This window comes from Humulus lupulus, chromosome 1 (assembly GCF_963169125.1).
Source record: "Humulus lupulus chromosome 1, drHumLupu1.1, whole genome shotgun sequence".
Classification (NCBI taxonomy): domain Eukaryota; kingdom Viridiplantae; phylum Streptophyta; class Magnoliopsida; order Rosales; family Cannabaceae; genus Humulus; species Humulus lupulus.
This window is the reverse complement of record NC_084793.1, coordinates 297526928-297599016: the sequence shown is the minus strand read 5'-3', so window position 1 is coordinate 297599016 and position 72089 is coordinate 297526928. Positions and strand designations below refer to the sequence as shown.

Sequence of the window (72089 nt, the reverse complement as noted above, 5' to 3'; positions counted from 1 at the left end):
TGACAATAATAATAAACCATCGTATTTATTTATTCACAGAAAAAACAAATGTCTTTACATGCTTTTAGGACACACTCCTAACAGACCCTCGTTTTGGTCAACTGACACGGAGTCAAATGCTTAATGTGATGGGAAGTGTTGAAATAGATCTAATGGAAAGAACAGTAAACGACACAACAAATTATAGTGGTTCGACCCCACGAAGCGGTAATGACCTACGTCCACTTAAGCTATTATTGATATTAATCCTCAAAGGAGTGATCAAAGAACTAGGGTTCTCCGAGTTTCACAAGCCTTAGAGGAATGAACGATACACTCTAAAGATAATAGCTATAATCCTCTTGTAAAGCAAAAACACAAATCAACCAAAAGTCTCTTCCTTTAGCTATTTCTCTATATTTATAGGCTCAAGGAGGATTACATGAATTAGTTACAGATATTCTTTCCTAAATAATCAGATCATGGGAGATAATCTCGGATATGATTACAATTGCACAAGATCATCTCGAAATACATGGAGTATACGACCAAGCTGGTCGTATGTAAAACCCAAATGTTACGCCAGAAGCATCGCACTGGTCGATGGTTGAATAGAACCTCTGCCAAGTGTCAGCCACGTGTTAAAAATGTCTGCCACGTCATCCACGCCTACTTTTTGGATAACACCTTTCTTTATATTCGGATATCCTTGGGCCCAATATCTCAACTATCTCCATCCTTCATTTTTTCTGGTTTCTTTTTCCTTGACAGTTTTCTCTCATTCTCGTGCAATCATGGTGAAAACTAGAGGAAGTGGCTCTCGGTCTGTCAAGGAAGTGGCTGTCTTGTTGACTGCATCTCCATCTCTCACCAAGAAAAAGGCTCGAAAGAGTACCTTGTCTCAACCCAGCCTCATTGATGGTTCCATCACCACAAGCAAAGCCGTGGTCATTCCTGACCTAGAAGCCCCCAAAGTACTGTCTGGACCTCCTTCATCGGCGGCTCTGCTCGCCTCTATCCCTGGGTCCTCCAAAAGGGGTCGAGCTTCCCCCTCAGATGATGTCTTTGATCATGACGATGATTCGGCCGAAACCCATTCTGACTCCTCAGAATCCCCTGCTGTGCTTGCACCCAAGAAGAAAAGCAAAGGATGGTTCCAGGTCTCATCGTCTCAAAAATCTCCTTGGTCCAAAGGGTCTAATCCTTCGGATTCCACTCCAAAGGCCTCGTCTCTTGTGGGTTCCACTCCACGTTCCAAGTTTCGATCGAAGGTAAAGAAAATTCCTCCTCCCTATTCCTCTTCTGAATCTGATCCATCTACAGATTGTGTTCCCTCTGATGATGATCCCCTTGAAGAAGATCCCTCTCTTGATGATAATGTTGCATCTGAAGTTGATTCTGACCCATCAGAAGACCCTTCTGTTTCTCCAAAGGGCAAGAAATCTGTGAAAATTCCTGAGATTCACACTAAGTTACCAGTGGGTCCAAAAGTCTCTCCAGGTTCATCTTTTAAAGCTCACTCTTTGAATTTCTATTTCTATGACAATGAGAAAAATATGAAGCATTATGTGCATCGTGATTTTATCTGTGAGAAATTTTTTTCTTTTTCTGCCCATAGAATGTTTGGGGTCATTAAGAATATTGAGGATCGGGGGTGATTAGGTTCTTTAACTGGGTTGGATGGTTTTGTTCCTCGAGTTGTTCAAGAATTCTATGCCAATCTTAATGATGATCTATTTGATAGCAAGTCTTTTATGTTTGGTCAAGTTTATGTTCGGGGGCATTGGTATTTGTTTAGTGCTACTGAAATTGCCAAGGTTCTCAATTTGCCCCTTACTGTTGACAATGTTGCTGTGGAATTCAACAAAGATACAGTTTTATCTGAATTGGTGGGAAATAATATAGTTTGGGAACCACACTCGGTACTCAAAGTGACCGATCTTACTCATTACTATGCCATACTTCACAAATTAGCCACCAACAACTGGATTCCCACAACTCATACCTCCACCATTACTTTTGACACGACCTTCTTTCTGTACAAAGTCAGGACTGGTCTCCAAGTTGATCTTGCCACTCTCATTTTCTATCATATCACTGCCTTAGGAAAAGCCAAAAAGAAAGGCCAATATTTGGTGTTTCCTCATTTGATCTACAAGTTACTTGATTCTCAAAAGTCTCTTCGATTGGAATATGAAATCGTGACACCTCCCATTGCCAGTGCAGACTACAAACTCAAGAAGGAACCCTCATCAGTCAAGGCAACTAAAGGGATTTCTCTCAAGGCTGGCGATGCTGATTCTGTCATTACTGAACTCACTAGTGTCAAGGCCACTCTGGAATCTGTTCAGACAGAAGTGTTCAGTCTCAAGAATTGTCTCTCGACCATGATGTCTCAATTTTCTGCGGGACCTTCCAAATGAGGCCATCGGTTTCTATTTTATTTTGCTTCTTTTTGGTTTAAATAAATTGTAAAAGAACGATGTTTAGTGTCTTTTCTTTTGTTTTCTTTCTGTTACTCCTTTGGCTTATTGCTAGACAACAAGGGGGATTAAGAAGGTTCATTTTGATCAGTTTATCTTGTTTTATGTTTGTGATCCTCGTTACAATTAAGATGCTTTTCGCAAGGGGAGTAATTCCATTACTATTTGCTCTAACCTGGAGTCGTATGGAATTGACCTATGAGTCAAGAATGGCATAAGCGTATTGAACGCATAGCCAAAATGATTAGATCTAATCAACATAAGCATTAAATGCTTGACCGACCTTAAGTTCGATGAAAACTAAAAGCGCTTGTCTAGTCTAAAGGCTAGTTACTCAGAGTCAAGGCCAAAAGGATCAGGTGACTGTAACGTCACATGGCTTAGGGTGCGGAGCCCAAGTGCATGACTCATTTGTCACTTATCTGATTAGGGTGCAGAGTCCAAGTGCGTGATTTATTTGTCACTTATCTAATTAGGGTGCGGAGCCCAAGTGCGTGACTCATTAGTCACTTATCTGATTATGGTGCGGAGCCCAAGTGTGTGACTCATTAGTCACATATTCAATGATGGACACATTAGCCATCTATTCCCAGATTGACTTGATAGTCATCTATACAGAGCGTAGGCCCATAATCATTTATTTGGACTTGTCTGCATGCATGAATAGGGCTATTATTACTAGGCAAGCCTATAATGATTCACTAACATGTTATTAATTGTTTCGTGAGCATATTGAGTTTTCTTGCTGAGCTTCAGCTCACGGGTGCTATGTGGTGCAGGTAAAGGCAAAAGAAAGCTGGACCATCCTTAAGTTGGAGAGCTTAGGTGACGATGTGTACATATGCGGCTGCTCGACCACCACGGCCGAGGGTTTACAGAGGAACTAGGGTTAAACCATATTTTGCCGCTTAGGTCGGCTGGTTGTAAATATTTTATTGTAATTAACATTTAAAATATATTTTGGGATCCCAATGTATACAGTAAACGTTTTAGTGAAACGTTGTATCTTTAACCAAAATTTTTAACCCTGAACTATTTATCACACTTAGTTACACGATTATGGCCAAATGACTCGGCTAGCGAGTTTAGCACAATTTAAAATGCACAACGTAATGATCCTTGGGTAGTAGGGCATTACAGAAGATGTCTGGTTTTTTTTTATTTTGATTTAGAGAAAAATTCTATTGATTTGTTGGTGTTATCCCCAAAAATTGGAGATCGATGACGTAGTAATAGAGGTCACAAGTGGCAGTACATGGTCCGTAAAAGACACATTAAATAGTCAATAAATACATTGACTCCTCAGAGTTGTGATAAGGTGACCTGGCTTAGGGGTAGCCTAATGCATCAATGAAGAGTTTTGACTGCTTGAGAGGTGTCATGACCGACCGGGTAAGTTGCATCCGACCAAGAATGACTTAGCTGCCCAGTAGTGACTTTGCTGCCCAGGAATGGCCTATCCGACCAGCACTGGCATGTCCTACCAGCATGCATATGTCCGACCAGCACTTGCATGTCCTACCAGCAAGTGCATGTCCTACCAGCAAGTGCATGACTGTCCAAGTAGAGATATGGCATGCTAGACCAGAGTGCCAGGTTAGACGAGAGACATGGCATGCTAGACCAAAGTGCCATGTTAGACCAGAGGAATGCGTGTCCTACCAGCCAAGTGCGTAACTGGTCAGTAGAGGTATGGTCGACCAGAAGGTGATATTCATCAACCAGGTAGAACAGACTACATCAAGATTCCCAGAAACGGCTTCAACGAGAATCACTCTTGGCATTCGCGGGAATCCCTCATTCTTCCCACGAATTGGGGGTTCTGTTAAATTTTGAATATTTTTGTAATTTAAATATAATAAATATAATGAAATATCCCGATTCTAGGGGATATCAGATGTATGATCCTAAGCCTATAAATATATGGCTTATGGGATTAGAAAAGGGGCTTCTTTTTAGACTTTTGGAAATTTTGGGTCTGAGTTTTCTAGAGAGAGAAAGTGCTTCTTGTATTCTTGTAATCTGTACTAAAGAAACTCAGTTGGCTCAGTTCATCTGATCTTAAGTACAGATCTATAATCACAACTCTAAGTGGATTAGGCTATTACCAACATATTGGGGCTGAACCACTATAAAAATCGCTTGTGTTATTTACTTTCTGTTCAAAACTGTCTGTGTCGTTTAATTTATCTTGAAGGCTTTATCGTTTTTGACGTTCTCACGTCGTTGGCCAAAAATGCGGTCAACAGTTGGTGAACATAATTTATCAATTTTATAATATAATTTATTTGGTTGGTTGGTTGACTTAAATAGAACAATAAAGGGAATTGATTTTTGTTATTTTTATAAAAATATTTTTTTCTATACAAACTTACATGAACATTCAATACCTTCAAGAAATATGTTGATGAGTGTATTTTGAGATAAACTACTTTTTAGCTAGTTTGTGATTCACATCACAAAAAAAAAAATGGTAGGCATGTAATCAAAACTATAAGAGCATATATTCATGTTTGGCTGTAATTATATATATAATAACTTTTTAGGATCAATAAAATGAATGCAAATATCATGCGTGTTCTAAAAGCAGACAAAACTACCTATTTGTGGTCTAAGTAGAAAAAGGAAAAGAGAGCGAATGAATAAGAAAGAGTAAACTAGAGAAGTAAATAAAAATACAGTATTTTCATAAGAAAAAATATATATATATATATATAAATGAACTAAAATAATAATTGCCATAAAAATGTAAAGAAAAAGTAAAAAAAAAATTGTATATAGGATAATTTCCCTATATTTTTTTAGGTATATTTTGTATTAGAAGATTTCTCAATGGTTACTACCCATAAATAGGTACTAACAATTATGATGATGTGGCAACATAGTGACTTGGTATAGCAAGTCACTAACAGGTAAATATTTTTTTTCTACATTAATTTCGAATTTAGTTTTTTTTTGCCATAATTAATGTTGTTTCCAACCAATGAGAGACACTAACTATATTTAGAAATTGACATACATTTGAAAAATAAAAAAATTATAATATTATATTTTCATAATAAATACATGTTTTTCATTAGGTAACCCTTCCAAAAATTTGAAAATTCAAAATTTATTTTTAAAAATATTAATTAACAACTATAAATATGGACCACTGATATTAATCCAATGATTAATATTAAAGTAACCATTCATGGGTAGTAACCTGAAAAACCTAAGTTTTTACCTATATTTCCAATTTTACGATATTCATATTGATTTTATCTTGATTTATGCTTGAACATTAAAAACTAAATCATAGGAATCAACACATGAAATTACAAGCTTCATCTACACTGAAAACACATTCCAGCCGACTAGTGCTTGGGTTCCCTGAACAAGGGTAATAACTCTCACTATATCAAGATGTAATTTTACAATAACCGGTTCAAGATTAAACATGTAAACTATACAATCTTTCTCAATATATAGTGAAGTTTTTTACCCCAAATAACCAAATCCCTTGGTTATAGATGCAAGATCCCCTTGCTTCAATGTTGAACTCCCTTCAACAATATTTCATATCTGAACACCTTCAGATCTATAGCGCCAAGACTCAGCTGAAATCCCTTCAGCAATCACAACTTGACTTCAGAGCTTGCACAGAAACCTTAAATCATCATCAATGGAGTTTCTTGCAAGAACCTGCAAAAAATCAACAGAACAAAGAGAAGAGTAATACAAAGCACAATATCCAACAATCTGATCTAAGAAGTTAGTTGTAACTAATTAACCAGGCCAGTACATATACTTAGCTACAATTAGGTATAAACCAGAAACAACCAACAGATGTTAATCACTAACAACCTTGCTGTACACATAGGCTGACATGGACACTTACTAAAAACTAACAAACTCCAGACACAACATAAGACCATTCCAAACACGACTGGACCTAATTTGTCATACTGAAAATATTGGTCCTTACAATCTCCCCCTTGACAAATTATGGTCAATGACAAAAAAATCAGTGCAAATCAAAATATTAACCATGAAACCAACAAGAGTCTGGACAAACAGTAAACAGAGTCCTAAACAGCCAAAATAATGAACAAAATATAAAAGAGTCTGGACAAACAGTAAACAAATTCTTAAACAACCAAAATAACAAAACAAAAAATGTGATCAAAATGATAAGAGAAGTATTAATATCTCCCCCTTCATTGAGCATAATCTTTGACCACAATCAGTTGACAGCCGCATCAGATGGCTCCCCCTGGAGATGTGCAGTTGAATCAGGAATCTGAGCAATGGCATCAGGAAGCTGTGATGGAGATGCTGTGGCCAACTCTGTGTCAGCTGGAGGCACTATAGATGAAATTGGGGGCACCTGAGACGAGACCGGAGCAGGAGAAGTAGACTCCCCCTGGACAGGAACCGAAGAATCAGGAGCAACAAAAGACTCACCAAATGAGTCCCGATGGAATGCAGATGGAGAGACATCGATCGAAGGGGTAAACTGAGAGCCATACTCAGTCTGGACAACCGTAGCTTTGACAGTCTGAATAAGCTTGTACATAGATGCCTCAAAAGTCAATTGCCTCTTCTGATCCTTCTTGTAGCGCTTAATGAAATCCTTGAACTCTGTATACAACTGTACTTGCCAACTGGAGTCAGACAAACCCTTAAAAAAAGGAGCTTTGAGCTTAGATGGCTTCGAAGAAGAAGGAGCAGTGGAAGGAACCTTCTTGTTTACAACTGCTAGAAAACTTTTAGACAAAACAGGATTCGTAACTTGGAAGTCATGTGTGGTCAATGGTGGCTTTGCAGGCTGAATAATCTGCTGAATCAAACTTGGATAAGGCAATTTGTTGTGAGTACCAGTGGAGAAAGCCACATCAAAAGTTCGATCATAGATGAGACTGGACAAATCAATGGACACCCCAGTTCCCACAGCATACAGAAATTTCCCAATCTCAAGTGTAACAGAGGATAGGTGAGAGTTGGGAAACCAATTATATAAGGCCACTCGATGAAGAACTCTATAGAATGGAGTCAAATTTGTGACAGGAATATCATGATTCCCTCAAACATAATCAGACTGGCCAATTAGAACTTGACCCATAGTAGTTTGAACTGGACTGTATGTTTTATTATATGCAGATTTAAGGACTTTTGGAACTTTGAGTACACGAGTTATAGTGGATGGTGCAAATTTTATACGACTACCCCTCACAAAAGCAGTAAGACAATCTTCATTCTCCCCATCTAAAACAGACTTATCAAGATTAGCATAGAACTCCCTAATTAAAATGGGATGAGGAGACACCAAATTGGACAATGTATAAACCCAACACCTAGACTTTAAAGTGCAACCAAGTCAGGAAAATCCTCCAAAATGATCGAATATTCAAGCCACAATTCTCTCACAGCAAACCATCTTTGATAATGCGAAGCCTTAGTAGCATCTACAAAGTACTAAATAGAGGTAGGATCAACAATAGACACAGACTCCTTAGGACTAGAAACACGCTTTGCTTTTTTAGGAGAAGGTTCAAACACAGGGTCCTTGGACTTACGTTTTGGAGCAGAAAATTTTTTGGGAGGTGATGAAACAGACACTTTTTCTTTTCCTTTGGACTGAGCAGGGACGTGGGGTTTGGTTTTTTACTTGATTCCAGACCGTGGCTTGGGTTGTTTGGGTGATGACTGGTTAGGCACACACGGTGACTTAGGAGGGGATGGAGCAAGGGGGTTAGTGTTTGGTAATGGAGAGGACTCACCAAGTGGAGAAGATGACACTACAAATGAATGAGTAACACGTTTAGGTGAAGACATAGATATGGATTGAGAAGACTTACCAATGAAACAGTGCGGCTGTGAATCGACCACCCCGGCCCTAGGACTACCACGAGGAGCAGACTCAGTCACCACCTCAGGAAGGGAAGTCAATGGAGGAGATGGAGACATCTCAGTGACGGTAAGCGGAACTGGAACTATGGCCAGAGCCAAACTAGGGTCAGCATCAGGGGACACAACCTGATCAGGCGATGTGGTGACTGCAGATGCCCTAGATGCATTCACAGAAGGAGGGATAGCCACCCCCGAAGGAGGAGAGGAAGTCACATCAGCGATGGGAGAAGATGGGACAAGCAAACGACGGTGGTTGGCTCTCTGTTTCATAATGCCGGACACTTTTAGGGTTTCTGAGTTTAGAGCACTGTAAAAAGAACTCACACAAGCTCAAGAGATGTTATACATATAGAAAGACCATTTGAATTCCCCTATTAGTGATTGACCGTGCATGAAAAAAAATGTTATTTTTAAAAACAATGCACACAAAAAAAAAAACACCAAAGCCCATAAAAAAATAACCCAAAGTAATATATGAAAGACCAAACAGGACATTTGTAAAAAATGAAACAACAATAAAGTCTAAAGAGCCAATATAAAAGAAATATTCACACTTTAATGGCAGTAGAGATTTATTAACAACAACTCTGAGAAGCTCAACAAGTATGCAAAAAAAATAAATATTCTTATCTAGTCAAAATATATACACCATGCTTGCCACAAAAAAATGAGAAAAAAATTTGTGATTTATACACCTTGAAAACCACTACTGAAGTAAGCACACAATTTTTTTTTTTAACAAGAGATTTGAGCAACTATTTTCATTTGTGTGTGCAAAAAGACCTCATGTGGACCAAGAAGTATCAGGAATCATTAATTGGTCCACTCACTTAAACAATTTTTTTTGTTTTATTCTCTTTTGACAACAGACACTCTGAGTTTTTCAAATACCCAGCACTGGCTTTCACTCATTATCAGAGATGTAGCCGTCTCCTTTTTTTTCAATAAATACCAAGTGGAGGAGCAAACTACTCAGGGCATATGATGGTACAAAGGAAGCTCTTCTCATTGCATCCAATAATGGTAGCCTTTTGAGCTGGAGAAAATAAAGGCTCAATTTTAAATCTTGAAAAAAAAATTGATGTGATTAAGTAAGCACTGACCAATAAAGAAGTAGTTCACACAAACAAAACAACAACAAAAATTGGCAAAGCATGAGAAAAAAAAAATATGACCAGACATGACACCAAACCTCTCAGATGGTGCAGAGACCAATGCTGGTTCGTAAATGTGCATATGTTTAAGCATCAAGAGCTTTCGTAAATAGATTTGCTAACTAAGCATTAGTGGAAACATGAGAAATTGTTAGCAGTTTAGACTCAACCATGTTCTTAATGAAATGATAACGTATGTCAATGTGTTTGGTCCTTGAATGTTGAACTGAGTTTTTTGAAATGTTAATGGCGCTTGGGCTTCACAGAAGAGGGTCAATGACTTTTGGGGATAGCCATAATCAGTGAGCATCTTATTGAGCCAGATGAGCTGAGTACAGCAGCTGCCAGCTGCAATGTACTCTGCCTCAGCAATGGAGAGTGAAATAGAATGTTGTTTCTTGCTAAACCAAGAGACCAAATTGTTCCCTATATAGAAACAACCCCCAGAAGTACTTTTCCTATCATCTAGAGATCCTGTCCAATCAGAATCACTATACCCCACCAAGGACATATTTGTATCACATGAATACCATAAGCCAAATTCCATAGTCCTTGCAAGATATTTAAAAATACGTTTGACAGCAGTAAGATGAGACTATTTAGGATTGGCTTGATAATGGCACATAGACCAACACTAAAGGAAATTTCGAGACGACTAGCTGTGAGATACAGCAAACTTCCTTTCATGCTACTGTACAAGGTTGGATCTACGGGGTCACCAGATTCATCTTTATTCAGTTTAGAGGTTGTGCCTATAGGAGTGTGTGCATGTTTGAGTTGAGTGAAACAAATTTTTTCTAACATGGACTTAGTGTACTTGGACTGAGAAATAAACATTCCCTGTTCTGATTGCTTAATCTGAAGTCCTAGAAAATAAGATAGATCTCCTATTAGACTCATCTCAAACTCACTTTGCATAAGTTCCACAAATCAAGTAACCTCACTCTCACAAGTTGACCCAAAAATTATGTCATCCACATATATCTGTGCAACAAAAATTCCATCAGTTAGATACCTGATAAAGGGAGTATTGTCAGCACTACCACGAGTGAATCCATTTGACAAAAGATAGGAAGTAAGTCTATCATACCATGCGCGGGGAGCTTGTTTTAACCCATATAAAGCCTTCTTCAATTGGAAAACATGGTCAGGGAACTGAGGGTCCTCAAAACCTTGAGGTTGTTTCACATAAACTTCCTCTTAGAGAATCCCATTCAAAAACGTTTATATTCATTTGATGCAATTTTATTCTCAGATGGCATGCTACTGTAAAAAGTAACCGAATAGATTCCAACCTTGCAACTAGGGCAAAGGTTTCTTCAAAGTCAACTCCTTCCACCTGATTGTAGCCCTATGCTACTAACCTTGCCTTATTCCTTATTACCGTTCCAAACTCATCTGATTTATTCTTGAAAATCCATTTAGTTCCAACAACATTAGCTCCGTCAGGTAAGGGTACTAAGATCCACACATCATTTCTTTTGGATTGGAACATCTCTTCTTGCATAGCAGCAAACCAGAACTCATCTAAAAGAGCATCATTTGCACTTTCTAGCTCAATCTAAGATAAATAACAGGCAAAAGCAATAAGATTTTGTATCTTTCTTCTTATGACCATGGTGGCGTTTGGATTTCCAATAGCATTATCAGGTGGATGAGCCTTTTGAATCCAGGAAGGTGGTCCATTCTTGTAAAGCTTTGCGTGTTGAGTCTCCTTTGGCTAAGCACTGGTGACTTCTTCATCACCATTGGAGCTGCTAGGACCTGCTTCTTGTTCCTCGGAAGCAGCTGGTTCAGTATTGAGTGATTCAGACGGAGTGTTAGGAAACACTTGGTTTTGTCTAGCTGTAACTAGACCAGGTGTAGTTAATACTGGAGCTTCATCATCTGCCACTGGTTCTTCAGAGTTTTCCAAGTCATCAAATCAAACATTGATGGACTCAACCACTGAACAAGTTCTTTTGTTGAACACATGATAGGCACGACTATTAAGTGAATATCCAAGAAACACTTCTTCATCACTCCTTGGATCAAATTTTCCTAAGTGTTCTCGATCATTTAGGACATAGCAAACACATCCAAAAATGTGCATATGACTGATGTTAGGGGGCCTTCCTTTCCAAACTTCATAGGCGGTTTGTGTTGTGCCAGTTCTAAGATGAACCCGATTGCAGATACAGTAGACTGTATTAATTGCTTCAGCCCAAAAACATTTAGAGATATCCTTAGCATGCATCATTACTCGAGCCATTTCCTATAGGGTCCTGTTCTTCCTTTCAACCACCCCATTCTTTTGAGGTGTTTTTGGAGCTGAAAACTCATGCTTTATCTCCAACTGATCGCAGAAATCTGAGAACACAGTGTTCTCAAACTCCTTTCCATGATCGCTTCATAACCGATAGACTTTCCCAATCTTAGATTCCTTTTCATTTTGGAGCCTGAGAACCAAGGCTGAGAAGAGTCCAAAGGTGTCTAACTTTTCTTTGAGGAAATCTACCCAAGTGTACCTAGAGTAATCATCAACAAGGACCATGACAAATCGTTTACTACTTAGACTTCCATTCTGCATGGGTCCCATTTGTGACAATCAGAATCCCGTGATCCGTAAGGGGAAAGATCGGGTAAGCTGTGCAATCCCACACCGCCTGGGGAAGGTCAAGTGTGATGATTCTAAGACTGTGTAGGTATGGGACTACACAGTTGAAGAGGGCTTAAATGGATTGATGGGTACTACCTATATCAACAAGATGCATCTTATTTTCGGTAGCCCATTTCTTGAGAACTCCAAAGTTAAGCGTGCTTGGCCTGGAGTAATCTAGGGATAGGTGACCTCCTGGGAATTTTTCCCAGGAAGTGTGCGAGTGAGGACAAAGCACGCTGGAAAGACTTGTGTTGGTTTGTAGGGTCAGTCGTCATTCCAGAAAGCAGCCATAGTGATGTGGGGCGTTACACCATTAAATCCACATGTATCAACTCTAGCACACGGGAGGTAAGTAGCATATTTACAGGAGGATGTGAGGCTTTTGTCTGTTTTCCCAATTGGCAAGGACCACATAACCTATCTCTAGTGACTTTCATCTCAGGTATCCCTCGAACTGCTTGGAGTTTCAGAATTTCCTTCAGGTCTCTAAAGTTCAAGTGCTCCAGTCTATAGTGCCACAGGTCTGGCTTATTAAGAAAGGATCTATTGCACAAAATTTGATTTCTTAGAGCATAGCAGTTGTCGCTGGTTCTATTACTTGTCAAGACAGAGCACCCATTAGTTGCAACAAGACAGTGAGTTTTAGTAAAACTTATAGTGTATTCATTGTCGCAGAGTTGGCTGATGCTAATCAGGTTTTCCTTGAGACCTTTAACGTACAACACCTCAGTCAATGGAGCTACTCCATTTAGCACCAGGTCACCTTTTCCAAAGATCTGACCCTTGTTCCCATCACCAAAGGTCACAGCTCCCTATTTTCCTTCTTTATAGTTCACCAACATATTTCTATTGCTGGTCATATGTTGTGAACATCCACTATCGAAGTACCATTGATCTTCATGAAAAGCTGAAAGAGGGGTGTGAGCAAATAATCCAACATTTGTGCCAAGATTAGTTTTTGGTTTCCACTCACTATACGACAACTTCCCATTAAATCGATTTGGTTGTTGAAAGCTATTTGGACTATCGATCATAGCTTTCAAATATGTATGCAACTTGTAGCATCTGGGTCTAATATGTCCTCTTTTGTTGCAGAAGTGACAAATGGGAACAAACCTCTCCTTCTGAACCTGACCATCCAGGACAGTCTTCCTTCCATCAAATCTCAATTTGGCAAGTACAGATGAGACACTGATCTGTTTAGAGGGATCTGGGAAACCAGGGCTGAGAGTATTGTGCAATGAGTCATTAGGAGTCTTGTCTTCATTGCTCTTGGATGAAGAAGGATCATTAATTCCCAAATTTCCCCCTTTCTTGTACATCATTTTGTAATCCATGAATGTTCTATCTCCATATGGTTTTTGAAGTTGCAAAGTTTGGTTAATTGTTGTAGTTCCTGGAGGGATAAACTTAAGAGCATGTTTAGCTCTTATTAAATCTGCAGTCAGTTTGTAAATCTCATTGTCCTTCTCATCAAGCTGTTTTGTGAGCTTTTTAACAGTGTCCTCCAATCCAGCCTTCTCAGATTCAAGTTGTTGTTTGGCACAAGTGAGACCTTTGATCTGTTTAGCCATATACTCCCATTGAGTGAACATCTCCTCATATGCATGTTGTCTCCCTTCACTGTCCACATCAGTCGAGCTCGAGTTTCCATTTTCCTCTGAGCACATTGATTGATGACTCTTTGCCATAAATGCCACAACTTGTTTCTCTTCATCAGACCCATCACTTGAGCTGGAGCTCTTTTCTTCATCACTATCACTCCAGGTTGCTGCTAAGGCTTTCTTCTTCTTAAGAGTGTTGGCACACTCAGCTTGAATATGTCTGAAACCATCACACTCTCGGCACTGTATTCCCCTATTTTTCTTGTCACCAGACTGTTGGGTTTGCTTATTGTTTCCACCAAAGTTTCTCCTGGGAACATTTTCTTTTCCTCCTGAAAAGTTTTTCTTGTAATTCCTTTTCTAGAATTTTGCATAATTCTTGGTCAGTTAAGCAAGAGTCTCATCAGTGAAGCCATTAGATGCATCTGAGATCGACTTCTTTTCCTCCTTATGCACAAATGCAAGAATGTTATTAGTTTTTTCTTTTTCAGAATCTTTCTGCTTCTTGCCTTTCTTCCACCGTGTAAGAGTCATTTCATAGTTCTGCAATTACCCAATTAACTCATCAAGATCAAGTTCCTCTACATTTCTCATTTCTTCTATAGAGGTAACTTTTGACATGAACTTGCAAGGCAGAACTCCAAGCACCTTGCGAACCAGTTTTGCATTTGAGTAAGTCTTCCCTAGTGCATAAGATTCATTCGAGATATCGCACAATTTGGCATGGAACCCCGCCACAGTCTCTTCTTCCTCCATAGATAGATTTTCAAAGGCTTTTGCCAACGCTCTCAGTCTGGACTTCTTTACAGCATCAGATCCTTCATTTTTTATTCTTAGTTTCTCCCATGCTTCTTTGGAAATTTCACAGTTGGCTATAACTTTTAGTTGATTTGTAGAAACTACATTAAAGAGAGCGTGCATAGCCTTCCATCTCCTGTGGAGTCCATAGACTCATTTGTTTGGGCTTAACAACCTCATCTTCAACAAAGGTTGGACACTTCCATCCATCTTCGACTGCCATCCACACTCGTTTGTCAGCGGCTCTCAAGAATGCACACATTTTTGTCTTCCAGTAAGGATAATTTGCCCCTTCAAGCATTGGGGGTCGGGATGTGGAACCTCATTCACTAAACATCTCCATTCTGTACGAACAACACAAAAAGAGAAAAACAATATACTCCTAGAGTCGGGACTCAGAGAGGGTTAGTGTCAACTAGAGAACCCAAAAATCAAGAGCCATAAATTACAAGAAGACAAATCAAATATCAATTCCAGTATACGAAAGATATGAGGATGGAAAGAAAAAAAAATTCTCAACAAACAACCTGGCTCTGATACCAATTGAAAAACCTAAGTTTTTACCTATCTTTCCAATTTTACGATATTCATATTGATTTTATCTTGATTTATGCTTGAACATTAAAAACTAAATCATAGGAATCAACACATGAAATTACAAGCTTCATCTGCACTGAAAACACATTCCAACCGACTAGTGCTTGGGTTCCCTGAACCAGGGTAATAACTCTCACTATATCAAGATGTAATTTTACAATGACCAGTTCAAGATTAAACCTGTAAACTATACAATCTTTCTCAATATATAGTGAAGTTTTTTACCCCAAATAACCAAATCCCTTGGTTATAGATGCAAGATTCCCTTGCTTCAATGTTGAACTCCCTTCAACAATATTTCAGATCTGAACACCTTCAGATCTATAGCGCCAAGACTCAGCTGAAATCCCTTCAGCAGTCACAGCTTGACTTCAGAGCTTGCACAGAAACCTTGAATCATCATCAATGGAGTTTCTTTCAAGAACCTGCAAAAAATCAACAGAACAAAGAGGAGAGTAATACAAAGTGTTATCCCCAAAATTTCAGATCGATGACGTGGCAATCAGAAGTGACAAGTGACAAGTGACAATACATGGTTAGTAAATGGCACATTAATAGTAAATAAATGTGTTGGCTCTTCGAAGTTGTGATAAAGTGATCTGACCGACCTGATAGAATTTCTGTCCGACCGGTGAAGATTTTTGACTGACCAGTCAAATGTTTTGCTAGACCAGAGAAGTGTCATGCTAGACCAAAGATGTGTCATGTTAGACCAAAGAAGTGTTTTGCTAGACCAGTCACCTGTCTTGGCCGACCAGTGGAGTGTTTGGCCGACCAGTGAAGTATTTGGCCGATCGGCGGAGTGCATGGCCGACCAGTCAGCTGTTTTGGCCGACCAGTCATTTGTTTTGCCCAACCAATAAAGTGTTTTGCTAGACCAGAGGTGTGCTTTACCGACGAGAGGTGCTTGCCAATGTCCTCAGTAACAGCTTCAACCCGAATCATTCTCAACTGCCGCAAGAATCTCTCAGATATCCCGGAATAATAGCTATATTATTGTAATTTAAGTTCATTTATATTTTATTAAAGTCTGTTGGAAAAACTAAGGACCCGATCAAAGGGAGATATTTAATGTACGATCCATGAGCCTATAAATAAATGGCTCATAGCATCATTTGGGAGGATCTGATCTTTTGAGACTGAGAAAAACTCTCTAGTTTGGAGACTTTGGGACAGTTACTTGGGGTATTCTTGGGGCATTTTCTAAGAGAGTTTAGAGAGAGAAACTATGTATTTTTCTACTTACACTTAAGAAACTCAGTTGGCTCAAGTTCATCTGATCTTAAGTATTGGATATATATCACAACTCCAAGTGGATTAGGCTATTACCAATAAATTGGGGCTGAACCACTATAAGATTATCTGTGTCGTATTTTTTTCTTGAAGGTTCATTGTAGTTTTTGACGTCTACTCGTCGTTGGCCAAAATCGTGGTCAACACAAAGCACAATATCCAACAATCCGATCTAAGAAGTTAGTTGTAACTAATTAACCAAGCCAGTATATATATTTAGCTACAATTAGGTATAAACCAGAAACAACCAACAGCTGTTAATCACTAACAACCTTGATGTACACACAGGCTGACGTGGACACTTACTAAAAACGAACAAACTCTAGACACAACATAAGATCATTCCAGACACGACTGGACCTAATTTGTCATACTGAAAATATTGGTCCTTACATAACCATTAAGAGTGCACCCATTTTGTATTATTAGTATAATATGAATCTAGGTTATTAAATTAGTATATTTTAGTATAATATAGTACCCTAATAAAAAGAGCCCTTATAACTTTATATCCGTATTAAGCATTATTTTTATGCTTGACCTTGAAAAAAATTAGTTTTCCACTTTTAAGGTGGGCACTCATGAAGAAAATATCATGATCAAGTAATATTAATGTTGTAACACGAAAGACTCCAGTAAGACTGTGACCAAAAGAAAAATATTGAAGACTCAGTATAACGGTAAAATATTGAGAATTATAGTGGTTGATCAGTAAATGGTTCCTGCTTCTACTTCAGAGTCTAAATTTTCTCAATTTTGAGTTCCCTGACTTATAAGTTTGTAGGTGAACATTACAAAGGAGTTCGAACATCACAAGACTGTTACAATAATTAATGGCAAAGATAAATATAATAAATACAACTGTTACAATGCTTAGAAAATGTCTAACTTAACTACACTTAAGTATTTATTTGAGTGTTTCCAATCATTATTAGTCTAAACTGAAAGGTGGTTTAAGCTTCATTGCAGATTAGTCTAAACTGAAAGGTGGCTAATAGGAGTAGGAGGAGTATTAAGGAGATTCTATTCTTTACTCTTTTTTGCACTTTCTTTTTAATTTTGTGACAAGTGTCACTATTTTAACAATATTTATTTGTACTTAATAATTAATGATGATATTATAATATATTATAGTTATGACACTCTAACTAAATTATTCTACTAAATTTTTTAATTACAAGAAAATGAACATAGGAGTAGATTGCATAGTTCTTATAAGACAATGATGACTCAAATTTTTTAGATAAGCTCGCATGTTACAAATATTATGGCGAGCAAACTCACATAAATATTTCCTCCAAAATAATTCTTGCATTTTGCAATACCCTTGTAAGGTGATTCTCCCAGTTTGAGGTAAAATTATCCATAACAATTAATTAATCTTTAACTTATTATTATGTATTAGAAAATATGCGTCATAAATGCCTAATATTTATGGTTTCTTGTAATTTAGAACTCAATCTTGTTTTATAGGAAAAATATTCAATGTCAAGTATATATCTCGTGTTTCTGTTAGTACCCACTCTAATAGAATCATAACTAAATGTATACGTGCCGTAATATAATTGATCCACTCTATCATTTAAAAAAAAAATAATGGGACATTTTCAGTAATACATTTATAAAAAAATTTATTTTATTTATACGGAAACGAAAATTTTATTTCATAAATATATAACTTAAATTTTTTTTCCAAAATTATGCTTTGCAATACTCCATTCTTTTTTGAAAAAAGAGACAGAGGTCAAAAGGCTCACCTCCTCCCAATAAAATTAAGAGCCCTCACTTATGGCGGAGGAATACCGTGGTTACAACTCGAAAAAACACAACAGACCCCAACCCCAACCCCAACAATTAAAACCAGAAATTGCCCCAATCTCTAATAAGGTCCAAAAAGGCAACCCCCGCAAAACAATTGTTTCGATATACCCAAGTAGCCACCCAAAATTTTATCTTATCCCAAATAGACTCAGGAGTACTGGAAATATCTTCGAAGAGTCTATTATTACGCTCTAACCATAAGGCCCAAAACGTTGCCAATACGGTAGTTTGCCACAGACGAGAAACCCGCTTGCCGCCCCCTAACCTTGTCAGGAACAAATGAGAACAATTAGAGGGCATACACCAAAGAATACCAAACTCCGCTAACACTTTTCCCCATACTTCTCTAGCAAGACTACAATCCATGAATAAATGGGTAGAGGATTCCCCTGCCTGCTTGCAACAAACGCACCACCCTGGGGACAAGCAATGGTAAGGTCTTCTTCTCTGCAAGTTGTCGATAGTATTTAATTTATCGTTTAAAACCAACCAACCAAACACTTTTACTTTCGAGGGACAGACACTTTTCCACAAAGACTTTGCCCACTCTCGAACTGAACCCAACTGAGCATAACTCAACCTCCAAAAGGCCGACTTGCAAGAGAAGACTTCACTCACGTCCGGTGTCCAAGCCCTCCGATCTTCTAAAATTGCTGGCAAAGCCACCCTCTCTAACAACCGTAACAACTCGGTGAGGCTGGTGATCTCCCTAACGAACAAATTCCTTCTAAAACGCAAGTCCCACCCCTCTGTTTGCAAGCCCGACTCTCCTCCGAGAACCACCAAATCCTTAATCAAACAGTTACTGGAAGTAGATACCAAAAATAAATCAGGGAATTGATACTTTAAAGGTGCACCGTTAATCCAAGTATCTTCCCAAAAACGAATACGATCCCCCTTCCCCACCTTGAGACTAACTAGCGAAAGATAATCCTCATAAAGAGAAGAAATATTTTTCCACGGACAGACAACCTCCCTCCTCTACCAGTGTTCCACAGACCTCCATCCCCCCCATATCTACTCAGCACCACTCTATGCCACAAAGTATCTTTTTCCAACGGAAAACGCCACAGCCACTTCATGAGCAAAGCCCTATTTCTTGCTTCCAGATTACCAATTCCAAGGCCACCATGGTCCCGAGATTTACAAACTTCTTTCCAAGAGACCAGATGATCCGATTTGTTGTGATCCGCACCATCCCAAAGAAAGTCTCACATCAACTTTTCCAAAACATCTATCACCCCTTTAGGAATACGGAATAACAACAAGTAATACACCGGAATAGAAGAAAGAATCGATTGAATAAGTGTCAATCTACCTCCCCTAGAAAGGAAAGCACACTTCCACCCATCCAATACTCCATTCTTAGTCTCTCTTCTCTTGCAAGATCACCACCACCATTGACAACATCATTTTTGGTGCAATTTATTAGAGAAAACTACAATCTCAAGCTACAAAATTTTTTATCCGTATGCTACAATTCATTAAATAATAGACAAATATATACATATATATGTAAATGCTCTCTTTGTCCCTCTCCATTAAAAAAACTTCATGATATATGGATGATGCTATAGCTCCTAATAATCATAAAGAGATGTATTTTGATTTTGGGTTTGGATTTCGACAGATGTATTTTGATTTTGGATTAAGAACATGTTTTTATTTTGTTTTAATTTGATTTAAGTGTTAAGTTTTTCTTTAAATTTGGGTTTAGTGTTATAATATATTTTTTTGTATAAAACATTTTTTTATTTTAAGTTTTGGTTGTTTTTTATTAAAAATGCTCCTTTCATTGTTTTTTGTTATTTAAAACACTTTTAAATTAAATTTTCTATTTTAATTTAACTTTTAATAAATAATGACATGGACAAATAACAAATGACCACGAAGGAAGATTATTGATGAGATGGATCTCAAATTGTGACTTGTACTTGTTAAACAAATGCCCACATAGGACAGTTCTAGAGAAAACGACATGGAGCTAACAGAAATATGAATTTGCCAATAAAATTGTATTTTGGAAGGTTTCGTAGCTAAAAATAAAAATTTGAGGTTAAGGGCCTTACCGCCAAGTATTCTTTCAAAAATGAATTATATTTATTTAAGAAATGAACAATTATTTTAAAAAGTAGTGTCAAGTAAGTTCAGATGAGTTGGTTCATTGCTTTTAGCTATGAATATTCAATATTAATTATTAAATTAAATTAAATTATATTGGATTGTACTGTATTGCACCGACCAACCAATAAGAATATGAATGATTTTGATGGGGTGGTGATGGGCACTAATGGTCACCCAATGGCATTTCTCTATCATTAGTCAATACTTTCTTCATTTGCAAGAAAATATTTTTACACCCCTCTTTCTAAGAAAATTCTTAGAAACATCTCATTATCTCCAGTCAAGTCTCAACGAAAAAAACCAATATTTGATCGTGAAATGAAATTTTTGTCACAACTCACAAGTGAATATTAATTAGTTAATTCGACATTTTGTCTCTCTTTCGATATGGGTATCGTCTTCTTTCTCAGATTAATTTGATCTGGGTCTCTCGATAACATGGCATTGTTAGTCGGAGGAGCAGCTTTAGGACCGCCATTCCTTTTGTTGTTTAATTTTCTGGTCAAACTCCCAATAGAGAAGATTGCATCATTTCATGGTGTGCTCAAAAGCATCAAGTCAACGGTAGAAAACTTGGAACCCTTCATCAATCAGCTAACGGAAACAAACAAGGCTTTGGATCGGCCACACGCAGAGATAAAAGGCTTTGCAGGTACCATAAATAAGGGAAAGAAGCTAATTGAAAAGTGCTCCAAGTATAGTAAGTGGAAACACTTCTACAAAAGGCCTCGTTACAACAACAAGCTTCGGAAATTGGATGAAGAACTCAAACGCTTGCTGCAGATGCTAAATCCTCAGATTTTAATAACTGGGCATGAAACTCTGCTTTTGTCTAAGGAAATTCATGGCATTCTAACCAGAGGAACCCAATTTACAAATGATAAGGTTTCTAGTCAAAATGAGCTAGAGGGTTGCTGCTATGCTCCTCAACCACCAGCCTTTACAGTCGGACTGAATGAGCCTCTTCAGGAGTTGAAGATGAAGCTTTTAAGTGCCAATGAGTCAACAATGCCAATTTTAGTTACTGCTCTTCCAGGAAGTGGGAAGACCACATTGGCCATAAAGATTTGCAAGGATGATGAAATCAAAGGTACACTTTTCATTTCTACAAATTAAAAATAAGCCATTTGTCTCTATTGATAGTATGTTAAATGATGTGCAAGGAGGGCAAAATTAAGAAACCCTTTTCACATCTACAAATATCCCTAGAAATAAACCATTTTGTTTCTATTGATAATATGTTAAATGATATGTGTTTTTCTTTGCCTCTTTAGTTTATTTTCGAGTGCTAAATTGGGTAGTTTATATTTTGCTGTATTTATCTGCTTATGATACTAATTAGAGCTTTAGAGCATCTTTCACTGAGATTTTTTCTTTGGTATTTTGTATAGAGAAATTCAAGAGCAACATCCTGTTTGTAACTGTTTCTAAGAGTCCCAACTTGAATCTTATTGTTCAAGAACTTTATCAGCACAAAGGTTATTCTGTGCCTACTATCAAAGACAGCCATGATGCAAAAATCAAATTGGAACAATTTTTTAACATAATTGGTAAAACGCCTGTATTATTGGTACTTGATGATGTTTGGTCCGGATCAGAGTCTCTCATTCAGCAGAATTTTGTTTTCCCGATACCGGAGTACAAGATTTTGGTGACATCCCGTTTTCAGCTTCCAACATTTGGACTTCCATATGAATTGAAACCATTGAGTGATGAACATGCAATGACTATTTTCAAGCATTATGCTTTGATGGAAGATGGAAACTTAGACATTCCAGATGATCTTGTGAAGAAGGTACATATCCCACAAGCATGTTTGATTTGTTGTCTTCTAAAACATAAAACTTCTCATTCTTATGTTCCTGAAAAATTATGCTGCCTTCTATAGTTGGTTAGGTGCAAATAAGATAAAAAGATTTCACTTCAGGACCCATCTAAGTGGTTCATAATTGATTTTTCTTTGTTTCTTGAATTGCAGGTAGTGGATCACTGTAAGAAAGTTCCCCTTGCCCTCAAACTGATTGGTTCATCACTAAGGGGACAACACCAAAGAATCTGGGAAAGAGAACTGAAAGATTGGTCCACAGATTCATCTATTCTTCTCAGTAATGAGAGAGAACTTCTTTCTTGTTTACAAACCAGCTTAGATGTCTTGGATGAAAAGAAAATTATTCTCAAGTAAATGTTTCATGAATCTTGGTTTGTTTCCAGAACACTAAAGAATTCCTGCAACTTTCCTCATTGATATAATGAAGGAATTGCATGGAGTAAAAGAAGGTGCCATTGCTAACCTTTACGATCTTAGCAGCCGGAATCTGGCAAATCTTGTGGTCACTTGGTATGCTGGCTCTTATCATGAGTTTCTTTGTTTTAGATTTTACTTTAAAGTTGATGCTAAAAATTTCTTTAAAGGTGTCAGAACAAAACAGAAACTCGTTGACCAAACCCTTAATCTGTTCGACAAGATTGGATATCATTGTTTCATTTATTAAGAATTAATTCTAAGCAATTTATTTATTGTAAAAATAGAAGATAAGGATGAAGTGGATGACTACTACAGTGAACACTTCTTTACTCGGCATAATGTGCTTAGAGATATTTCCCTCTGTTCTTCTTTTACTCGGAAGAACAGAGGGAGAGATTGATTGTAGAACTAACTGTAAAAAATCTTCCCATGTGGTGGATGTACAAAAGCAGCAGCCTTTCAATGCCTCCTTAGTAGCTATCTCAACTGGTGGTTCTCTTACCCCCACATTCTCTCAAAGTCATACCAAATATAGAATCAGTAGGGCCTAATAAATTTGTTACTTTCATTTTTGTAGATGGATCATTCTCATCAGAATTATATGACATCCTACTACCCAAAGCTAAGATTCTAATTCTAAACTTTCGAAAGAAGAATTACACCTTACCCAAGTTTGTGAAGAACATGAGCAACTTAAAGGTTCTACTACTCACAAACTACGCTTTCTTCCCTGCTGAATTGACTTTCAGCTGCTTAATTCTTTGACCAATCTGTCAAGAATAAGACTAGAGCGCATTTCAATTCCTTCCCTGAAAGAAACTCACATTGTACTGAAGAAACTACAAAAGTTATCTTTGTTTGTGTAAAATAGATGAGGCTTTCGTTTCAGTCAAGATTTCAGAAGTATTTTCAAATCTAGAAGAAATAAACATCAACTATTGCAATGATTTGGTAGAACTGCCTGTTGGAATATGTGATCTGATCAAGCTAAAGAAGCTGAACACAATACATTGTCGTAATCTATTTGCCTGAGGAAATTGGGAACTTGATTAATCTACTAGTGTTGAGGTTTCGATCATGTATCAATTTGGAAAACTTACCAGATACCAAATGCAAGCTCTCTCAGCTTACCCTTCTTGACATATCCAACTGTTATTGCCTTCAGAACTTGCCTGAAAACATAGGTCAGTTGTGCCATTTATCAAAGCTCAATATGAACAACTGCTTCGGATTAGTGGCGTTGCCTTCATCAGTTCTGGACTTTGAACGATTGAAGAATGTCCTGTGTGATGAGAAGCTAAAAGAAGTATGGGAATTTCATCTGCATCCTGAATCAAACACAGAGATAAATGTTGACAAGGATGGTGTCAACTTAAATTAGCTTGATAATCATCAATTTGAGACCTAGTTTTAGCATTTGTGATGAAGATTGGTTTGTATTGTAGCAATGTCGCCACTCTCAGTTCATGCCTGCTTTTATATTATTTTACAATATTGATTGGTTTGTAAGAGACATTGATAGTCATAAAAAGACCTAATGTCAAATAAAAATAAATTGACATACTTGTATTGTCATCTGGAAATCCCATGGTTCATCAGGATCGTCAAAAGGATAAGCTCTTATAATGACCCTGCTCAGAGACTGTAAGCTACAGTTAGGATTAGCTAAGTTTGTTATACTGTGTTAGTCGGTTATGTATTTGTAACTAATTCCTGTTACAAGAGTTATATATATATTTATACATGTTAAGAGGCTGAGCTCAGAAGTTAAGCTGAGTTCATTTTTACTCATTCATTCAATTCTTGCATTTTCTCCATATTCTCTCTCAGCTCTTTTTCTCTTTGAATATTCAACTTTCTTGGAATCCAAACATGGCATCAGGAGCCAGTGCGTCGCATGCTTCCGCTTCCTAATCCTCTGAGAATCCTCACATCAATCCACCAACTAATGTGCCTAGAACCACATCTGGTCCTCCGCAACATCCTCCGATTCCAGCTCCGATTGCAGTTCCGGCAAACAATTTGCCTTAGTTAAGCTGAGCTCATTTTTACTCATTCATTCAATTCTTGCATTCTCTCCATATTCTCTCTCAGCTCGGTTACCCCACAATACCACACATCTGCAATTTGTTATTGAAACACTCTCCCAGAGCTAAAGCTTACAAAACGCTCAGTAACTAATTAAAGATAAAATGACCAATCTGCTCCACTCATTAGACGCCCAAGCAGCTTCCTAATCTTTGTTCCTCATCGCATACATAAAACGTATGGGAGTTTAGGCCTATTATTATCATAATAAGTCGACTTTAGGTCTAAAGTGCACTTCATTGTCGCCTGAGTCCTGACCATGTGAACTAGGCATCAAATACCATTATCACACACAACATTTTATAATTAATTTTGTTGCAATAATTTATACGAAGATAGTGCAAGTAAAACTCCAGAAACAAAGACATCTTTCTTTCAACAAAGCCGCAATAAGCACAATAAACGCAGAGAGAAAGATTTATCTATAAATTAATGCTAGCAGACTAGTATGAAACCCAATCTTTTCACCAAATGCTCAATGAGTTGTAAAACACATATTCACAATCTATTTGCTCAAAATGATAGAAGGGAAGGGGCTAGTTGAAAATTGCTTCATGTACAGTAAGTGGCAGTACATGCACAAAAGGCCTGGCTACACTGCCAAGCTTCAGGATTTGGATGAGTCCCTTGACCGTTTGCTCAGCCAGAACTCGAATGAGACTCAGATTTTGGTGAGCTAAGGAATGAGACTCAGATTTTGGTGAGGGAAATCCATGCACTATTGGAAGAACAGACCAAGGGAATCATGGCCTTGTTTCTCGACAGATTGAGGTAAAGGGTTGCTGCCATGCTCCTGAACAACCAGATTTTACTGTTGGATTGAGTGACTCTCTTAAGGAGTTAACGACGAAACTTTTAAGGGTTGATACGGTAACAGAACCAATCTTATCCTAGTTACTCCCCCAGGATGTGGAAAGACCACTTTGATTAAAACTATGCAATGATGATCAGATCACAGGTACCCTTTTCATATCTATAGTTGTTATGTTATAATATGTTTATCCATTTTGTACTGATAGGTTTTTTCTGCTTTGTCGTGTGTATGGAAATTCAAGAGCAACACCTTGATTGTAACAGTAGCAAAGAATCCCAACTTGGGTCTTATTGTTCAAGAACTTTATCAACACAAAGGTTATTCTGTATCTACTTTCAAAGACAACAAAAAATCAGAACTCATATTGGAAAAGCATTTGTGAGAAATTGGAAAAGAGCCTGTACTATGATAGCCAAACTCGCTAGGACGAGTAAGGAGTTTGTATCAAATAATGCTAAAAGACTTCTTACAAAATTTCTTTTAACTGGGAAGGTCTTGGGCTTGATCTATGACAAATTTTGCTTTACTTTCCTTTATATGGCTATCTCTGAATTATGGGAAAATTTATAGGCAATTGTTCAAATTTGGGTAGTTATGTCTTTCATTGGGTAATCAAGAGCATTATAGGATTATTTGACTGCACTGAGAATTGTTCAAGGCTTGATTACAAGTGTAGGTTGGCAAAGGGAATGGAACTTGTCGACTTGGTTAGAAGAGCGGGTTGGCAAAAGGAATGGAACTTGGGACAACCTACTTTGTAGTCTATTGTGGTGTTACACTTATGTTATGGTACAATGGTTACCTTGCTAGGTATCACTATATTAATGGAGGACTCACCGTAGCTTTCATGTTTGTGTCATGAGTCGACTGCAAGTGTTCGCTTACATATAGAGTTTATATATTTTGGGTTTTTGTGTTTTATGTTAATCCTATGATGGACCCTCTGATTTTAAATTATACAGTTTTGGATCCTAAATTATATAAAATAGATAAAAATTGTCTCCTGAATCTGAATTCAGTCGAAATATTTTCAAATATAATCTCATAAAAATTGATGTATGTTACCGATGCATAATTTTTCCAAGTCAATAACTTTGTAAATAAAACCCAAGTGCAAAAATATTTGGATAGAACTCAGATTCAAGAGACTATTTTTAATCATTTGACAAAATATTGTGTCCAAAAATATATTTTTTAAAACAGAAGGTCCATTATGAAATTAAACAACAATACATGGACCCAAAATAATATTGAATCTTACATAGACATTAGTTGCTTCGTTATATATATACTTGTTTGAGTTTCAACTAATGCTTATCTTTCACATTTATTTATATATTTATACTGCAAGTAAAGAAACTATTATAAAAAATTTGGATCTTCATGGTAGATTAGGAAATTATCTTGGATCTTCATGGTAGATTGAAATTTATCTCTAATTTATCTTTTTAAAAGTAAGAAAAAAATATTTTTATAAGATCATACAATACATTTTAATAATACATAAGCCAAGCTTTTTAATCCACATAAGCAACTATAGAGTCGCACCGGTGGACATTGCCCTATTCCCATCTAACCAGCCTTAGAGCTAGCTCAACGCATCTTGCGCTTTATTTTTCAGTCGACCATAGGGTCGTTCAAGCATATATTATGTTTCCATGTTGGCTTAACCACCTCGGCCTGCGTTCAGCAGGCAGTTGCTGCCCTCGACTTATAAGCCGAGCTTTTCAATCAAATATATCACATAAACAACATTGGCATGCGTTCAACACGCTATTGCCGCTCTCGACTTATAATCCGAGCTTTTCAATCAGGTATAGCAGGTAAGCATTTTTCATGCAATACATATGCACCTAGTGTACTCAATCATGCTTATTCAAACATATCAGACATGGTTACAACTATGTTCAATAATCGGGGCTCGAGCCCTAATCTCAGACCAAGTGCAGTTTTCTTACCTCAAGTCCTGAGCGAAATAGAGTATAGCGACCCTGAGTGCGATCCTCTCCTCCCGAGCCTAGCGATATACCCTAGTCACAACCATAACTATGGCGGTCGAGCAGGACGTATATGTACACCCCGCCCCTGAAGCTCTCCAACTCATGGCCGGTTCAACTTTTCATTTCCTTTACCTGCACAACGTAGCACCCGTGAGCCAAGGCTCAGCAAGAAAACATAACATGCTCATAAGCAGTAAATCAAATGATTATAGAATCATAATTAACATGACTAGTAGTAATAATTGATAACTCTACAAAATAGAGTTATTTTACCATCTTTTATGTGCTAATTGTTGTTTAATTCTTGAGTTTTTAATTGATTTATTAAGTTTTTAAGTAATTTTGAATTTATTAGGTTTATTTTGATTTTATGTATTTTTGTGTGTTTTTATAGTTATTTTGTTGTAATATATTGTAGTTTAATTATTTAAATTATTGCGGTTTAGTTTGAGGTAAAAATGTTGTATTCTTGAAATTAAATGTTAAATATAAATTAAGTTATAATTAATATTTTCAAAAAATTAAATTGATTTATTTTATAGTTGAAAATATTTTATTATGATATATTTTATGCTTATTTTGTAGGGAATTTATGGTATTTTTGAGCTTTGAAAGGAGAAGAAAAGAAAAGATATAAAGCTGAAAAAGATCATAGCAATCCGCCTGGCCCAGCCATTCCCAGCCCCTTGCTCACAACATCACAGCAAGCCACCCTTCGCCACCTGTCCCAGCCACCAGCCGTGTGCTCCCTGCCTCAACACCCACTCAGCGCCTGCCTTGCCTTCCTTCACACCTCCAAACAATGCCAGCCGAACATCACATGCTGCCTCCAGTAGCTGCCCCTTGCCAGCCCAAGTCACTCACTCCATCAGCTGCCTGTTACACTTAAGACCAAGCCAAATGGGCCAATTGCTCCAGGCCCATTTTTCTTCCAGCAACTCGCACAAACGAAGCCACCTAAAGCAGCTGGTGGCAGGCTGCTTTATTCCCTTATGGAGCCCAACATCAAATGTTTTTGTATCATTTGTCCCCAATGACAAAAATGCCAACATTTTTACCCTATTTTCTACACATTTTACCCCAAAACATCATAATTACACCCTACAATTTACCCCTATTTGTCATATTATACTTAATTAAATTAGTTTCATCAATTTAATTAATTTAAATTGATTATTTTAATACCTCATTTTTTGCTATAAATAAGGGATTTAGGGTGTCCATTTTGGGAGAGGTTACTATACCATAATTTTTACACAAAAAAAACCTCTCAATTTTCTTCTTCTTCTTCTTTTTGGTTATTTTCTATGTATTTTTAGAGGAAATTTTGAGGGTTTCTCCTCCAAATTTTCCTATTTTATGTTTGTAATTTTTAGTTTGTATTTGCTATTCTACTTATGTGTTTCTAATCTTTTTAAGATTATTAAGGTGATGATGAAACAATTTGTAACTAGATAGTATTTATTTTGTATATTGATTTCCCATTTTATGCAACAAAATTTATGGAATTTTCTTCTTCAAATATATTCTTTCATCTTAAATATCATGTATTTTGGATTGTTAGCATATATTTACACTTTGTTCTTCATTAGTGCATAAACATAATATTCTTTGTGTAAGATGTGTCATTAAATTGTACACATCCATGCTTAGAACAAAAATATTATGTTTTGCCTTATAAATAATGTTCATTGATTTATTTGTTATTTCATTAGATTGATTTACACTAAATGCTTTGAAATTATAATTTTGAAAAGTGAAGAAAAATCTTATCTTTTTAGAAATAATTTGTGTTTAAAATTATAAATCTATTTAGAAAATGATAGTTTGATTTATTTTAACTATTACTAAAACTTGGGAATCAATGTACTTATAAATATTATTGAACTTGTATTTTGTGGATTCTAATCTTTAATAATCTTATTTTACCATCTTCATTTTTATTATTAATATATGTTATATATATATATACATTGTCTTTAATTTCTTTATTATTATCTTTTATTTTATTTTATTGTTACAAATTCTCATCAATATTTGGAACTAGGTTAGAATTTATTAATTTTGGTTTAAAATAGTTTCCTTTTCGATTTTAGACAACTCATTTGGGTTCGATCTCGTGCTTACACGAAAACTATTCTATAAATACGATTCGTGCGCTTGCGAGTATAAATATTTAAAACATACCCGTTTTGGGTCCATCAATAATCCTACTCGTGCATGCATTCAACCTAGATAAGTGACTATAGAGCCACATCGGGGCCCATTGCCCTATCCCCTGTATAACCAGTCTTAGGGCTAGACAAGTGTACCTGGCACTTTATATTTTAGGCGGCCATGGGGCCATTCAAGCGTATATCATGCTTCCGGGTAGGTCTAACCTCTTTAGCCTGCATTTAGCACGCTATTGTCACCCTCGACTTATAAGTCAAGCATTTCAATCATATATATAGCAGATAGACCCTCGACTGATAAGTCGAGCCTTTTTAATCATATATGACGAATAAACTCTCAACTTATAAGTCGAGCTTTTCAATCGAATATAACAGATAACCCTCTACTTATAGGCCGAGCTTTTCAATCCGAGATAACAGATAACCCTCGACTTATAAGCCAAGCTTTTCAATCAGAGATAATAGATAACCCTCGGCATATGAGCTGAGCTTTTCAATCAGATATAAAAGATAACCCTTGACTTATAAGCTGAGCTTTTCAATCAGATATAACAAATAACCCTCGACTTATAAGTCAAGCTTTTCAATCAGATAAACAGTTATTACTTAACACAGGTATGCACAGCGTAGTCAACATGTTTAATAAAACATCCTAAGCATGGTTATAGGTGCGTTCCATAACTGGGGTTCGAGCCTTAACCACAGTCCAGGTGCAATTTTCTTACCTCGGGTTCTGAGTAAATAACGTATGACAACCCCGAGTACGATCCTTTTCTCCTGAGCCTAACGGTTCACCCTAGTCACAACCATAACAAGGAATAAATATCAAGAAACGAACCAATAAAGGCTTCCTGACGAAGTCCTAGCCTCCGGGACCCTGAAATCTACTAAATTGGGTAGTAGAACCATCCCCGAGCCTTTAGGTTTTGGTTCCCACAACCCAAAACACAAATTCTGACTTTTTCCCATTTTGAGTCGCGGCGTCCCCCACTAAGGGACGCGACACTCAACTAGGCAGAGAGCCCCGAACTCAAAACCACTAGACATGCGCCGCGGGGCAACCTGCCTAGCACTGCAGCGCCAAGGTGGTTCAAGGCACCTCCCTACCTCACTGGGTTCATGTGGGTCGCGACGCCTCAAGAACAGCACCTCGGTGCAACCTCGCGGACCCAGAATTCCAGCGATTTTAAGAATTGCAAATCTATCCAAAACTATCCCAAAACACGGTTTTACCCAAAATTTACCATGGAAATGGTCTCAACAACTCAGATATACAATAACCCGCTTTACAAACTCAACAAAAACCCAGATAACACTCAGAATTCACGAAAGCTTTAAAAACTTAAAAAGATAAAACAAAACTCGGAACTTAAACTTGAATTTACCTTTGCTAAGAACAATTCTCAATTGTTTCTCCTAAGCTTACAAGCTTCTAATCCCAACCACAGCTTCAATTCCCACCAAGGACTACTCTACACTCAAGATTTCTCTTCAACATCAATTGAACTTCACCAAAGAGAGATAAAAAATGAGAGAGAGAGAGGGGGGGAGTGTGTGTTTTTAAATTATGAGTTAATAAACTCAGCTGAGTTAACTTAAGCCAATGGTCCAAATGACCAAAATACCCCCACTCACATAAATACCTCTCAAAGCCCCTCAAGGGCAAAAATGTCATTTTCGACTCTCTAATCCTGCATTACTCGTACTTCCCAGATAATTCTGCCAAGCTCGGAATACCACTATTTTTCTCAAAATACAAATCATACTCCAATGAGTCTCTGTAACTCACCGAATTACCAAAGTACCCCTTGGCTCGCCCCGAGCCGAGTATAAATCCATGTTGTGACTAAATCGCTATCTTGCTCAAAAAGACCGACTCCTACCGAATATCTCAAATATATCCACATAATGATGTGGTCTCAATCATATAATATCATATAATCACAATTGTAACGCCCTCCTAATCAAGGACCGTTACACTGTGTATTTTAAATAGTGATGGACCTGCTAAACGAATCATTTGACCATAACTGTGTAACTAAACATGATTAACGATTTAGGGTTAAAATTTTTGGTCAAAATGTTTAACTGTTTCACTAAAACGTTTACTTCCATACATGGGATCCTAAACTCACATTTAAAAATGCTAATTACAATTGAAAAGTTACAACCACCCGACCTAAGCGGCAAAATAGGGTTTGACCCTAGTTCCTCTGAGAAACCCCGACTGTGGTGGTCAAGCAGCCGCATATGTACACATCGTCACTAAAGCTCTCCAACTCATGGATGGCCCGACTTTCTTTTCCCCTTACTGCACCATAAAGCACCTATGAGCCAAGGCTCAACAAGAAAACTTAAACATGCTCATAAGCAGTTAATAATATGTTACAAAATCATAATAAGCATGTCTAGTAGTAATAACCCTACTTATGCATGTATATCATTCATATAAATGACTACAATGTCAAGTGGGGTCAGTTTCCCTAGATAAATGATTAACGAATCATATAGGGGACTGTTGCCCAAAATATATGATTACTGAATCATACTGGGGCCCGACGCCCTAGGATATGAGACTAATGAGTCACCCTGGGGCCATTTGCCCTATCCTTTGTATAACTAGCCTTGGAGCTAGCCCAACGTACCTAACGCTGTAACTTTCCACGACCAATAGGTCAAAAAGGCGTATGATGCACTCCTGATTAGGCATAATCATATCAACAAGCGCTCAACGCACGATTACCGCCCTTGACTTATAAGGCAATGCTTTCGACCAGCACTCAGCGTGCTTTTGCCGCCCTTGACTTATAAGTCAATGCTATCAACCAGCACTCAGCGTGCTAATGTCGTTCTTGACTTATAAGTCAGGTCCGGGGCCCATCCCTAGGATATTGCACTAATAAGTCACCTCGGGGCCCATTGCCTTATCCTCTATATAACCAGCCTTGGAGTTGGCCCAGTGTACCTGGCGCTTTAGTTTTCCACAACCAATAGGTCAGTCAAGCATATGATGCGCTCCTAGTTAGGCTAACCATATCGACCAATGCTCAGCGCACTATTGCCACCCTTGACTTATAAGTCAATTATTTTTTACCAGCGCTCAACGCTATTGCCGTCCTTGACTCATAAGTCAAGCCTTTCTCAATCAGATAATGCAGACTAGCATATATCATACATCAAATATCCAGATACAAAGCATTCAACATGCTTAATCAATGATCACAAACATAATCATAATCATGCACATTCTCAGAGGCCCAAGCTCTGATCAAATCTATATTCAACATTCAAGCCAAGCCCTAATCACGTACATCACATATTGGGTGTAGTTTTCTTACCTCTGGTCCAAGCACAAGTTAAGAATGAACGACCCTCGAGCACAATCACGGTTTTGAGCTCCTAACGATAACCTAGTCACAACCAAGTATAGAATCCCATCAATAATGAGAAAATAAAGGCTTATGGACCGAGTCCTATCCTCCGGGATGTCGAATTCTACTATACTGGGTAGTAGGATCGATCCCGAGCCCTTAGGTTTTAGTTCTCGCACCCCAAAACCCTCATAGGCCAAAATCCTTAATTTGTGCCGTGGTGCCCCTAATTAGGGTCGTGACGTTCCCACACTTAGAGTTGCGACTCTCCTTAAATAGAGAGCCCAGCCCAAACTACTCTAGACACGGGCCGCAACGTAGCTCCACAAGCCCCGCGGTGCGATAACGATTCAGAGAACCGCCCAGGCTATTGGGTTCATGAGGGCCGCGACGCCCAAGAACAGGGTCGCGACGCAACCCCGCGAACCCAACTTTTCTCCAATTCAAATCCTCCAAAATTCAACCCAAAACCAAACCAAACCCACAATTCAATCCAAAAACATCTATGGTACATCACAGGCAACAAAACTTGACTTTCCTTCGGATTAAAACTCATCAAAATCATAATATTCAATCAAAGCTTAAGAAACTTAAGGAAAACGAAACTCAGAAACTTAAATCTTAAATTACATTATGTTGTTTTCCAGCTAAATCCTCCAGCTATCAAGCTTCTAATCTTCTCTAGAATCGTTATGACTCTAACCTTGCTTGAATCCGAGTCCTAAAACTCGAGTTTCCTTCGAAAATGCTAACGAGCTGAAATGAGAGAACAGGAGAAAGAACGAGAGATTTTTCTGAGTTTTATAGTTATGAGAGGGTACTTCGAGTTCAAGTAACCTTAAGCAAATCGCAAGGCTCGGGGTACCCAAAAACGTCCTCGAGGGAAAAATAGTCAAAATCCCTCGAATTTTGTCATGATCTCACTAATTTCAATATATCCTCAAATATTCATTCTCATTACCCAATATCCCGGTAATGTACTAAATACCCAAAATACCTTTTAACTCACCCCGATTCAAGTACTGGTCCTGTTGTGACTTTCCCGCTAGCTTGCTCTCTAGGATCGCCTCGTGCCAAGTAACCCAAATATATCCACATAATGATGTGGTACCGCACATATATCACATGCCAAATATACCCATAATGGGCCAAATTATAAAAATTGCACTTTTGACCAGAAACGGGCCCACATGCATATATAATACACCTAAACATGCATATCAAGTCATATTATAATATAACTCACATAATCATATAATAATACACATATATATATCACATAAACACATAATTTTCATAATTTGCCATCATGGTACCCTAATCAAGGCCCTAAGCATTATTAGGTAATTTGGGACTTTACAACAATAATACCCTTAGCGGGTCAAAATTACAAATATGCCCCTTTAAATAAAAGCGGGCATGTTTCGCACATTTAATACACTTTAACATGCCTAATCAGTCATATCATAATAAAACTCATGCAATTCATACAATCACATAAATATCCAATTAAATCACATATTAACATATAATAATCAAATTATTCCCTCATGGCCCCCCAATCAAGGCACTTAGACTTATTAGGAATTTTGGAACGTTACAACTATCCCTTCCTTATAGAAATTTCACCCTTAAAATTTACCTAAACAACTCGGGATACTAGTCCCGCTTATTTGACTCTAATTCCCAAGTCGCCTCCTCGACCTTGTTGTTATGAATCCCTGATAGCGATGAGGGTAGAGCCAATCTATAGGGTACTTGACCAATCCTCTCTATAATCTCAAAAGGTCCCACAAATCTAGGGCTCAGCTTGCCCTTCTTCCCAAACTGCTTCACCCCTCTCGAAGGTGAAACACGCAAGATAACATAGTCCCCAACCAGGAACTTTATGTCTCTACGCTTAGGATTAGCGTAGCTCTTCTGTCTACTCTGAGAAGCGAGCATTCGAGCTCTAATCTTCTCAATAGCCTCACTGGTCCTTTGAACTACTTGGAAACCCATATATTTCCTCTCACCCATTTCATCCCAATGAATGGGTGATCTACATTTCCTACCATACAACATCTCATATGAAGCCACTTCAATAGTCGACTAGTAGTTATTATTGTAGGAAAACTCAATCAATGGCAAATACTTAATCCAGGACCCTTCAAAGTCCAACACACATACTCGCAGCATGTCTTCTAATATTTGTATCGTTCTCTCAAATTATCCATCTGTCTGAGGATGATAGGCGGTACTAAACTTCATTTGTGTACCCATAGCCATCTGCAGACTTCCCCAAAACTTGGAAGTAAAGATGGGTTCCCGATCTGACAAAATAGACCTAGGAGCCCCATGAGGGCGTACTATCTCTTTGACAAAGAGATCAGCGTATTGATCCACTGTAAAGTTTGTCCTTATTGGCAAGAAATCGGCTGATTTGGTATACCGATCCACAATCACCCAAACTGAATCATGCTGACCCACGGTCCTTGGTAATCCCACTACAAAATTTACAGTAATGTCCTCCCATTTTCACTCAGGAATACCCAAAGGCTGTAGTAGCCATGCTGGTCTCTGGTGTTCAGATTTCACTTGCTGACACGTTAGGCACTTAGCCACATATTCAATCACATCTTTCTTCATCCCAAGCCACCAATATAGTGATTTCAAATCCTGATACATCCTCGTGGTGCATGGATGGAGGGAGTACAGTGTGGTATGAGATTCATCTAGAATCTCTTGCTTGATAGCAGTCCATCAGAGCACAAATTTGCTCCATGTATCTCAGTAAACCTGTAACGCCTTACTACTTTAGAACCGTTACCATGTGATTTTAAAATAGGTCATTAGCTCGCTAATCGAGGTTTTAGGTTGAAAAGTGTGATTGAATCGAAATAAAGACTCATTTATATAGGATTTTGGTATAAAAGGTTAGACATTCATTTAAATCATGAAAATGTTATATTGAGATCCCAAAATATTGTTTAGAAACATATTTACAACTCAAAAGTTACTTTACAGTCGACCTAAGCGACAAAATCAAACATTTATAACACGCTCCTCAAAATACCCCAACCGTGGCGGCCAGGTAGGCCAAACATGTACGCACCGCTACATGCCCTCCAATTCATGGTTTATCAACATTTTCCTTGCCCTTACCTGCACCACAGAGCACCCGTGAGTCGAGGCCCAACAAGAGAATTTCACAGCACAACATATAATAATTTATTTCAACAAATACATACTTAATCAAAGACAACAGACAATTTACAAGTTCATATTGGAATACACAACAGCACAACAACATAATAACACAATAGCACAACATCATAACAACACAACAGCGACCTCCACCGAACATGGCGCGTTACCAGGCACCAAGTCTGCGGTCTTAACTGAGCAGGTGTGTACAACACCCTTAAAGGGTCTCGCCCTGGCGACTTGCATTCAGCATGCTTAACGCCAATCCCGGCCTTTGCCACTCCCAGCCTTTGTCATTCCCGACCTCTGCCACTCCTAGCCTCTGCTGCTTCCAGCCCTTGCCGATTGGTCGCAATCACATGTATGACATAATAGCAATAAACAATACACACAACACTAAACACTAAACACAACATAGCTCTATGGACACAGACAGTTCTCTTACCTTGTGTCATGAACTGACAACCCAAAGCGATCTCGAGCACGATCCCTAATCCCGAGCCTGAGCGGTAAAACCTCAACCGAGAACCACGCCCCCTATGCTGTTGTTAGTCAATTCCTAGCTTTAATCCCCAAGTGTCCAAGCCCTTTCTTCCCAAAATTCAACAAACCCCTAAGGCTTCAAGAGATAGAGAGAAAAATGAGAGAGAGGGAGAAAGTGAGCTGAGCCAAGTGTTCCTTCTGGTTTTTTTTTTTTGGTTTTCCTCAGCTTCTACAAAAATCTAGTGCTAAGGCTAAGTCTATCTTTTGACAAAAAGACCATAATGTCCCTTAGTCACAACCTTATCCTTTAATGGATCTAAGGGAAAAATCGTCATTTTCCACATTTCCCGTTAATCCTCAAGTAATCCTATAAATTTCCAATTAATCCCGACATACCCAAATAATCACTAAATAATTACATGTTACTCGTTCAACCTCGAATACATACTACATCCCCACAATACCCCTTGACTCACCCCGAGCCGGGTATTTAACCTAGTTATGACTATTATGCTAATCCGCCAACTAGGATCGTCTCGGACCATACGTCTCAAATATATCCCCATAACACTGGCATCTCACTCATAACACATATATAATTACATTTATGCCATCAACAGGCCAAAATTACAAACATGCCCCAATTTACAGAAATGGGCCCACATGCATATTTAATACGCATAAACATGCATGTTTAATCACATTACCACGCTAATCATTTATATCACATAATCACACATATAATCCATTAATCGCTCATATAATCCCAATTAGGCCCTTCAGGCACTATAGTCAAGCCTTAATAACAAATTTGGGATGTTACAAAACCCATCTCTGAAACAATGTAGTCCCTTGCCACTCCAGCTAGGATGTCCTCTCTATGCCTCATCAACTGAGGATCATTCATCTGCTCTTCCTTAATCCTCTCCAAGAGAGTAGACTACAAGGTGATGTTAGCTAATTGGTCCACCATCAACTCTATCCCCACTCTAGTCATCTCCTCTATCAACTCCTTGAATATATGTTTCAAATTGAATAATTGTCCCGGACCTCTCCGACTCAAGGCATCTGCCACCACGTTGGCATTCCTGGGTGGTAAAGAATCTCACAGTCATAATCATTCACCATGTTATCCATGATTTAATCATTGAACACGTGGCAGTCATTAAAGAAGTAATTAAGCTCATCGGGAGCTGATGACGTTCTGCAAAGCTCTCCCAAAGCTCCTCGAAGTGTAGTATTCGCCCAAGCAGGCTTAGTTTCTCTTAGGCATGGATGTCTCCAAGTGAGGCCACGTTCTGAGGACCACCCCAGAGGTCTCCCCGTCTTCTTGATCTGATAGTCCTCCAAATTCTATAAGCCTTGTCCTCGGGCCTAGAGAGAGCGCCAAGTGTCATTTACTGAAGCATTGGGCCACCACAAGATTGTTTGACAACTTTTTGGGCGCCTCGAATAGTGGCGCCGAGTTCGTACACTCGACAATTAGTATTTCCCACAATGTCGCCTGACACGAGAAAACATGCAGTCATACCTTAACAATGTCAGAGGCATGTCTCCTGCAAAGTTGATGGGCTACAACCTACGAATTAGGCCTCCTGCGATACATAGGGGCCCATAGTCTTTATTAGAGCGATCAAAGGGATTTAATAGTAATTAAATCCCCAAATAATTGGGGAATATTTGTAATTAATAATATTAATGACCTTTATCCCCTATAAATAGGGCTGAGATACCCTTGTAAAAGGGTTCACAACTTTTGTACTCAAAGCAATATATACACTACCTGAGAAACCCCCATTGAAGCTTGTCATCTCAAGCTTTAAGGACTCCAATACTATAGACTCGTGGACTAGGGTTGTTTTATAACCTGAACCACGTAAAACCTTGATGTTTATCTTCATTATTTTCTTTAAAGTTCTTTTATTAAGTTGATAGGGAAAAAGGCAATCAACAATGCATAGATGTGATTTTCATACAGAGATTCGTAAATAGCACAATAAAGATTAGAGCACTTATGAATACGCAGCGGAATAAGGCTACACCATTTGGATTCCCTAACCTTTTGTCCTTGTTGAATGCTAGGTATTTCAAGGAATCCAAACCATTTTGAAACAATACCACAGTCTTCCAAGTCTTTCTCTAAAACAACCTAGTGTTTGTGTGGGCAAGTCTCAACACATGAGAAGAGAATTCCTAGAGAGAGCGGGATGCTAGGTATAGAATATTAGGAGTGAATTTTTACCTTGTCAAATTCATTTGACCTAATGTGTAATACCCCAAGTTGCTAATAAGGTTTGGGACCTTGATTAGCGTGCCTGGAGGGCAATAAGTGAATTAATATGATAATATATGAATTTGAATGAATATGTGATTAGAATGCATGTTTAGGTGGTAAAAATATGCATGTGGACCCCGTTTGTACGCTAGGGGTAAATTGGTAATTTTAGCCTGCTGAGGACATAAATGTGATAATTGTATTATGTGGTTTGTACCACGTGAGTGTGGTGATATTATTTTGATGCACGTGCCGAGATGGTCCTAGGGAGCTAATTAGTTTAAAAGTCACAACGGGATTAAATACCCGGCTCGGGATGAGCCTAGGGGTATTTTGGGGATTTCGTAAATTGAGTTTTTGTGAGTTAATGGTAATTGGTAATTGAGTAACTTGAGTAACCATTAGTAACTGCTGAGAGTAACAAGTTGTGATAGGAAAATGGTAGAATTGCAATAGAGGTGAGTTGACAAAAGTGCCCTTGAGGTTTAGTTAGGAAAGAATTTTATGGAAGGGTAGAGTGGTCATTAGGCAAGGATAGATAACTTCAGCTGAAGGAAAGGGGAATTACATATTACACTTGGTTATAGATGGTTTATGCTGGAATTTGGAAGTGGAAGCTAGAAGAAAAGAGAAGAAAAAGGAGAAAGTTGAATTTGAGACCTGGGAGGAGAAACAAGGGGCTTAAGCTGGGATTATTCAGAGGTAAGAGTTATGCACTGTTGTTGTTTAAATTTAAGTTTGATTTTCAGAGATTAAGTGTTGAATTTAAAGGGAATATGGCTGGTTTGGCTTGGAAGATTCAGTTTGGATAATCAAGGGGGGAGTGGCTTGAAGTTGGGATTGAGGTGAATTCAAGCTAAATTCTTGATTAAGGTAAGGGTTTTTATCATGTTTGAATTTCGTATCTTTTATGATTTGAGATTTTAGAGGCATGGATTATATTTTTCAAGCTCTGGTTTAGGCCTTAGAAGCCATGGTTTGAGTTTCTGAAATTTGAAACTCAAGAGTGGATTTTGAGTGTGATTGTGCAATTGAGTTTGTTTTTGATGTTTATAGGTTGTTAAAGGGTTCATTTGGGGGTTTTAAATTGATTTTGGGGCTTAGGTACTTGTTTGGGTTGAATTGGAGTTGTTTTGGCTCGGGAAAAATGCAGGGGAAAACCCAGAAATTTGGGTTCGCGTAGGGGCGTCGCGGCCCTGTTCTTTAGTGCCGCGGCGCAGGCTTGCATCAGGATCATGAAACGTTTTTGGGCGCCTAGGCCCTTGATGGGAGTGCCGCAGCCCTAGGAAAATTTTGACAGTGTAATTTTGCATTTTTAGGGCTTTTTCCCAGGGGCTCGGGGGATGGTTCCAATACATTGTTCTAGGAAATTAGAGGTCCCGAGAATACGGGATTGGTCCCGGGAAGTGGTTTTTGGATTGGTTAGTATTAAAAGTGTTTTATATGTGTTGTGACTAGGATTCCGGAGAGGCTCGTGATAGAGGACCGTGCTTGTGACCTTGGTGCATCGGAAAGCTCGGGATACAGGTAAGAAAACTGTAGCACCCATAGAGCAAGGCATGGGCCCATAGTATTGTTGCAAGGCATGGCCCTAAGTTGTGTTGTTGTTAGGATGTAGTCTTGATTGAGTTGTTATATGTTTAAATGTTGTTTGAGAGTGTTATATGTGGTTATAGCATAATGAACGGCAAAGGAGCCGAGAACGGCGAAGGGCCGAGAACGGCGAAGGCTGAGAACGGCGAAGGCCGAGAACGGCGAAGGCCGAGAACGGCGAAGGCCGAGAACGGCGAAGGCCGAGAACGGCAGTGGGGCCGGGAATAACACTTAGCACATGGAGTGCTTACAGTTAGGGTGAGACCCCAATGGATACATAGGATATCCTTACAGTGAGGACCGAGATCCCAGGCTTTGATAATGCTTCTGGGACGGCATGGCCGTATATGTTTAATCTATGGATTTATCTGACATAATGATTATATATTATGCGTGTGTTATTTGATGTATGAGTTTTCTTGTTGGGCTTCGGCTCACGGGTGCTCTGTTTTGCAGGTAAGGGCAATGAGAAAGTCAACCATCCATGAGTACGGAGAGCGTGGGGGCGGCGCATACATGTTTGGCCTGCCCGACTGCTTTGGTTGGGGGTGTTATTGAGAACTGGCTGTATTAAACTTTAGTTTGATGGTTAATTATCTGTAAACATGTTTTGAGTTGTAAATATTTTATAAACCATGTTTTGGGATCCCAAATGTAAGACACTTGAAATTTTCAATGAATTAAGGGATTTCCAAAGATTGCAGCCTAGATTTCTATTTAATTACACTTTTATTATTAAAACCTCGTTTAGCGGGTTGATTGCACATTTTAAACTCACTTAGTAACGGCTCTAAGGTGGTAGGGTGTTACAACTTGGTATCAGAGCAAGCCAAGGTTTATTGGTTCTGGAGATTGACCGAACATGTACGCTCGCTGCCATTGAAAATCTCGACTCAGGGTTGATTGGTATGGTTGACTAATATACTTGAATATGTGTTTGAATGCCTTGTTTGCCTGCTTAGTTTATAAAGAGCATGATGAATGAAATAACATATGCATGATGTTAGGGCATGGCCCGTTGTGTGTTATATGCTGTTGGTATGTTATTTGGATTGTGGATTTTGGTTGGTTGTTGAGAATAGGAGGTGGAATTGGATTTTGTTATCATGCCTGATGAGCGGTGTCACTGATTGCAGGCATATAGTTGTAATGCCTCGGCAATCATCTAGACTCCGCGGCAGCAGAGCCGAGGATGACAATCAGGGTCAGGACCTTCCACCTGCCCCACAGAACTGGCAGCAGATATTAGCCGAAATGGAGGCTAGATTACAGAGAACAGACGAAGAACTTTGTCACATGAGGCAGCAGGCCCCTTCACAGGTCACAAGGTTACCAATTCAACAAAGTGTAGCGCCAGTGCCGGTACAGCCTGTGGTTGAGAACAGGTGGGAACCTTTATATGAAAGGTTCAGGAAGCAGTAACCTCCCACCTTCGAGGGTGGATCAGACCCACTGCGGGCTGAGCAGTGGATGAATATGATTTCCTTGATCCTAGAGTTCATGAGGGTTGAAGGAAATGAAAGGGTAGCCTGTGCCCGCTACATGCTTAGGGAAGATGCCCGCATCTGGTGGGATGTAGTGAGTCAGCGGAGGAATGTTACAATTATGACCTGGGAAGAATTTAAGAGTATCTTTAATGAGAAATACTACAGCATAGCAGTTTGAGCTGCGAAGGTTGATGATTTTATCAACCTGACTCATAACAGGTTATCAGTTACTGAGTACGCCCTGAGATTTGACAAACTGGCGAAGTTTGCGCCAGACCTAGTGCCGACGGATGCGGCCAGGAGAGATAGATTCATACGGGGGTTGAATGTGATGATCGCCCGTGATGTGAATATTATGTTAATTCCAGAGACCACTACTTATGCTCAAGCAGTAGATAAGGCCCTTACTGCAGAGAGGGTTGAGGATCAGATATGGAAGGACAGCGCTGTTAGGCGCGATGCCAGGAGGACGGTGCCTCCTTTTGTTGGGTCTAGTTGGGGCAGTGGCCCCAGTGAGCAGAAAAGAAAGGTTCCAGATTCATTTGTTCCTCCTAGTTCTGATAGGAGGGTATGAGGTTCTATTGGTGGTCGTCAGGGCGAAGGTGACAACTGGAGGAGTTTCCCAGTGTGTCCTCGGTGCAAACGACGACATCAGGGCGAGTGCCGGATTAGGGCATGCTTTGTTTGTGGGAGTGCCAACCATTTGAAGAAAGACTGCCCACAGGCCAAGAAGGAGGAGCCAAAGCAGGGAGACAGTCTCGCTCCTGCCAGGGTATTTCCTTTGACTCAGACTGAGGCGGAGGCTAGTCCCTCAGTTGTGACAGGTCAAATCTCTAGCGCTGGTTCTTTGTATACTGCATTGATTGATTCAGGGGCTACCCACTCTTTTGTATCTGCTAGGGTGATAGATCAGCTTTGTAGACCTAGTATTGTGTATGCTAGGGGTTTTTAGACTTTGTTACCAACAGGAGAACTGGTAGTCTCTATGTAACGTCCCTAAGGTAGGGTACGTCTGCCACATACTCGTAATTCTAGGGTTTACGAGTATTTAAGGCACTTGACCAAAAGAATTAAATAAAATGATACGAAGAAATACAGAAAAATTTAAAACTTTTATATAAACTTATTAGAAGAAATTATTACACGTATGAATACTTTAAATTTAAGGCAGCCATATGAAAACTCTAAACCATTATTGCATTGCTACTGAGTCCGTGCTCCACAAGTTGCTCAACAGCTAAAGCCACACCTGGAAAAATGTTGGAAAATAACATAATGAGCTAACGCTCAGTAAGCAAATCTCATGCATACACATACACATGAATGTCGTGAGTTTGTAGTGCACATATACTAATATGCTGACTTATATACTTATGCATTTCATTTATTGCTCATGCACTTTCAAACTTTACTTTTATGCTCTTTCTTTTAGTTTCACATTTTTATGGGCCCAATATCACTTGTGCACACTGTTTGATTCAGCCAATGCCTGCAGGGCTTGTTACACATATCATATAGAATCCCATGGGTTCTCCTCCGGCTAGCCATCATCTCAGCTAGGCTCATCATAACACTCATTTCATCGTTGCCATAGCTGCCATACTTATTACACATATGGAGGAGAAAGACGGAAACATGGCAAACATATCTGAATGGTCAACTCTGACCTAGCCCACACTAGTGGGCAGCCACTATAAGTCTTATAGACTTCCGTCTTCTTTATTGAACTTACTTGATTGCTTCATCAAAACAGTGGCACCCTTTTTAAACATCTTATTATCACTTTGCTTAAGCCTTGTGTCATTAAAATGTTTAACTTTACATAAGACTTTTCAAGACATTTCATAACTTTTCTCATATTCATATGCATGGTCTTATATCACATAATAATGTATCACATAACTGTACATGCCATGCATACATGCTGATGCTGAAATGCCAATGTTCGTGTTCATGACTCATGTTGATGGTATTCAATCAAGGCATTGTATCACATCTCATATAACTCAAAACATCTTTAGTCATAATACATGAAGCTTTGGGTTGGTGGCGTTGTTATACCTTAACGTAGAGCTATGGCTCAGGTCTAAGGTTTCCAGCCTAAAAACTTAAACGCTTCATAACAAATCATGAACATAGAGTAATCCACATATCCATCAACATAAGAACACATACTTGCACATAATTCATATCATTCTTAACTAAGTAAGACATCTTTCACATATCACAGAATTCATCAATTACATATCACACAACACCCTTATGGTGTTCATATAACCATTTTTCACATACTTATCATATGCATCATCATCATACCATACTTAACTCATCAGATGTACACAATCAATGTAGTCATGCATCTTACACTTAAGCACAAAAGGTGAGATTTACTTACCTTAGGTCCTTAGCTTATTTTAAAATTCCTCACCAAGAGTCAATCAATCAAATCCATACAAATCCTATTCAAGGCACATAATTTATTAAATTCTATCAAAATCATAAATATACACTATTGATAGTGTATATTAATAATACCAGAAACTATATAAATGATAATAATAAATTATTATCAACGTAATGCAAATAACTCTTCATATAAAACCATGCTTTAAACCTTGCTCATAAGATAATGTACCCTTATGATAATAATAATAATAATCCCAACAAAAATAATAATTATCGTCTATAATTAAACTTATTTCGATATTAATAACAAAATACTTCAATAGCAATACTTATATGGATGTATATATTCAAATAGTCATTTTATAAAAGAAATCATATTTTTAACATAAAGTTGTAATAATCAATATAATGATAATAATATAAATATAAATATTTATATTATTATTAATTAGTCATAATATCAATTCCAGTGATATAATAAATATACTTTCTCCAAACTTCACTGGTCTTACAAATATCAATAACTATAAGAAACTAATATTTGATATTATTTTAATATTCAAATATTAATATACAATAATAATGGTTAGATAATAGGTTTACTATAAATCATACTTTTCATATATATATATATATATATGAATCTGTATTCTTGATTTACTTAACAAAATAATAACAATAATAATTAAAATTACTTAATCATAATAATTTCCATATTAATATAAAATCAATTAAATATGTATTTTTATACTTTATTTAATATCTAATATTTTCTAGAAAATTAGACAGCACAAAGGCTATAAAGTGGACAATTCCAAAATCAAAACCTGTATCAAAAATATATATAATCCCAGACAGCCAGTAAATTACAGAAAATATTCCATATATCAATAATATATAATTATATACTATAAATACACATAATAACAATTACTCTAATCAATCACAATTAAATCACAATATATAGGTTAAAGAAATTATACCAAAATGATCGGGTTCCACAATAAGTCAAACGATGATTTTCTGAGACTCAAAACGTACTTCGGAACCTCGAACACTAAGTTTCGACCGTCGATCTACGGTGGATCGCGGTGGCTCGTGGTGGGCCCACCACCCAACTATGGTAGATGTAGGAACAAGTTATTGGGTTTTGAAGCCCACAACACGAGGAGCACGATGGTGGTGACGGATCGGCAAACGGATGCCCGAGGTGGCCGAATCGCAACTTTGAAGTCGCGGGGTGGCCGAACTTAAATCGAGTGGTTGAGGCGTTTAATCGGCGAGTGAGCTCTAGATTCCCGCGTAGGTCGATAGTTCGGAGGCCTCTGAATCCAACGGTCCGGCGCGTGGCTAAAAATGGTGGTCGGAAAGTACTCCTGCGTCGTCGGCAACAGTAATACGCAGAGGAGAGAGAGAGAGAGAGAGAGAGGGGGGTTTTATGAGGAGAGAGAGAGAGACTCGGGTAAAAAAGAAAGGCTGAAGCCTTTTCTTTTCTTTTCTTTTCTTTTTTTTTTTTTTAAAATTATTTTTGAAATTACACTTGGACCCAAAATATTAAAATTCTTTTCAAATAAGCCCTTTAGCAAAACTTTCTTAATTTTATAAAAATCCCCAATTAAAATTATATGACATTTGGGTCCAATACTTGACTACTCAAGTTTCTCTCTCTTTAATCTCATTAAAAACATAAAATCATATTTTAAACACTATTTTTCCATTACTATTTCTTAAATTTGTAAACTTGTACCTTTTATGTATTAAAACTCTGATTTATTATAAATAAATGTATTATGAAAATGTTGGATATTACACTCTAGGAGGTGGGTTAGAGCATTACCAGTAGAGATAGCTGGCAGAGAATTGTTTGTTGATCTAGTTTAGTTAGACATGGATGACTTTGATATGATATTAGGGATGGATTAGTTAACGAGGTATGGAGCAACAATTTACTGCAAGCGGCGTATGGTGACTTTTGAACCAGAAGGCGAGGTACCTTTTGTGTTTGTGGGGATAGTGAATGGACCGCGAGTGCCTATGGTCTCGGCACTGAAGGCTAGAGACCTGATGCAGGAAGGTTACATAGGATTCTTAGCAAGTGTCGTGGACATCTCTAGAGCAGCTTCAGTGGGACCGAATGAGACTAGATTAGTCTGTGAGTTTCCAGACTTATTTCCAGCGGACTTGCCGGGGTTGCCACCACAGTGAGAGATTGAGTTCATCATAGAGTTGGCATCAGGGGTGGAGCCAGTTTCCAAGGCACCCTATAGAATGGCTCCGGCAGAGTTAAAAGAATTAAAGATCCAATTACAGGAGTTATTGGATTTGGGGTTCATCAGACCGAGTTTCTCGCCATGGGATGCTCCAGTATTATTTGTTAAGAAGAAGGATGGGTCGCTTAGAATGTGCATTGACTACAGGGAGTTGAATAAGTTGACTATTAAGAATAAGTATCCACTGCCTAGGATCGATGATTTATTTGATCAGCTATAGGGGAGTAAGGTGTTTTCGAAGATTGATCTCTGGTCAGGCTATCATCAATTGAGGATTAGAGAGGAAGACATACCAAAGACTACTTTTCGAACAAGGTACGGGCATTATGAATTTCTGGTTATGTCCTTTGGATTAACCAACGCCCCAGCAGCTTTTATGGATATGATGAACAGGATTTTCAAAGATTATCTGGATAAGTTTGTGATTGTATTTATCGATGATATACTGGTGTACTCCCAGTCAGAGACAGAGCATGAGCATCATCTGCGCCTGGTATTGCAGCAATTGAGAGAGCATAAGTTAAATGCCAAGTTCAGTAAGTGCGAGTTCTGGTTACCACAGGTTACATTTCTGGGCCATATTGTCAGTAAGGAGGGGATACTGGTTGACCCAAGTAAGATAGAGGCAGTGAGAGATTGGCCTAGACCGAGCAGTGTTCCTGAGGTCAAAAGTTTTCTCGGATTGGCAGGATACTACCGACGGTTTGTAGAGGGGTTCTCCATAATTGCTACTCCATTGACAGAGTTGACTACAAAGAAGACCAAGTATGTGTGGACAGACCGGTGTGAGAATAGCTTCAAGGAGTTGAAGCGGCGATTGATTACTGCACCAGTGTTGAGCCTGCCGACAGACAATGAGAAGTTTGTGGTTTACTGTGACGCTTCTAGACAGGGTCTGGGATGTGTGTTGATGCAAACTGGGAAAGTGATAGCTTATGCATCAAGGCAACTAAAGGAGTATGAACAGAGATATCCCACGCATGATCTGGAGTTGGCTGCAGTGGTATTCGCACTTAAGGTTTGGAGACATTACCTGTATGGTGAAAAGTGCGAGATATACACTGATCACAAGAGTTTAAAGTATTTCTTTACTCAGAAAGATCTGAACATGCGTCAAAGACGGTGGTTGGAATTGGTAAAGGATTACGATTGTGACATTTTATACCATCCTGGGAAGGCTAATGTAGTAGCTGATGCATTGAGCCGGAAGGGCCCAGGTCAGTTGTATAGCTCGAGGCAGGTATCAGACAGACTAGCCGAGGAGATGACCAAAGCAGGAATAGAGTTAGTGGTTGGTAAGTTAGCCAACATAACTCTCCAGTCAACACTCCTTGAAAGGATTAAGGAAGGACAGGGAAAGGATACCCAGTTAGTTGAACGTAGGGAGAATGTTCTAGCTGGAACGACTAAGGATTTCTCTATCTCAGAGATGGCCTTATTGAAGTACATGGGATGGATTTGTGTTCCGATTGATCCAGATATTCGACGAGAGATTCTGGATGAGTCTCATACCACTCCCTACTCGTTACACCCAGGTACTACGAAGATGTACCAAGATTTGAGAGTTTGGTATTGGTGGACAGGCATGAAGAGGGATGTGGTGGATTATGTGGCTAGGTGCTTAACCTGTCAGCGAATTAAGGCTGAACATCAGAGGCCAGCAGGGTTATTGTAGCTTTTAGGGATTCCCGAGTGGAAATGGGAGGATATTACTATGGACTTTGTGGTTGGATTGCCGAAGACCGTGGGTCAGCATGACTCAGTGTGGGTGATTGTGGACAGGTATACTAAGTCCACCCACTTTTTACCTGTGAAAACAACTTATAATGTGGAGCAGTATGCTGAGCTTTATGTGAAGGAAATTGTTCGACTTCATGGGGCTCCGAGGTCGATAGTATCCGACAGGGACCCCACCTTCACCTCCAAGTTTTGGGAAAGCCTGCAGAAGGCAATGGGCACACAGTTACGGTTTAGTATCGCCTATCATCCTCAGACAGATGGGCAATCTGAGAGGACAATTCAGATACTGGAGGATATGCTACGAGCTTGTGTGTTAGATTTTGGGGGATCTTGGAGTAAGTATCTTCCCTTGATTGAGTTCTCGTACAACAATAGTTACCAGGCGACTATCGGAGTGGCCCCGTATGAGATGTTATATGGGAGGAAGTGCAGATCACCGACACACTGAGATGAGACTGGTGAGAGATGATATTTAGGTCTTGAAATGGTTCAGAGGACCAATTAGGCAATTGAGAAGATTAGAGCTCGTATGCTCGCCTCCCAGAGTCGCCAGAAGAGTTATTCAGACCTAAGACGCAGGAGCGTGGAATTTCAGGTCGGTGATCATGTGTTCCTCAGGGTTTTTCCCCTGAGAGGAGTGAAACGATTCGGTGCTCGGGGCAAGCTGAGTCCCAGGTTTATTGGCCCCTTCGAGGTTCTGGAACGAGTTGGAGAGGTGGCTTACAGGTTAACAATGCCTCCAGCTCTATCAGGGGTTCATGACGTGTTTTATGTGTCCATGCTCTGGAAATATGTATCGGATACCACTCATGTGTTGAGCTATGAGAACTTGGAGTTGGATCAGGATTTTTCATACGAGGAGAAGCCTGTTCAGATCCTTGATAGGAAGGACAAAGTCTTGCGGAGCAAGACCATCGCCTTGGTTAAAGTGCTGTGGAGGAACAACAAGGTTGAAAAGGCGACGTGGGAACTTGAGTCTGATATGCGGGAGCGGCATCCCGAGTTATTCAGGTAATTTTGAGGACGAAATTCTTGTAAGGAGGGGATAATTGTAACACCCCAATTTGCTAATAAGGTTTAGGACCTGGATTAGTGTGCCTGGAGGGCAATGCGTGAACTAACATGATAATATATGAATTTAAATGAGTATGTGATTAGAATGCATGTTTAGGTGGTATAAATATGCATGTGGACCCCGTTTGTATGCTAGGGGTAAATTGGTAATTTTAGCCCGCTGAGGGCATAAATATGATAATTGTATTATGTGGTTTGTACCACGTGAGTGTGGTGATATTATTGTGATGCACGTGCCGAGACGGTCCTAGGGAGCTAATTAGTTTAAAAGTCACAACGGGATTAAGTACCCGGCTCAGGAGGAGCCTAGGGGTATTTTGGGAATTTTGTAAATTTGAGAATTAGTGGTTAATGGTTAATGGTAATTGAGTAACTTGAGTAACCATTAGTAACTGCTGAGAGTAACAAGTTGTGATGGGAAAATGGTAGAATTGCAATAGAGGTGAGTTGACAAAAGTGACCTTGAGGTTTAGTTAGGAAAGGATATTTATGGAAGGGTAGAATAGTCATTTGGCAAAGGATAGATAGCTTCAGCTGAAGGGAAAAGGGTGATCACGTATAACACTTAGTTAGAAATTGGTTTATGCTGAAATTGAAGGAAAAGCTAAAAGAAAAGAGAAGGAAAAGGAGAAAGTTGAATTTGAAACCTAGGAGGAGAATCAAGAGGTTTGAGGCAACCAAAATCAAGTTTAAGCTGGGATTATTCAGAGGTAAGAGTTATGCAATGTTTCTGTTTAAATTTAAGTTTGATTTTCAGAGATTAAGTGTTGAATTTAAAGGAAATATGGCTGGTTTGGCTTGGAAAATTCAGTTTGGATAATCAAGGGGGAAGTGGCTTGAAGTTGGGATTGAGGTGAATTCAAGCTAAATTCTTGATTGAGGTAAGGGTTTTTATCATGTTTGAATTTCGTATCTGGTATGATTTGAGATTTTAGAGGCATGGATTATATTTTTCAAGCTCTGGTTTAGGTTTTAGAAGCCATGGTTTGAGTTTCTGAAATTTGAAACTCAAGAGTGGATTTTGAGTGTGATTGTGCAATTGAGTTTTTTTTTTTTTTTTTTTTTATGTTTATAGGTTGTTAAAGGGTTCATTTGGGGTTTTAAATTGATTTTGGGGTTTAGGTACTTGTTTGGGTTGAATTGGAGTTGTTTTGGCTCGGGAAAAATGCAGGGGAAAACCCAGAAATTTGGGTTCGCGTAGGGGTGCCACGGCCCTATTCTTTGGTGCCACGACACAGGCTTGCATCAGGATCAGGAAAAGTTTCTGGGCGCCTAGGCCCTTGATGGGACTGTCGCGGCCCTAGGCTATTTTTTACAGTCAAATTTTGCATTTTTAGGGCTTTTGCCCAGGGGCTCGGGGGATGGTTCCAATACATTTTTCTAGGAAATTAGAGGTCCCGAGAGTACGGGATTGGTCCCGGGAAGTGGTTTTGGATTGGTTAGTATTAAAGAGTATTTTATATGTGTTGTGACTAGGATTTCGGAGAGGCTCGGGATAGAGGGCCGTGCTTGTGACCTTGGTGCATCGGAAAGCTCGGGATACAGGTAAGAAAATTGTAGCACCTGTAGAGCAGGGCATGGGCCCATAATGTTGTTGCAAGGCACGGCCCTAGATTGTATTATTGTTAGGGTGTAGCTTTAATTGAGTTATTATATGTTTGAATGTTGTTTGAGAGTGCTATATGTGGTTATAGCATTATGAACGGCAAAGGAGCCGGGAACGGCGAAGGGCCGAGAACGGCAGTGGGGCCGGGAATAACACTTAGCACATGGAGTGCTTACAGTTAGGGTGAGACCCCAATGGATACATGGGATATCCTTACAGTGAGGACCGAGATCCCAGGCTTTGATAATGCTTCTGGGACGGCACGGTCGTATATGTTTAATCTGTGGATTTATCTGACATAATGATTATATATTATGCATGTGTTATTTGCTGTATGAGTTTTCTTGCTGGGCTTCGGCTCACGGGTGCTCTGTGTTGCAGGTAAGGGCAAAGAGAAAGTCAACCAGCCATGAGTACGAAGAGCGTGGGGGCGGCGCGTACATGTTTGGCCTGCCCGACTGCTTTGGTTGGGGGTGTTTTTGAGAACTGGCTGTATTAAACTTTAGTTTGATGGTTAATTATCTGTAAACTTGTTTTGAGTTGTAAATATTTTATAAACCATATTTTGGGATCCCAAATGTAAGACACTTGAAATTTTCAATGAATTAAGGGATTTCCAAAGATTACAGCCTAGATTTCTATTTAATTGCACTTTTATTATTAAAACCTCGTTTAGCGGGCTGATTGCACATTTTAAACTCACTTAGTAACGGCTCTAAGGTGGTAGGGCGTTACACTGGTGATAGCTGCCAGTAAAGGTTAAGGTTAAGGTGATAGCTTATGCACTGGTGATAGCTGCCGACAGTCTACAAGAACCTTAACCTTGGCATTACTCACATTTTAAACTCACTTAGCCAGGTGATAGCTTATGCATCAAGGCAGTTAAAATAGTTTCAAGGAGTTGAAGCGACGGTTGATTACTACACTAGTGTTGAGCCTGCCGACAGACAATGAGAAGTTCGTGGTGTATTGTGACGCTTCTAGACAGGGTTTGGGATATGTGTTGATGCAAGCTGGGAAGGTGATAGCTTATGCATCAAGGCAGTTAAAAGAGTATGAACAGAGATATCCCACACATGATCTTGAATTGGCTGCAGTGGTATTCGCACTTAAGGTTTGGAGACATTACCTGTATGGTGAAAGGTGCGAGATATACACGGATCACAAACGTTTAAAGTATTTCTTTACTCAGAAAGATCTGAACATGCGTCAAAGACGGTGGCTGGAATTGGTAAAGGATTATGATTGTGACATTTTATACCATCCTGGGAAGGCTAATGTAGTGGTTGATGCATTGAGTCGGAAGGGCCCAGGACAGTTGTATAGTTCGAGGTAGGTATCAGACAGACTAGCTGAGGAGATGGCCAGAGCAGGTATAGAGTTAGTGGTTGGTAGGTTAGCCAACATTACTCTTCAGTCCACGCTCCTTGAAAGGATTAAGGAGGCGCAGGGAAGGGATCCCCAGTTAGTTGAACGTAGAGAGAATGTCCTAGCTAGAACGATTAAGGACTTCTCTATCTCAGAGATGGGCCTGTTGAAGTACAAGGGAGGAATTTGTGTACCGATTGACTCAGATATTCGGCGAGAGATTCTGGATGAGTCTCATGCCACTCCCTATTCGTTACACCCAGGTACTACGAAGATGTACCAAGATTTGAGAGTTTTGTATTGGTGGACAGGCATGAAGAGGGATGTGGTGGACTATGTGGCTAGGTGCTTAACCTGTCAGCAGATTAAGGCTGAACATCAGAGACCAGCAGGGTTATTGCAGCCTCTAGGGATTCCCAAGTGGAAATGGGAGGATATTACCATGGACTTTGTGGTTGGATTACCGAAGACTGTGGGTCAACATGATTCGATATGGGTGATTGTGGACAGGTATACTAAGTCTGCCCACTTTTTACCTGTGAGGACATCTTATACTGTGGAGCAGTATGCTGAGCTATATGTAAAGGAAATTGTTCGACTTCATGGAGCTCCGAGGTCGATAGTGTCCGACAGGGACCCCACTTTCACCTCCAAGTTTTGGGAGAGCCTGCAGAAGGCAATGGGCACACAGCTACGGTTCAGTACCGATTATCATCCTCAGATGGATGGGCAGTCTGAGAGGACGATTCAGATATTGGAGGATATGTTACGAGCCTGTGTGTTGGACTTTGGGGGATCTTGGAGTAAGTATCTCCCATTGATTGAGTTTTCGTACAATAATAGCTATCAGGCGACTATCGGAGTGGCTCCGTATAAGATGTTGTATGGAAGAAAGTGCAGGTCACCGATACACTGGGATGAGACAGTTGAGAGGAGATATCTAGGTCCAGAGATGGTACAGAGGACCAATGAGGCAATTGAAAAGATTAGAGTTCATATGCTCGCCTCCCAGAGTCGCCAGAAAAGTTACTCAGATCTGAGACGCAGGAATGTAGAGTTTCAGGTTGGTGATCATGTATTCCTCAGGGTTTCACCCCTGAGAGGAGTGAAACGATTCGGTGTTCGGGGAAAGCTGAGTCCCAGGTTTGTTGGCCCCTTTGAGGTTTTGGAACGAGTTGGAGAGGTAGCTTACAGGTTAGCGATGCCTCCAGCTCTATCAGGGGTTCATGATGTGTTTCATGTATCCATGCTCCGGAAGTATGTATCAGATACTACTCATGTGCTGAGTTATGAGAACTTGGAGTTAGATCAGGATTTATCATACGAGGAAAAGCCTGTTCAGATCCTTGATAGGAAGGACAAAGTTTTGCGGAGCAAGACCATCGCCTTGGTTAAAGTGTTGTGGAGGAACAGCAAGGCTGAAGAGGCGACATGGGAACTTGAGTCTGATATGCGGGAGAGGCATCCCGAGTTGTTCAGGTAATTTCGAGGACGAAATTCTTGTAAGGAGGGGATAATTGTAACACCCCAAGTTGCTAATAAGGTTTGGGACCTTGATTAGCGTGCCTGGAGGGCAATAAGTGAATTAATATGATAATATATGAATTTGAATGAATATGTGATTAGACTGCATGTTGAGGTGGTATAAATATGCATATGGACCCCGTTTGTACGCTAGGGGTAAATTGGTAATTTTAGCCCGTTGAGGGCATAAATGTGATAATTATATTATGTGGTTTGTACCACGTGAGTGTGGTGATATTATTGTGATGCACGTGCCGAGACGGTCCTAGGGAGCTAATTAGTTTAAAAATCACAACGGGATTAAATACCCGGCTCGGGATGAGCCTAGGGGTATTTTGGGGGTTTCGTAAATTGAGTTTTGTGAGTTAATGGTAATTGGTAATTGGTAATTGAGTAACTTGAGTAACCATTAGTAACTGCTGAGAGTAACAAGCTGTGATAGGAAAATGGTAGAATTGCAATAGAGGTGAGTTAACAAAAGTGCCCTTGAGGTTTAGTTAGGAAAGAATTCTATGGAAGGGTAGAGTGGTCATTAGGCAAGGATAGATAACTTCAGCTGAAGGAAAAGGGAATTACGTATTACACTTGGTTATAGATGGTTTATGCTGGAATTTGGAAGTGGAAGCTAGAAGAAAAGAGAAGAAAAAGGAGAAAGTTGAATTGGAGACCTAGGAGGAGAAACAAAGGGTTTGAGGCAACCAAAATCAAGCTTAAGCTGGGATTATTCAGAGGTAAGAGTTATGCACTGTTGTTGTTTAAATTTAAGTTTGATTTTCAGAGATTAAGTGTTGAATTTAAAGGGAATATGGCTGGTTTGGCTTGGAAGATTCAGTTTGGATAATCAAGGGGGGAGTGGCTTGAAGTTGGGATTGAGGTGAATTCAAGCTAAATTCTTGATTAAGGTAAGGGTTTTTATCATGTTTGAATTTCGTATCTTTTATGATTTGAGATTTTAGAGGCATGGATTATATTTTTCAAGCTCTGGTTTAGGCCTTAGAAGCCATGGTTTGAGTTTCTGAAATTTGAAACTCAAGAGTGGATTTTGAGTGTGATTGTGCAATTGAGTTTGTTTTTGATGTTTATAGGTTGTTAAAGGGTTCATTTGGGGTTTTAAATTTATTTTGGGGCTTAGGTACTTGTTTGGGTTGAATTGGAGTTGTTTTGTCTTAGGAAAAATGCAGGGGAAAACCCAGAAATCTGGGTTCGCGTAGGGGCGTCGCGGCCCTGTTCTTTGGTGCCGCGGCGCAGGCTTGCATCAGGATCAGGAAAAGTTTCTGGGCGCCTAGGCCCTTGATGGGAGTGCCGCGGCCCTAGGCAAATTTTGATAGTGTAATTTTGCATTTTTAGGGCTTTTAGCCGGGGGCTCGAGGGATGGTTCCAATAAATTATTCTAGGAAATTAGAGGTCCCGAGAGTACGAGATTGGTCCCTGGAAGTGGTTTTTGGATTGGTTAGTATTAAAAGTGTTTTATATGTGTTGTGACTAGGATTCCGGAGAGGCTCGTGATAAAGGACCGTGCTTGTGACCTTGGTGCATCGGAAAGCTCGGGATATAGGTAAGAAAACTGTAGCACCCGTAGAGCAGGGCACGTGCCCATAATATTGTTGTAGGGCGTGGCCCTAAGTTGTGTTGTTGTTAGGATGTACTCTTGATTGAGTTGTTATATGTTGGTATGCTATATGTGGTTATAGTAAAATGAACGGCAGAGGAGCCGGAAAGGGCAAGGTGCCGAGAACGGCAGTGGGGCCGGAAATATCACTTAGTACATAGAGTGCTTATGGTTAGGGTGAGACCCCAATGGATACATGGGATATCCTTACGGTGAGGACCGAGATCCCGGGCTTTGGTAACACTTCCGGGACGGCATGGCCGTACTTGTTTAGTCTAATGGGCTATCTGTTTTGTCTGTGGATTGTCTAATGTGTTGATTATATGATATGCATATGTTATGTGTTGTGTGAGTTTTCTTGCTAGGCTTCGGCTCACGGGTGCTCTGTGTTGCAGGTAAAGGCAAAGAAAAAGTCAACCAGCCATGAGTACGGAGAGTGTGGGGGCGGCGCGTACATGTTTGGCCTGCCCGACTACTTTGGTTGGGGGTATTTTTGAGAAATGGCTGTATAAACCCTAATTTTGGTGGTTAACTACTTATAGACTTGTTTTGAGATGAAAATATTATATAAACCATGTTTTGGGATCCCAAATGTAAGACACTTGAAATTTTCAATGAATTAAGGGATTTTCAAAGATTACAGCCTAGATTTCTATTTAATTACACTTTGATTATTAAAACCTCGTTTAGCGGGCTGATTGCACATTTTAAACTCACTTAGTAACGGCTCTAAGGTGGTAGGGCGTTACATAATGCATTCTATAATACTAGTATATATAGGCAATTAGCTATGACATAAAATAGGTTTTAGTTTCTCATTTTATTTAAATTATTTAATTAAATATTTGTCAAAATTAACCAACTATAATTTTGACATTTATTTAATTCATTTTATTAATATTAATATCAATTTATCAATATTAACAAAATTTTATCAATTGACTATAATACTCTTTTTGAGACATTGCAATAAAAACCTCAAAATTTCTTCTATTTATTTTCTCACAAAATATCAATAAATAATTTAACATTATTTATTTTCATTGACCTAGTCAATATGATAATTTTATAATTAATTATTCGAGACTACTAGGTTCATTTTGATAAAAGATGACATGAGGACTATGGATCCATGAACTCAAGCTCCAAAAAGTTACCATGAGTTTATTTATAACAAATAAACTCACTACCTTATTAATTCTTTGTGACTCCACTATATACTTAGAATTGCACTCTTGAATTCATAGAACGCTTTACACCAAATGTAAATACGTTATCCATTGTTGTAATCATCACCGTCATTTAATCCTCTATAGATGATCTACTAATGAGACCGATGCAAATTACCGTTTTACCCCTCATTGGTATTTTATCCTTAATTCCCACTAAGTTCCTTGTAAATGATATTTTTGTAAACTTAAGTACAGAAATGAGTACTCTATCATTTAATACTTGAACTAAGCTACAAGGAAATCATCGTTTCAATTGTTAACAGAAGCTATAGATTTCATGTCTATGATAAATGCTACCACTCAATTATACTACAAAATCTCCAATATGTAAGTATGAGCTAGTCCGTAGGATAAGCAGGTAACGAACAAATCAAAAGACTTGAATAATACATTTAGCATAATATTAATCACTTAGAATTAAGATTGAATTGACCTATGGTCAATGTTGTGATATGATTAGATTAGATAATAATGATACTTATCTTATTAACAATCAATATCGGTCCAGCCCAATGTAACAAAATACAACTGATCTTATCTACTTAGTCAATGTCTTGAATAAGATGTCACACCCTGGATGTGTAAGTAGATCATATCGTAGATTACTAGATTAGTGAAAATCTAATGCACTGACTTAATCTTATGACTTATTCTTTTGAACATATAATTACAATTATATTCCATTGTGACCTAGTCATTATAATTGTAATTATTTATATGTTCAGGATTTTATAAATATTTATATTATTCCAATGATCATGTAATAAAATAAGCAAGCAACACAGTTGTCAAACTAAATAATTTCTACTTTTTTTTATTGAAAATATCAAATCGCATTATATGTCCGACATGGTTTTATAAGGGCATAAAACCCAACATTGAGTTCCCCTACTTATAGGCTTGTAGGTTAACGATATAAAGGAGTTTGATCATCACGTGACTGTTATAATAATTAATTACAATGATAAATGTAATAAATACAAATGTTACAAGGCTTAGAAAACATCTAAATTAACTATACTTGAAGGTACAGTAGGTTGGGAGTAATGAAAACAGTGGAATATGATTATGAATGGCAATAGGATTAGGAGTAAAATGGAAAAAAAATAATAAGAGTAAAAAAATTAATTCTTTTTATTTGTGTATTGGAATGACCTTTCATCTAACTTTTGAATAGAATAGTTATTCTAGCAAAATGATGGAAAAGTCATTACAATGCTTTATAAAGCAGCCAAACAAAAGAATATAAAAAAAAATTATATTCTATTACCTGAACCGAAGAGTCATTTAAGCCTCATTGCAGCTTATGTGTTATCTTGTCACTAATAGAAGTAGATCGCTCACTTCTTATAAGATAGCGCTCTTGACACTACAAACTCGAATCTTTGAGAAAAGTGAAGTCGCTCTCGCACATTATCAACTTTATGGTGTACATCTTCTAGAGCAAGCTCACATAAATATTTCCTGCAACATGATATAGCTCTTTAATGGAGCATGGAGATGCAAATCTATAATGCATTGCTAAAATATAGCACACTTCAAATAAAGATTTATTCAACGGTGTACTATGCTAAAAGTTGATTTAAATTTGGATTAAAATATAACATGATACAAATTTGGATCACCAATAAATATTTATTTTTTTTATGTATTTTTTTATAATTACTTATTATTTTATTATATTTTTTTATATCTTATTTATTGTTGGCATTAAAGATTCATTTTTTATTTACTTTTTTGCTTTATTTTATTATTATTTTTAGTATCTTATTATTAGCATTAAATGTAGATTTTTTTTACATTACTTTTACGCGTGCATTTGAGCATAATATAAAAAGAGAATTAGTAAGGAGCACAACTGGTGTCCAACACCATAAAGAGTCAGTATATCGTTATTGGTGCAATCTAATATCAGGTCTCATATATTTAAATTTAATAAGTATGACGAAGTATCATTAACCAACTATAAGGTGTCGCCTAATGTGGTGTCGAATACCTTAAGGTACCAAATAGCAACATCCTTGTAAAACTCATGCTATATATGTCATTTATTGACTTTTTTGTGCTAAATTTAGCACAATTTTTACAACTCTCATTGAAAATAGTGTGAGTCTACCACTTTTACACCTATAAGGTGGTTCAGGGCAGCTTGAATAGTAAAATTACTAATAATAATGATGTGTACACTAAAATTATGTACCATAATATTATAACTACTGTTGTGATATTATTTTTTAAATTATGAAATAAATGTGATTAGTTAAAAAAAAAACTCCCACGTAAATTAGAATAATATTTTGATGTATATACATTTTGTTTATTTCTTGTCACTTTCCATTTTTTTTCTCTAAACACATAAAAGGGTTGGAAAAGCTATTTATTTTTAATTTTTTAAAATAATATAACACAAGTTAGTCAATCCCGCTTTTCAAAACAGTGCTGCCACTCGCCACCATAGAATTCTCCATATATTTTATAATATATAAAATCATGTAGAAGAGCACCATTTTTCCAAATGGACTTTCTTTTCTCTGACCCCTACTTCATTTCCAAGCAAATACATTGACACCCTTCTCGTTCTTTCCAAGAAAATTCTTAGAAACATCTCAAAGTCAAGTCAACGACAAAAGAAAAACCAGCGTGTAATGATAAATGGAATCTTGGTCACAACTCAGCTCACAAGTGAATATTACTTAATCCTGACATTGTCCTCACTACTACGAGTAACGAGTACGAGCCTATCCCCATATTGTCTCTCTTTCGATACGGGTATCGTCTTCTTATTCAGATTAATTTGATCTGGGATTTTCTTCTTCACCATTTCTTGGGTTCTGAAACACTTCCAATTCATCTTCAATACTACTTTTTGCTGTCCATGGTGGATAACATGGCATCGTCAATTGAAGGAGCAGCTCTAGGACCGCCATTCCAATTGTTGTTTGATATTGTGGTCAAACTCCCATTACAGAAGATCGCATCATTTCATGGTGAGCTCAAAAGCATCAAGTCAACGGTAGAACAATTGGAACCCGTCATAAAGAAGCTAACAGAAACAAACAAGGCTTTAGATCTGCCAGAAGCAGAGATAAAAGGCTTTGAAAATATATTACAGAAGGGAAAGAAGCTAATTGATAAGTGCACCAAGTATAGTAAGTGGAAATACACATACAGAAGGCTTATTTACACCACCAAGCTTCAGAATTTGGATAAAGAACTCAAACGTTTCCTGCAAATGCAAAATCCTCAGATTTTAATGATTGGGCATGAAACTCTGCGTTTGACTCAGGAAATTCATGGCGTTGTTGTTACCAGAGGAACCCAATACACAAATGATAAGGTTTCTAATCAAAATGAGCTAGAGGGTTGCTGCTATGCTCCTCAACCACCAGCCTTTACAGTACTGAATAAGCCTCTTCAGGAGTTGAAGATGAAGCTTTTAAGTGCCAATGAGTCAACAAGGCCAATTTTAGTTACTGCTCCCCCAGGATGTGGCAAGACCACACTAGCCAATATGATTTGCAAGGATGATGAAATCAAAGGTACACTTTTCATATCTACAAATTAGAAATAAGTCATATTGTTTCTATCGATAATATGTTAAATGTTGTGCGATGATGATAAAATGAAAGGTACCCTTTTCATATCTAGAAATTAGAAATAAGCCCTTTTGTTTATATTGATTATGTGTGTTTTTCTTTGCCTCTTTAGTTTGGGTGGTTTATATTTTGCTGTATTTATCTGCTTTTGATACTATTAAAGCTCTAGAGCATCTTTCACTGAGATTTTTTCTTTTGTATTTTATATAAGGTAAATTCAACAACAACATCCTGTTTGTAACTGTTTCAAAAAGTCCCGACTTGATTCTTATTGTTCAAGAACTTTATCAACACAAAGGTTGTTCTGTGCCTACTATCAAAAACAGCGATGATGCAAAAATCAAGCTGGAACAATTTTTTAACAAAATTGGTAAAACACCTGTATTGTTGGTACTTGATGATGTTTGGTCCGGATCAGAGTCTCTCGTTCAGAAATTTGTTTTCACAATACCGGGGTTAGAGTACAAGATTTTGGTGACATCCCGTTCTCAGCTCCCAAGATTTGGACCTGCATATGTATTGGAACCATTGAGTGATGAACATGCAATGACTATTTTCAAGCATTATGCTTCAATGGGAGATGGAATTGTAGACATTCCAGATATTCTTGTGGAGAAGGTACATATCCTCAAAAGCATGTTTGATTTGTTGCCTTTTAAAAAATGAAACTTCTCATTATTATGTTTCTGAAAAATTATGCTTCTATAATTGGTTAGGCACACCTAAGATGAAAAGATATCATTTCAGGTCCCATCTCAGTGGTCGTAATTGATTTTTCTTTGTGTCTTGAATTTCAGGTAGTGGAACAATGTAAGAAATTTCCCCTTGCCCTTGAACTGATTGGTTCATCACTTAGGGGACAGGACCAAAGAATCTGGGACAGAGAACTGAAAAATTGGTCTACAGATTCATCTATTCTTAGCTATGAGAGTGAACTTCTTTCTCGTTTACAAACCAGCTTAGATGTCTTGGATGAAAAGCAAGCTATTCTCAAGAAATGTTTCATGGATCTTGGTTCGTTTCCAGAAGACCAAAGAATTCCAGCAACCGCCCTCATTGATATAATGAAAGAGTTGTATGGAGTAGAAGAAGATCGTGCCATTACTAACCTTTACGATCTTAGCACCCGAAATCTGGCAAATCTTGTGATCACAAGGTATGCTGGCTCTTATCATTAGCTTTTTTGCTTTTGTTTTCACTTAGCAAAAAATTTCAAGTATATGCTGCAATTTCATATCATGTTATAGCAATTTGATGGGAACATTCTAATAAATGCATATTTCTTACATCTTAATTGTCGTTGGATCATATAAACTCTATTTTCAATGGTCAAAGCAATTGTTTATTCATTCCACCACACTGCATAGCTTATTCCTAATACCACTAAGCTATAATAAAGGTGCAAGAATAATATGGAAATTCATTAACCGAACCCTTACTCTGCTCCACAAGATTGTGGAAATCATAGTTTCATTTATTAAGAATAAATTCTGAGCAATTTGCTTATTGTAAAAACAGAAAAGATGAGAATGAAGTGGATGACTACTACAGTGAACACTTTATTACTCAGCATGATATGCTGAGAGAGCTTGCTATCCACCAGAGCAGACAGGTTCCAGTAGAACAGAGGGAAAGATTGATTGTAGAAATAACTGGAAATGATCTTCCCATGTGGTGGAATGAACAAAAGGAGCAGCCTTTCAAAGCCTCCTTAGTAGCTATCTCAACCGGTGGTTCTCTCACCCCCAACACTCTCCCAAAGTCATACCAAATATAGAATATCATTTGGACCTAATCAATTAGTTTCCTTTCATTTTTGCAGACGAATCATTCTCATCAGAATTGTTTGACATCCCACTACCTGAAGCTAAGGTTCTAGTTCTGAACTTTCGAAAGAAGAATTACATCTTACCCAAGTTTGTGAAGAACATGAGCACTCTAAAGGTTCTACTAGTCACAAACTACGCTTTCTTCCCAGCTGAATTAAGTGACTTTCAGCTGCTTAATTCTTTGACCAATCTGTCAAGAATAAGACTAGAGCGCATTTCAATTCCTTCACTGAAAGAAACTCACATTGTACTGAAGAAACTGAAGAAGTTATCTTTGTTTATGTGTAAAATTGGTGATGCTTTCAGTTCAGTCAAGATATCAGAAGTATTTCCAAATCTTGAAGAAATAAACATTGACTATTGCGATGATTTGAAGGAACTGCCTGCTGGACTATGTGATCTGATCAAGCTAAAGAAGCTGAGCATAACACATTGTCATAATCTATCTACACTGCCTGAAGAAATTGGGAAGTTGATTAATCTACAAGTGTTGAGGCTTAGATCAAGTATCGATTTGGAAAAATTACCAGACTCCATCTGCAAGCTCTATAAGCTTACCTTTCTTGACATATCCAACTGTTACAGCCTTCAGAACTTGCCTGAAAACATCGGTCAGTTGTGCCATTTGACAAAGCTCAATATGAACAACTGCTCCAGATTAGCGGAGTTGCCTTCATCAGTTCTGGACTTGGAACAATTGAAGAATGTGGTGTGTGATGAGGAGCTAAAAGAGCTATGGGAATTTCATCTGCATCCCGAATCAAACACAAAGATAAAGGTTGCCAAGGATCGTGTCAACTTAAATTGGCTTGAGAACCATCAATTTGATACTTAGGCTTCGCATTTGTGACGAAGTTTGGTTTGTATTGTAGCAAGTCCATCCAATGCAATGTCTCCACTATCAGTTCATGTTCACTATATATATATTGGTTTGTAAGTGACATTGATATCATTCTATGTCTACTGTCGAAGTTGTTGATTGACAGGATAGTGATGCAATTTGGTCTTTTATTTTCGCAAGTGTTAAGCATTTTTCCTACTTGGTAATAATCTGAGCATATTTACTTTATTACTCAACCCCACTTTTTATTCTAATCAACAACAGTAAATTGGAATATGATTAGGTCATGATGTGACAAGTACAAATGAAATTCTACACTTTCCTGAAAGGGCTGTGGTTAAAGCGAGAATAATTAGGTATACACACTGTCACAAGACCAAAATAATAATAGTAATCACTAAACTACCAAATTTCATATAAAAATTGTGAGACAGCTATTGTTACAAAGTATACAAACACATTTTTTGTGACCAAATAAACAAGAGAGTGAAAAGAGAGTACAGGACCAATCGAAATGCAATAATAAATAAAAATAGGTTCAATGGAAGGGGGGAGGAATGAGGGTGTGGGGATTATCACAGTCTTTTGTTCATTCCACTTTACCACATCTCTCATAAAGCACTAAACTTCAAATGCCTCCATAAAACATAAGGTATAAAACTGCATGTTGTTATGAACATTACTGATGACTCCAAGTAACAATTACCTATTCTAACCTATCAAAGACTATCATACATTCCCATAGCTGGTTCTTCGGGCAAGACCATAACTCAAAAAAAAAAAAAAAAAAGCAACGTGCTTTCATTGGAAGATTTTTCTTTGAAACTACCAGCAGCTGTGTCTAGCAATCAAATGGCATAGATTATTTCACCACTGCTCTCAACATCTAGCTCAGAATCGGAGTCTAAGTCGTCCATGTCGTCATCCATGTCCAGGTTGTCTGTCATATATTGGTTAAGGCCGAGAGTCCCAGCTGCTGGAATTGTGGCCTCAGCAATTATCTGCATTATTGCATCAAGGCTCTGCATGGGTTGATCAGGCTCTTCGAACTGACTGCCCCTCTCATCCATTAGGTCCGCAGGGAGGTTCTTCAGAAACCACTCATGATTCCTTATCTCAGGAATGGTAATTCTCTGCATAATATATACATGCGTCCACTAACATGAGTCTCATATAATGATGAATTTTGCAAATGCGAAAGCTAAATCCAAATCTTCTACTGTTGAGAATATCCAGGGAAAAAAACCAACAAAGAGAAAAAAGAAAACATTGACTTCGTCAATGATATTATATTAATTTCTAGAAGAATCATCCTAAAAAAGTCAAAAATGTTGTTAAGCGTCACAATCTGTAAACAGTTCAGACAAGTGTTGTTCAACTGCTTGATGATGCATGTTTTATTTCAAATAAGAGGGAAGCAAAAAAAGCAAGGGAAGAGGGGTGGGGGGGATGGAACATGAATTCACCTTTGTTCTAGATTACATTGAACTTGCGTTAAGTACTAAGTTTTAAGAATGTTTTGGTGAAGCAAGTTCATGAAATAAAATAAATAAATACTAATCATGGCAAGAAAAATACAAACCCCATTCTAGTGACAGGGAATTAGCAGAACAAACTCAAAGAAGAAAGTTACTAACCGTAGCTGGATCAGCAACAAAAATTTTTGATATTAGCTCACGACACTCCTGAGATATTTGAACAACTTCTGGGATTGAATACTGGACACTCAGAATTCTCTGCAAGGACCAATAATAACATGTCTTAAGCCAAGAAATGTACATACAAAGACCTAATGTCAAATAAAAATAAATTGACATACTTGTATTGTCTTCCGGAAATCTCTTGGTTCATCAGGATCCTCAAACGGATAAGCTCCCACCAACATTACATATAAGGTTACTCCACAAGACCAAACATCTGCAATCTGTTATTGAAACACACTCTCAAAACAGCATATACTTTATTCAAGGAACATATTACAGTTAATATAATCTAAAGTAGGGATCCTTCAGTTTCCTCGGTGAGAAAATATTTTTGATAGAAATCATAAAAGTAAGTAAAACAGAGATAAAAAGAGGCAGAAAGGCTTTTCCTGGCCACAAGACTTTCTTGGTGATAATGTAGCAGAAACTGCAATCACTATTTTGTGTTATGCTCTAACTTAACAAATCAGTAGAAACAGGGATACTCTTAGAAATAAGCAATAAAACAGCAAATCCAAGAAGAAATGGTGGATATGACTGCTGTATTATTTACACAATGCACCAGTACAATGGAAATGTCTGATAAAACTCTCATAACATTATATATATCCTCATTCTACCATCCCAATGAATAACAAACCTATACCCCACACTCAGTAACTAATTAAAGATAAAATGACCAACCTGCTCCACACAACTGCTTATTTTGTTACATTCATAATAGATAAACTTTAGGTCTAAAGTGGACTTCATTGTGGCCTAAGTCCTGACCATGTGAACTAGGCATAGATACCATTATCACAACATTTTTAAATTATTTTTGCTGCAATAATTTATACACAGAGAGCACAAGCAAAACTCCAAGAACATAGAGATCTTTCTTTCAACAAAGTCGCAATAAGCACAGCAAACACAGAGAAAAAGATTTATCGATAAAAAAATGCTAGTAGCCTAGTATGCAACCCAAGCTTTTCATCAAATGCTTGGTTCCAGCAATCAATGCATCGTAAAGCATATATTCATAATTTATTTTTAATATTATTTCTAAGTCGAGGCACTCATGACTAGACAGCAGTAAATCATTATAATACCTTGCCATCATACTCTTGCCTCAACAGTACTTCGGGGGCAATGTATGCAGGCGTTCCTACTGTGGATTTTGGTTGTGAGTGCAGCACTGAGGACTGAAAAAAAATTCCCACATATAAAAAGATTAGCACCTTACTCTTGATCACATGTAAAAGTATTTCTTGTCCCCAATCCTTAATCATCTATTAAACTTTCTAATTAAATCAATGTCTCATGAACAAAGAACAAACAAGAACCATGAGCATTAACAGGGCCAATGGTCTTGCTAACAACTACAAATATGGATGTGCTTCATCAACCTGGGAGGATTCTAGGTATCCTATCTCACCAAACACTCATAAGAACTACTGAAATTCCTCTGTATGAATCTTTCAATGGGCTGGTCATAGACCAAAACCCTGAACAGTACAATGGTCTCTCCCAATGACTATCAAGTTCCTCTCTCAGTAAATCTCAATCTCCCAATCTCTATATACAATATCCTCCCCAATCCAACAGCCCAACAAATTTCTAAAGAATAAACTCTCCAACTAACTACCTTAGAGTACAACCCCGAAATCCTTATATTAATCTAATCATACAGGACCAGTGCTAGAACCAAATGGAGGTGGAAGACAATAACTTGATACCTTTGAATAACCAAAGTCGCATATCTTTAACCGAGGAGCTGGACTTCCGTCCAACAGAGTATTTTCCAACTTCAAGTCACGGTGGCATACTTGCTTCACAAAGAAAAATAAACATTAACGAATATATCATTGGCAATAAAGGACATACCACATTAAAGTTAAAAGAAAATAAATGCAAATAAAAATATTTGAATACCATTGCATGGCAATAGCTGACACCAGATATGAGCTGTTGAAAAAAGAAACGAGCCTGCACGAAAGCAAACAACAATATACCGCCTGAAAAAATAAAGGAGCAAACAAGAAGAAACGAAGATATCTAAAAAAGAACCTCATCCTCACTGAAGCGACCCGCATTGCATATTCGCCCAAAAAGTTCTCCTCCTGATGCATATTCCATCACGATAGCTAAATGGGTAGGTGTCAAAATGACCTATAAATTTAGTAAGAGTGGCAACTAATTAAATAATGGGGCAAGGGGATGGGGTTGAAATATAAAAAAAAATAAAAAAATTTACAGCAAAAAATCTACCAACCTCCTTAAATCTGACTATGTTCGGGTGCCTCAAAGACCTGTGGTTAATAATTTCTCTTTGAACATTCTCATCAATCTGCAAATCAAACCATCATAGTGAACAATGCTTCTCTAAAATCATCATGATGCATTGTATTTGTATATACTCCAATCACTTAGAAATGTCCTCAAGCTCTCATCTTCTTATGTTTAGTACTTTAGTTCAACAAAACCACTTGCCCATTATTCAAATTTAAGACCCTTCTCCAACATGACCCTTCACTTATCAAGGTCACCCATTTAAATTAAGATAAAAAATTATTGCATTAAATTAATAAATATTTTTTTTAAAATCACGTACCGCATTAAATAAATCAAATTATAGCATCAATAGATTTTTTTTTCAAAAAATTAAAAATAAAAATCACACTTGTGTGAATAATTCCATTCACGGGTAAAAAAGGCAAGAAACACAATTAGTCAACACTTTTTTTTTCTCTTCTCTTTAGTTTAACATCTATTAATCCAACTTTTTTTTTCACGAGACTTTCATTATTTGTATGCATTAAATAACAAGATATTAGAGTTCCTAAATATCCCAATCTTCATAAAAAAAATGCCTCAAATTTAAATTCAGTCCTAACAAGAAAATAAAGTCAAAACAATATTCCAAATCAAGAAACCAATCAAATTAACCATAAGAAGTAATTAAGGTCAATTAAACCAGTTTACATAAATAGAAGTACCAAAAAAATTTAAGGAAAGAATCAGTGATTATAATTATATACCAAAACTAACCTTCTCTCCTCGCTCGATGTACTTGACAGCAACAAGCTCCCTGGTTTGCTTGTCTCTCATCAACCTAGCGACGCCGAAGTTTCCAGAACCGATGTCTCTAACAAGGTCATATCGGTCACTATCATGCATGATCGGCAAATCCATACCCGGTCCGACTGTAATCGCAGACCGATCCATATTCGTCGAATTCGGATCCTCTTCCCCTTCCTTACCAACACTCGTTCACATTAGACGACTATCCAAACAGAGCTCCAAACGATCGATAACTCAGACCGGCGAGTAGATTAGATCCGTCGTGACTCAGGCGAACTCGGATTGAGTTGTAGAATCGGTCAGAACTCGTCAAGCAGTCTTCTCTTTTCTTTTTTTTTTTTTTTTTTTTTTTGTGAGGTTGAGATTTCTGTGATCGGCGACGACGAAGATTAATATCTTTTAAGGATCAGTACAAGAAGATGACTTTTTTTTTCAATAAATAATAATAATAATAATAATTAGAGAAATAGGTAAGGAAGAAATGATATCGACAAGGAGATATTTACTAGTTCCAAGACTAATAAGACAAAGAAAACGTCGCTGTCATCAGGATTTTAGTCCCCAAAAACGACGTCGTTTTGGTAGTGGTTGCTTTGTAGGCGGCATTTGCTTTGGCTGGCCTGTTTAGTTTTGTCTTTATTTTTTTTGCTTTTTTATAATTCACCCCTCTAGTTGTCGTAAATAACCGTTTTAGCCCCGATTTGGATAATTCATAAATTCAGTGCAGGTCACGTGACTTGGAAGTTGGGAGTGTCCCCACTATCTGACCCCAAAGCAATAATCCTGTGCGGTACGCCTCATTGGTGTTAGCTTAGATCCGACGGGGGATGATTAATCTTGTTGGGTAGATATATTTTGGTGCAGTTAGACGGATGTAGGGAATCAAGAAAAGGACTGATGATAATTGATTAAGGGTAATTTGGTCATTTTGGATGGAAAGAGATGACCTACCTTGAGAGCCCAGAGAAGTTTTCTTTTTTAAAAAGGGATGCATCATGAAGTACAAGAAAAGAAAATCTGGTCCGTTAGATGCTAATACAATGAGCGTCTTATAAATAAACGGTTGAGATTAGTCAACTTTCTACGGAGCGTATACACACATGGAGTAGTGTACTATTTCCAAACAATGAAACGGAATATTTGATGGAATCTTCCGATGTAACAAGGCTGCTAGATAACGACATCGTTTTTATACCGGATACCAAGTTTAAAACAGAGGTAACAAAAAAGGTTATTTATAAATAAAATAAAATTACAATAATAATAATAAATAAAGCTGTTTGTTCCATATGAAATATGTCATACCCATAACAAAATTTCTGAACATGTAAATTAATTATTATGAATTTAATTTATTTCATGTATTTTTACTATATTCCAATACCAATGACACATGAATACTTGTACTTTTGCATTGGGTTCCATTTTTTTAATATTTTCAAAAATAAATAAAATAAAAAGGATCAGATTAAAGAACGAAGGAAAGGACAGAAATTTCAATGTAAATCTTTTTATAAGCTAAGTTTGGTCCAAATTATTTTTAAGGGAATGTAGATATGAAGTAACAATAATAACAATAACAATATCTTAGTACATAAGCAATGTAGGAAAATTGGGTTGAAAGTGGCTTTTGTTTAAATTGAACGTTGAAGTGAGATGCTTATCTTTCACTTTTAAAAGTCTCACTTATTACCACTATTGGGTTTGAGTTGGATCTCATTGTGTATGAATGTATAGATATAGATATAGATGTACATGTATTTATGGTTTAAAGTTAAAATCACACCTATGCATAAATGAATTTTTGTCTTTGTGGGCGATAATTGCTATGAAGGAACACATTATTGGACTTGTATCCCTTTTCCTAAGACAATATATCCAATAGGATATCAAGCATGTAATCCTCCCACCAAAAAATAAAAAGGGTTTAAAAAGTATGTAATGCATTCATGTGGATTTGTCCTTTACCTTAAGGTCTCTTTTTGTGGATTGTCTCACCCAAAAATTGAATAAATAAAATCTAGGGTTGGAATGACTATTACATGTGTTGAAATTAGTCAACAATTTTAATTGGTGGAATTAAAACTTTAAGCAAAATATCTAAAAAAATGCTAGAATAGAATAGTCATCTTTTATTTTTATGCCTTTAAAATATTGTTTGATTTGAAATGTAGATATTAAAAGAGTTTAGATTAATTGTATGCTTTTTTATCATTTTTATTGATATAAACCATTTTATAAATACAAATAAAAACATCAATAATAATATTAATTAAAAAATAATTAACATATATATAAAATTTAACTTATAACTAATAATTTAGTGGTGGTAATTTGGGTCAAACACAGTGTTGTACCTTACTTCGCTTATCACATTCCAACCAGTATTTTGTAAGGGGTACTCAAAGTATCACCTTACCTTGAAGGTGTGTTTGGTCACTAAGAGTGTAACGCTTTAGTTAGTCAAGACCGTTACACTGTGTATTTTAAAAAATGTTTAACTCGCTAAACGAGTCATTAGGCCAAAAACGTGCATCTGAGTTTGATTAATGGTCCAGGATTAAAAATTTTAGTCAAAAGGAATGAATATTTCATTAAAATATTAAATTGTACATGGGATCTCATTTTAAACGTTTACAAAGTTATTTACAGTTCCAAAATGGTCATTTCAACTCAAAAGTTACAATCCGCCAACCGAAGCGGAAAAAATAGGGTTTAACCCTAGCTCCTCTGAGAAATCTTGGTCGTGGTGGTCAAGCGGCCACATTTGTACACGTTGCCACCTAAGCTCTCCAACTCATGGCTGGTCCAGCTTTCCTTTTTCTTTACCTGCACCGCATAGCACCCGTGAGCCAAGACCCAGCAAGAAAACTTAATACAAGTGCATAAACAATATATAGATTTAGATGTATATCTAGCATGCCCAGCAGTAATAACCTACTCATGCATGCATACAAGTTGATATATGGTGAATGTAAATATATTTTTTTTCATCTTTTTTCCTTTCTCTCTCCTATTAGCTATTTTTTTATTATTATTTTTTCTTTTCCAAATTTTTTCTTTGATTTTAACTAATAAATAATATTAATAAATATAATATTTAAATGATGTAAAAAAAATATAGAGAGGTTGATATATAGCGTAATGCAAAAGTTTGAGGTAAAATATAAAAAAAAAAAAAGATTTTAATGAGGTATTGTGAGAGAAAGAGCAGAGCACCCATTAGGAGTGCTCGTAGTGTACTAAGATAGAGAATGTGTTCGAGGAGCCCTTGATCAAGTTACGAGCTCGGGATTGTCACCTATCTCTGCCAGATATTAATAACGATTCCAAGAACGCAGTCGACATAGATACAAAAGCTCATCAACATTCAATGGACATTGAGCAATGATTAAGAAAATCCACACTATAATAGGAAATGCTTTTTTGTTTTCTTGTAGTTGTTATTTGATTACCCTAAATTAAAGGATACGATTATAATCAGCAATGATTGATTATTCTGTTTTTCAGGAACAAGAGAACATTGTTCATCATGATCATATAAATAAAAGTGATTCCAACAACATTTGTAAGACAACTTTTTAGTACACAAATACGCTACCAAAATTGCTCCAAAAGAAAGTAATACGAACCGTTAGTGGACATAGGTTAATTTTGAGAGTCGAACCACTATAAATTGAGTGTCGACAAAAAAACTACATCAATAGTTTGGTGTATAAAGCCTTCCCGTTTTCCCAAATCAAAAAAACTTGTTGTTTATCATAATTCCATTGTGAAGATCTATTTGAAATGCCCACTAGCGCTCAACAGTAGAAGTGACCACAACCACCCTGAACTATCTCAACGTTTGGGAAACCATCGATGGAAGAGGAGAACCGTGATTCCACGGAATATGTGCCAATGTTGTCATTTAACATAGAGCATATGCATCAAGCCCTAACTAAGGCTCAAGAAGAATTAAGAAGAATGTGGGCCCAACAAGGTGAAAATACAATTTCTTTGAGGAAGCCTTCTAGCATGTCCCCACTGATGGGGCAAACCCTGGCGAAGCCATACAAGTACTTTTGTCCAATATGTAACATATGTTTATATAACGATAACATATTCAATTCGCATTTTTCGAATT

At 37.8% G+C, this 72089-nt stretch overlaps 2 protein-coding genes across 3 annotated transcripts; one reads left to right on the top strand and one right to left on the bottom strand.

Annotated features, from left to right (window-relative positions):
* The first annotated feature begins 20641 nt into the window (after positions 1-20641).
* On the top strand, positions 20642-63433 carry LOC133811104 (probable disease resistance protein At5g66900). Of its 2 annotated transcripts, none has more exons than XM_062246135.1 (5): positions 20642-21476; positions 21778-22181; positions 61325-61683; positions 62046-62257; positions 62350-63433. In XM_062246135.1, exons 1-5 carry the CDS (start codon positions 20825-20827, stop codon positions 63189-63191), a joined length of 2469 nt encoding a protein of 822 aa, XP_062102119.1. In that variant the 5' UTR covers positions 20642-20824; the 3' UTR covers positions 63192-63433. The 2 variants fall into 2 exon arrangements, with proteins under 2 accessions (XP_062102119.1, XP_062102118.1); XM_062246134.1 differs by lacking the exons at positions 20642-21476; positions 21778-22181 and adding exons at positions 59422-60470; positions 60739-61145.
* A 146-nt stretch (positions 63434-63579) lies between these two features.
* Positions 63580-68411, bottom strand: LOC133811130 (serine/threonine-protein kinase SAPK10). Its single transcript, XM_062246136.1, has 9 exons — positions 67931-68411; positions 67155-67229; positions 66950-67051; positions 66815-66868; positions 66619-66711; positions 65992-66084; positions 65017-65121; positions 64835-64933; positions 63580-64330 (listed from the first exon to the last, which is right to left on the bottom strand). The coding sequence occupies exons 1-9, from the start codon at positions 68105-68107 to the stop codon at positions 64046-64048; spliced, it is 1083 nt and encodes a 360-aa protein (XP_062102120.1). The 5' UTR covers positions 68108-68411; the 3' UTR covers positions 63580-64045.
* Between the last annotated feature and the right edge of the window lie 3678 nt (positions 68412-72089).

Excerpts from the sequence above, each read along its gene's own strand:
- LOC133811104 (XM_062246134.1), top strand. The coding sequence starts at position 59,807 with ATGGTGGATAACATGGCATCGTCAATTGAAGGAGCAGCTCTAGGACCG. Across the intron at positions 61,146-61,324 it reads CAGATATTCTTGTGGAGAAG|GTAGTGGAACAATGTAAGAA; the intron begins GTACATATCCTC and ends CTTGAATTTCAG. Across the intron at positions 61,684-62,045 it reads GCAAATCTTGTGATCACAAG|AAAAGATGAGAATGAAGTGG; the intron begins GTATGCTGGCTC and ends TTGTAAAAACAG.
- LOC133811130 (XM_062246136.1), bottom strand. The coding sequence starts at position 68,107 with ATGGATCGGTCTGCGATTACAGTCGGACCGGGTATGGATTTGCCGATC. Across the intron at positions 65,122-65,991 it reads GGCAAGAGTATGATGGCAAG|ATTGCAGATGTTTGGTCTTG; the intron begins GTATTATAATGA and ends TTTCAATAACAG. Across the intron at positions 64,331-64,834 it reads TTGTTGCTGATCCAGCTACG|AGAATTACCATTCCTGAGAT; the intron begins GTTAGTAACTTT and ends TATATTATGCAG.